The sequence below is a fragment of the Clarias gariepinus genome, chromosome 13 (assembly GCF_024256425.1).
Source record: "Clarias gariepinus isolate MV-2021 ecotype Netherlands chromosome 13, CGAR_prim_01v2, whole genome shotgun sequence".
NCBI lineage: Eukaryota > Metazoa > Chordata > Actinopteri > Siluriformes > Clariidae > Clarias > Clarias gariepinus.
In genome coordinates, this window is record NC_071112.1 from 7,065,602 (window position 1) to 7,137,690 (window position 72,089).

Here is a 72,089-nt window from a genome sequence, read left to right on the forward strand (position 1 = left end):
TATTACTTAAAGTGCCCCTATTATGCCATTTTAAGGTTGCTAATATTGCTTAATAAGTCTCTTAGAACATTTTTACATTTATGCAAGGTCAAAAAACACTTTAGTTTTCTCCAAAAATAGATTTAATTTTACCTCATTTCTAAATGTTTTGTAAACGACTCGTGTGAAGCAGTTTAAAAATTCAGTCTGTCTAAATCCCTCCTTTCCGAGCCCTCACTGCTGTGATTGATCAGATGGCGCGGTGATTGGTCTACCGCTACAGCGTGTATCAGAAAATGAAACGCCTATTACCATAACTGAAGGACAGTTCTGGAGACCCGTCAATACATAGAAAAGATGGGGTCAGTTTCACCGTATCAATTTGAGCCGACGATGAAACGGTTGATCTGACATCGACAAGAAACTGTTTCGCTAGCACGACTGGAGCAAGACGTTTCTCAGTGGTAAGTGTCATATGTTAATGCTGGATGCACGGGCGCTTGTGATGTGCATATGTGTGTGTGATGCATTTTTCCCCTCGGGGCTTGCTGTAAAAGGGCAAGGGGCATGTGCACTTTGCGAGTGTTAAGTTCAGTTTTGGTGAATCGTGGAGAATAAACAGTTAAGAAGGATTTTGTCTGCTCTCGTTTTTTATTTTTTTTTTATATTACAAAGTGTTTAAGCGAACCCGGCATGAATGCTCGGTCACATTAACAAGAGTTAAAGTTGGCTTTATTGTCACTTCAACCATATACAGTTAGTACACAGTAAAACGAAACAACGTTCCTCCAGGACCAAAAGTGTGGTAATGTTAATTGTAAGATGATGGGCAAGTTGTTCGCGATGTAAAATGTGGGCGGACATTATGCAAATATGTTACGGAGTGACGTGGATCCATAACAGAGTAAAAATTGATTTGCTAACGACTCGTTTATGCAAATGTGAGCCGACTCTTTTTTTTAATAGACAAAAACTTTATTTATCGGGCACTGTCAGCGTCACAGATAGTGCAGATGGTTTATTTTTAATTACAGCTACATGACACACTGCATGTAAGATCATATTCGAAAAAGCATAATTGGGGCACTTTTAATTACTAAAACAGACTTTCTGAATCTTTCTAAAAAATTATAAAGCTCTGTGTGGTATTTGATGTGAATGTATGTTTAAAGCGGTAGTGCAGTGCCATGGGTACATTATTACTATGACGCACTTTAATTGAGACAAGACAGTGATCTGAGATAGCTTTAGACTGTGGAATTGTGTAAAATAAAAAATAAAAATAAAAAATATATATTTGTAAAATAAATAAAAAAATAATAATAATTGAGAAAGAACATGTACATAAGTATTCACAGCCTTTGCCATGAAGCTCAAAATTGAGCTCAGGCGCATCCTGTTTCCCCTGATCATCCTTGAGATGTTTCCGCAGCTTAATTGGAGTCCACTAGTATGGAGTTATTTATGTGCCAAAATTAAACAAACAAATTTAGCGTTTTGCAAACAAACACAATCCACTTTGCAAAAAAAAAAATGCGCCAACCTATTTTCTCACAAATGCGGCAACCTATTTTCTCACAAATACAATGGAGCAACTTCCTCTTCCAAAACAGCAGATGGCGCTAACAGGGAATTTACTCTATTCTCCTGAGACTTTAAACAACGTGTTTATATGGTTTACCCTTATGTCCCAGAGGAATATGAGCGGGGAACAGTTTTGAGTTGTCTATTATATATACAGACAGCCAGACATATTAACAATCCACTATCCTTAGGGTATAGAGCCCTGTAGGAGAATACAGTTGTATATAAAATCGAACCACAGTTGCATTTTAATTAACTATTGAAGGCTGAAAGAACTGCCATCATGTTTGGCTTTTTATTGCCAAAGTTATAAGGGGGGGGGAGGGGGGCTTTAAATAAACAGTAAACATTCTGAATTACAGACAGAATTCTATTACAAACCTGCTTGTAAAAAGTTTCATAAATTTCATGCATGCTGTCTAATACAATGATTCTTGCATCTTACTGTATCTACACCTTGCGCTACAACGGCTGTCTACAATGTAGTAATGTACTACAGACACAGATTATTTAAATGTAGATATGATCACTAATTATAAAAGATTTTGATGCATCGTGTCGCATACATTCGTCATGGATATAAAAAGCCAAACATGATGGCAGTTCTTTTAGCCTTCAATAGTTAATTGAGTCATGGCGGCGCACGCTGATGCAGCGGCTTCTCAAGCTCCCAGAACAAAGCCTCTAGATACTGTAGCACACCAGATACAACAGATATCGCTTTTTCAGCGCTGAAAATGCGAGAGAAGTATAGCATAACTGAACTGTTGTACATCAGAGACAGTTCGATTATTTCTATTCCACTAAGACTAAAATCTGAATTTGGAAGACAGCGGCTCCTGAGAACATCGGAGTGGCATAGCAGAGCACGAGGGACAGCGGGCAATAGAAAATGTTGTACTCGGGTCGGGGAAAAAAAGAGGAGGTGGACTCTGTGTGTATGTGAATGAGGGTTGGTGTACAAGCAGTAGTTTGGTTAAAAGTCACTGCTCCGAGTCCATAGAGTTCATGACAACAAAGTGTCGGCCATTCTATCTGCCGCGGGAGTTTAACGTTGTGTACGTCACCATTGATTACATCCGGCTGGGTGCTAATGCTAACGTAGCGTTGCAGGAGCTTCATGATACCATCAGCTCGCTGCAGACTAAACACCCAGAGGCATTTTACGTGGTTGCGGGAGACTTTAAATACGTGAAACTGACGCACACTCTGCCCAAATTCCACCAACATATGAAAATTCCAACACGGGGAGAAAATATTCTGGACTGTGTGTATACAAACATCTGCGCTGCATACAGAGCTCTTCTCCGCCCCCATCTTGGCCCTTCCAATCACATATTTGTACTGGATGGACGCGCCAGGACTGCTTTCAGTGCACTGACTGGCAGATCTTCAAAGATGCAGCCACTTAAGGGGATAAGCTGGACCTAGATGAATACACTTCTTCCATCCTCAACTTCATATCCAAATGTGCTGATAATATAACCAGCACCAAAATAATTACCTGTTTTTCTAATCAGAAGCCCTGGTTAAATGCTGATGTAAAGGGCTGGTGATGCATCAGCGCTAAAGTTGGCGAGGAAACAACTTACGGCAGGCATTGTGAGGGCTAAAGCCACATACGCCCAAAAAAATCCAGGGTCACCTTACTTCCAACGATCCGTGGAGTATGTGGAAGGGCATTAAGTGCATCACAGACTATAACACCAAAGATGCACAATGCCCTAGGGACCTCTCCCTACCAGATATACTTAACTCATTCTATGCCCTGTACCAAGCTCCCATGACCTATTGATTACACGCCCCTTAGAGTAACAACAGCCGACGTGGAGAGGATTCTAAAAAGAAATTAACCCCCGCAAAGCTGCAGGCCCTGATAACATACCAGGAAGGGTACTTAAGGACTGTGCTCACCAGCTGTCAGAAGTGTTAACTGACATATTTAACACATCTTTGTCAACTGCGTCTGTTTCCACCTGCCTGAAGACTGCCACCATTTTTCCAGTCCCAAAGTGTTCAACAGTCTCTTGTCTGAATGACTACCGACCCATAGCTCTAACCCCGGTAGTCATAAAGTGCTTTGAGAGGCTGGTCATGACTCTCATCAAAGCCTCCATTGATGCCACTGTGGACCCCCATCAGTATGCATACAAGACAAATCGCTCCGCAGATGACGCCATCTCATCAGTGATCCACACAGCCCTTACACACCCGGAGAATAAAAATTCCTATGTCCGCCTTCTTTTCCTGGACTTTTCCTCTGCCTTTAACACCATCTCTCCACAGAAATTAATTCTAAAGCTTTCCTCTCTTGGCTTAAGCCCTTCAGTAGGGAACTGGGTCCTAGACTTCCTGACCAACAGATCTCACACTGTCAGGATCCATGATACCATCTCCTCCACCATCACCATCAGCACAGGCCCGCCTCAAGGTTGCGTGCTGAGCCCCCTCCTGTTCACTCTATTGACGTATGACTGCATAGCGAGACACTCCAGCTGTCATACTGTATAGTCAAATTCGCAGATGACACAGCAGTAGTGGGATGCATCACTGACAATGATGAATCCTATTACAGAGAGGAGGTGGAACATCTGGTACAGTGGTGTAGGGGAAATAACCTCTGCATCAATGTAAAAAAGACCAAAAAGATGGTGGTGGACTTCAGAAAGAACAAGCGAACTTCCCCCCCCCCTACACATTGATGGAGCAGCTGTGGAAGTGGTCTCCAGCTTTAAGTATCTAGGCGTCCATATAGCTAAGGACTAGTTAAACTGGAGCGTCAACACCTCGGGCCTGATTAAAAAGGCCCACCAGCGCCTCTACTTCCTCAGGAAGCTAAAACGAGCTGGGCTTGGGAGCCTGGTTCTGAAAAGTTTTTATTGATGAGCGGTAGAAAGCATCATCAGCTCCTACATCACTGTGTGGCATGGCAATAGCACCGTAGCTGAGAGGAAAGCCCTGCAGAGAGTAGTTAAGGCTGCACAGAGGACAGTGGGGAGCACGCTCCCCTCTATCACCGAACTGTACACTGCAAGATGCAGAGGAAGAGCCTTCTGCATTATTAAGGACTCCACTCACCCTGCATATGCTCTATTTCAGCCTCTTCCCTCAGGCAGAAGGCTGAGGAGCCTTCAGTGCAAGACCATCAGGCTCAAAAACAGCTTTTACCCCGAGACAATTACCCTGCTGAATTCTAGCCGTGCTCTGTAGGTCCTCTCCCATTAAACACAATCAAACACAATCACAAACTTCTAACTTTGGATAGTATTTTATTACAACATGTCTCTATATTTTTAGTGTAATATATAACTCTATGGTGCAATACAGTCTCTGAAAATGTGCAATACACTATGTATAGATTATGTCTAAAGTCCTGCATAATATATCTTTGACTGCTCTTATTTATATTCATGTATATACATATATACATCCTCATATTTATATTACTATGCTATCTCTGTGGCTTAAACCGGACCTGGGTCCTAATTTCGTACCAGAACATGTACGAAATTACAATTGTAATTACAATTACATAAAAGCATCATATTGTTATATCAAACTGTGGTTTGATATAACACATCAAAACGGTCCCCCGCTTATATTCCTCTGGGACATAAGGGGAAACCTTATAAACACGTTGTTTGAGGTCTCGGAAGAATAGCGTAAATTGACCGATAGCGCCATCTGCTGTTTTGGAAGAGGAAGTTTCTCCATTGCATTTGTAAAAAAAATAGGTTGGGCGCATTTGTGAAAAAATAGGTTGGGCTCATTTGAGAGAAAATAGGTTGGGCGCATTTGTAAGAAAATAGGTTGGGCCCATTTGTGAGAAAATAGGTTGGGCGTATTTGTGAGAAAATACATTGGGCCCATTTGTGAAAAAATAGGTTGGGCGCATTTGTGAGAAAGTTTTTCTTTGCAAAGCAGATTGTGTTTGTTTGTAAAACATTGGATTTGTTTGTAAGTTGATTTTTTCTTTAAAAAAGCAGATTGTGTTTGTTTGCAAAACGCTGGATTTGTTTGTTTAATTTTGCCACATAAATAACTCCATAGTACGCTTGTGGTAAAGTAAGTTGGTTGGACATGATGTGGAAAGGCACACACCTTTCTATATAAGGTCACACCGTTGACAGTTCATGTCAGAGCACAAACCAAGCATGAAGTCAAAGGAATTGTCTGTAGACCTCCGAGACAGGATTGTCATGGGGCACAAATCTAGGGAAGTTTACAAAACGCTTTGAAGGTCCCAATGAGCACAGTGGCCTCCATCATCCGTAAGTGGAAGAAGTTCTAAACCACCAGGATTCTTCCTAGAGCTGGCCAGCCATCTAAACTGCGCGACTGGGGGAAAAGGGCCTTAGTCAGGAAGGTGACTGATGTCATTGGAAAGAACCCGATGATCACTCTGTCAGAGCTCCAGAGGTCCTCTGTGGTGAGAGGAGAACCTTCCAGAAGGACAACCATCTCTGCAGCAATCCACCAATCAAGCCTATATGGTAGAGTGGCCAGATGGAAGCCACTCCTTAGTAAAAGTCACATGGCATTTGCCAAAAGGCACCTGAAGGTCTCTCAAACCGTGAGAAACAAAAATCTCAGGTCTGATGAGACTCTTTGGCCACTCTACCATTAGAGAGGAATCCACTGTGTATTCATCGCTAGAGTCTGCAAGGACAAACAACTGAGTTTTCATGTTTGTTGTATAAAGTACTCAGATGTGGAAATTATCATCACTGTAGTATTTCTTCGATACAACATTTTGTTATGCCTTTTTTATGACTTAAGCTTTAATTCTATTTTTAAACTGGAGCGAATGAAAATTTCGCGAATGACTTATATAACTATTGTACAGTACATAGAGCAAAAACTGGGCTTTCATGATGTATCTGTTGTTAATATGTTGGATTCATGTGTGACTTTTAAGCTTCTGTTAAAATACACATACACAAAAATACAATTTCAAACTTTAGAAGAAAAAATTAAAATTAAAAATAAACAAACCTGGCAAATTGTTTTAAACACAGAACTGAGTTCATGAAAGTGTTGGGTATGTGCTCATAGCAAATAACTAAATTATAACACTCAGAAAGACTTTTTATTTGGAGTAAAGTGACTGAAGTGTTTAACTTTTTTAAAACAAGACAAAAAAACAGAGTTTAAGCCTTTTCATGCCACTTTTTAAAGCAGTTCCTTGTCAGCTGCAAACAGAATAAAACATCACATGTCTTGCATTTCCAAGGAGTGTTTTGCTTCCTGCCATCCATTCTGTAGAGCACGCAAGTCCTATGGCCATATGATGCTACTTTACTGGCATCTGGGTTCAAAGGGTTTACTGGAACTGGAACACGGTAACAGTTTTGGGTTGCATGTTGAGTGAAAGTACTGCACAGCTGTACAATAAGCTTTTTCATGAAGCACTTATGGGTTAAAGGCTTCTGACCCATAAGTGCTTCATGGAGGAGCTCATTTTACAGCTCTGTAGCAGAGCTTATTGAGCAGCTCTGGACTTCACTCTTTTCTGTACTATGTGCCCAGTGAAGGCTTTGTGAACTGTGGAGCAGACAGATACTGCTTGTGTGTCCATCCACTTCACAAAAAGCAATGATCTATCTCTGATCCATCTGAATGCTCCTCTGTCAGACTTCTTAGTTAATGCATTAGTTGTTGTTCGTGGACAATCCTTCTTTTGGTCTCTGTATGTCCCACATGCACCAACATTCAGCCTAAACAAGACTGAATCTCTGAAAAGGTTTAGGCTTGTGTAGAAATTGTTCATGAACATATGGTACCCAGATCCCAAATATCCCAAATTTACCAGCAACCTAACACTTGTGCAGAAGGAAAGCTATTCTTTCCTGTGTACACAGCAAAATCCACCGTGTATCCGTTGCTAAAGTCTGCAAGGACAAACATTTTGTATCCCCACTTTGTTGCTTTTTTCTTCATGTACTGGGTCATTCCTGTCTTTGCCTTGCTTGCTACCATCTTTTCATCCACTGACAGGTTCCTTCGAGGATGGTAGAATGCTTTGCATGCATGCTGAATTGCAGTCATGAGAGGCTTTACCCGAAACCTGTCATGCTCCGATGTTCCTTGCTTTTGGTCGTTTTCAAGGTCCTCATCAGGATCACTCATGTGCACATTCCATGAAGTTGTCCTGTACCTGTCTCTGCTCGTTACTGTTGGTGGGAAGGCTTGGGAAAAATTGTGTCTCCAGTAGTCCCTTATTTGGTCCAGCTTTACCATTGCCATGTTAAAAACAAGTCTGATGTATTTGTAGTTCCCTTTCAAAGGCTACACTAGATGCTGCGTGAAAACGCTATGGGAAACATCTTGTCATGTTGCTGGTTGTTAAGCATGTGTGTATCAAACACGCCAAATTTTGGCTTATATAACCTCGGTCGGGTGACGTCATCTGATGAGACGCACCTGCAGGTTATAAATAAGAGTGAACAGGAAACATTCCTCAGATCTTTTGTCTTTACTGACCTTGTTGTGTATGCTTGTCTGTGTTTGAACCAGCAAAATAAGAAAAAGTTTAACTCACCGATATGGTGAGTTTTAATTGAGATATCCCTCTATGTCTGATAAATCCATATCGGAGGGCGATCTCTACACTTTACTGCTTCGAATAAAGTGCTCGCGCGCGGGCCGCGGCGCATTTCTGGGGCTTAAAACGCGTGTATCCAGCAGAGCTGTGAGAGACGGATTTAAAACTCCTATCTCTCACTCCCTCGTTGGATCGGGAAATCCCTCTGTCCGCTCGCAAGCGCGCGCTGCGCTTCTTGTGAATGGGCAAGGATAAACATTCTCTTTTGATAGGGCGTTCTGAAATTACGCCAGGCCACAGACTTGTGGCTGAATCTCAGCGGCATCAAGCATAGGATCGTGCATTCCTCCTTGATGCCCCTATTTCACCTTCCGGCCTGTTTGGCAATGTCGTTGACTTGTTCGCCACTAGGTTCATGAGGTGAAGTTATATGAACAAACCTTTGGAAATTCCTTCTCCGCTGTGCTCAAGAGTCTCCACCCAGTCTCGACCGGGTCTGACTCTTGCAAGGCGTAAAACACACAAGGAGAGTGTTTTTGAGCTGGGAACCCCCTCGTAAAGATTGGGGTGCGTCGCGCTGCGCTTCGCAGTCCGACTCAAGAGAGCCCTGGCATATTGTCTTTTTCACAAAGAAGCCCTGAGGTTCATGTGCCCAGGACCATGGGGCTGGCCCCCCAATGGGGAGAGGCACGCAGAATTCCTTTTGAGAATTAAGTGTTCTCCCTGGCACCCCAGGGGGTCGGTGTTTTTGCTCCGCCACCACTGATGTTTCGGGCAACACCAGTCTCCAATAACGTGTTAGCTCTTCGTTTTTTCGAGTCGCTGTAAATGGAATAAAAACATATTGTTAAATGTTATGATGAAAATGCAGCCATTTGCAAACATATTTATTTATTGTTTGGATATTTAACAAATACATACCAACAACAACAAAAAAGCAATGCCATCGACCCCTGACGCTTAATGCAGTTCTTTAGCTGTACACTGTTGAAGGTGCATTGGTGGCTCAGTGCTGGTCACAAGCTCAGATAAAATGGGAGGGTTGTGTCAGTTTTTGCGCAGATCAGATGGACCCCTCGATAGGAGTAGCTGTTATATTTCACACCTGTAGCTGCATATGACATTCATCAAATCATGTTCTGTTTTTCTCTCTACAGATATTCCTGGAAAAAATTGTAATAACCAATAAATATGGCCTCTGACACAGACGACACAGAAGAAAGTATGAACCTCACACTAGCATTTATGAGCGCTTAATGTTTATTTATGTTAATGTACCTAATGTACACACATTATATACTGTATGCCACTTCACTTTGTTTAGTCTTCTTTAAAAATACATTTCACCTGCAAACTACTGACTGTGTCTGATTAAACATGTTCTTTCAGTGCAAGCCTGTGGCACAGAATCAGCACAAACAGAAGCAAGACAACTCAAAGGTAATTCAAATTCTGAGTCCGTCACACTGGTGCATGCAAGTAGAAAACTTTGGAACATGTTCAGAAGTTAAGAAACAAACAAAAAACATCAAAATAATTAATACTGCCTTCTATTACATTTGTATTTATGGAATATTTAATCATGATACTAAGTTGTTGTTCATTTAGGAATAAACCCTGTGTCAAAATATTTTCCTACAATCCCTTAGGAGAAAGAGAATGAGGAACAAAGACAGAGGTTTCTGGAATCAAAAGAGATGAAACAGAGAGAGAGAGAGAGACCAAAACCTTTACCATTGCACCACCTCAAATATTTCTTAACATCTGTATTTAGCTTAAACCAGTGGTTCTCAAACATTTTCTGTCATTCCCCACTTAAGGTAGTGGGCGAATTTTCAAGCCCCACTTGTCAACAAAATGATAGCGAAATCGACCAAGTTTACTATTTATTGAAATATCAATTTCCAAACCAATAAGATCAAATAACACCAAGTTTAAAACAGATAAAATACATGTGCAATTGTTATAACAGGCTTACTTCGTCACTTATCTAGAGCTTTCTTTCAAAGAAGTCGAGTGGCTTAACAACTTGATTATGCTCATGACATACAGTATGCTACTGACCCGGTTTGTGTCCGCGGTAAAATTTGTTTAATATTCGCATCTCCGAATTCAACAGCAGCGTAAATAAACCCGCAAATAAGATACCCAAATATATTTCCTCTCTACATTGTCTTCAAGCTACATCCGCCTTAAATTATACATGTTTAAAAGCATAAACACCATTATTCTCTATGGCGCAACGAATGATTTAGTGATCATCGCAAAATGCCGCACACCAATAAAAAGCATAGAATGATATTGATCTTCCCTTCTGTTCAGCGCCTGAAGGATCAAAAGGCAACTTTTTTGCCACACTGGAAACTAGAAATGCCTGACAAAATATAAATTTTTAACAAAAATACAGAAACATCAGCATACACATTGGAATAAATGAAATTACATATATAATACCAAAGGTTTCCTTATATATTGTACCTCTGCAATTAACATGCCGACGTTAAACCGCTATTGTTGCACTATGGTTCCACATTTCTTTGATGTTATTTTAATTTACTTATATTAATGATCCATTTCTTTGCGTGTGATTGTTTAGTTTCGAGAGTCCAATCTTTATTGTCAATAAAGAAAAGCATGAATTAGGATAGGTATTTCCTATTATTTTACACTTATTTCCTCTCGTTCATTGAGACCCACCTATCATGTCTGTACACTTTGAGAACCACGGGCTTAAAACAAGGCAGGCCGAAACTTTGTGTGAGACATGGAAACCTTGACAAACAAAAAACACACGTTCACAATATATGGATACACAAGTCTGTTTTATTTAAAATTTTTCAAACTATACAGCGTTTGCAGACCCAGTGTCCATCGTCCCTGCATTTGGCACAGGTGAATTTCTGACATGTTGCACAGGTAAACCTGCTGCGATTCCTGTTGCAGCTCTCTTGCACCTAGCACTGCATTGTATGTACAGTCCCTGGCACAGCAGCTGCAGCACCTTCAGCAGCCTGCATCTGTGCCAATATTTCCTTGTGCTGCATAAATCGGCTAGGAGTTCCTTAGCTAGAAGACTCAGAAACAATCTTCTTTTGCCTGTCCACCTTGTACATGCCTTGTACAAAATGTAGGCATTCACCGCCACCAGGTCCAGCATATTGTAAAAAACTGCTACTGGCCACCTGCATGTTGCGCTCTTACGGAATACATCCGTGCCATTTGGTCCAACCTGTCTACACCACACTGTAAAAGCAGAGAGAGAGAGCGGAATGAGTATATGTGCTTTTTTTCTATAGGCCTGTAGGTCTAGTACACATCAGAAAACATTGTAGCACTGGTGTAAAATTATACACACATTCACATACCTTCATGTGGTTATAGTCTGTTATCGTGTTGGGTTTCCTCTTTCTGTGATCACCGATTGTCACGTCTTGGGTAATAGAGCTTAGAACACACAAAGTCTTGTTTTTTAGGTGCATAAATTGTCAAGGAGACACTGCCACTTCTAAGCACTGAAGTGAAGAATTGTCTGTCATGACATTTCTCCCATCATCCAAAAATGGCTCCATCAGATTCATGACCACGTTTTCTGCCAGCCTCTCTCCCTTCTGATGACTGGGGTCCTTTCCCAAGTACGGAGATGCATTGGAGACATATTTGGTCTCCAAATACGTGGCCATCCAGAACTTGATCCCAGATTTGTCTGGCTTGGTTGCGATATACTGTGTAAATGGACAACGGACCTTGGTAGGGAACAGCTGTTCATCTATGGTCATGTGTTCTCCTGGAGTGAAACTCTCAGCACAGTTCTTGTTGAAGCATGTCCAGATGTCGGAGATTGCAGCAAATTTGTCTGTTTTTACCCTTTCTGCCCGCGTGTCATTGCCATCAAATCGAAGGTGTTGCATAATTGAAATAAATCTATTTCAGGGCTTTGTCTCTTTGATTACTGGCACCAGAACGTTTTCTGACCAGCAATCCACAATGGCACCAACAGGACACATAATTGCTCTTACAAACAGAATTGAAATGAATGCCATCAGTTTATGAATTGCCAAATTTCAGTCCGGATCTGTTCTGCGAGCTTGATGGACTGTACACTCCCTGATGATCTGCAGCATCCCACGTCTAACAGGCAAAGGAATCTTTAGAGCACGCTTGTAATTTTACGTTGTCGGAAGATAAACAAATAGAGAACAGTAAATTTACATGAACCTCACTCTTAATGGGTTTATATAAATATCCTATGTACTATGGCAATGACAAACCTTACCAGACTCTGTGGGTCCAGCTTGCGCAGTGAAGCACGATTGATTTGGTAATGCAGTGGGCACTCCTATGTCCTCCTCTACCAACACAGTGCCGTCTTTTGCCGTCTGGCTCAGACAGGGCTTCCCAGTACCACGGTGCATCTTCCGTGGAGGCATGTTGGGTTCTTGTTCCATCTTCTTTATATATATACACAGTGGTGTGAAAAACTATTTGCCCCCTTCCTGATTTCTTATTCTTTTGCATGTTTGTCACACTTAAATGTTTCTGCTTATCAAAAACCGTTAACTATTAGTCAAAGATAACATAATTGAACACAAAATGCAGTTTTTAAATGAAGGTTTACGTTATTAAGGGAGAAAAAACTCCAAATCTACATGGCCCTGTGTGAAAAAGTGATTGCCCCCCTTGTTAAAAAATAACTTAACTGTGGTTTATCACACCTGAGATCAATTTCTGTAGTCACCCCCAGGCCTGATTACTGCCACACCTGTTTCAATCAAGAAATCACTTAAATAGGAGCTACCTGACACAGAGAAGTAGACCAAAAGCACCTCAAAAGCTAGACATCATGCCAAGATCCAAAGAAATTCAGGAACAAATGAGAATAAAAGTAATTGAGATCTATCAGTCTGGTAAAGGTTATCAAGCCATTTCTAAAGCTTTGGGACTCCAGCGAACCACAGTGAGAGCCATTATCCACAAATGGCAAAAACATGGAACAGTGGTGAACCTTCCCAGGAGTGGCTGGCCGACCAAAATTACCCCAAGAGCGCAGAGACAACTCATCCGAGAGGCCACAAAAAACCCCAGGACAACATCTAAAGAACTGCAGGCCTCACTTGCCTCGATTAAGGTCAGTGTTCACGACTCCACCATAAGAAAGAGACTGGGCAAAAACGGCCTGCATGGCAGATGTCCAAGGCGCAAACCACTTTTAAGCAAAAAGAACATTAAGGCTCGTCTCAATTTTGCTAAAAAACATCTCAATGATTGCCAAGACTTTTGGGAAAATACCTTGTGGACCGACAAGACAAAAGTTGAACTTTTTGGAAGGTGGGTGTCCCGTTACATCTGGCGTAAAAGTAACACAGCATTTCAGAAAAAGAACATCATACCAACAGTAAAATATGGTGGTGGTGGTAGTGTGATGGTCTGGGGTTGTTTTGCTGCTTCAGGACCTGGAAGGCTTGCTGTGATAGATGGAACCATGAATTCTACTGTCTACCAAAAAATTGGTCCTGAAGCAGAATGTCCGGCCATCTGTTCGTCAACCCAAGCTGAAGCGATCTTGGGTGCTGCAGCAGGACAATGACCCAAAACACACCAGCAAATCCATCTCTGAATGGCTGAAGAAAAACAAAATTAAGACTTTGGAGTGGCCTAGTCAAAGTCCTGACCTGAATCCTATTGAGATATTGTGGCATGACCTTAAAAAGGCGGTTCATGCTAGAAAACCCTCAAATAAAGCTGAATTACAACAATTCTGCAAAGATGAGTGGGCCAAAATTCCTCCAGAGCGCTGTAAAAGACTTGTTGCAAGTAATCGCAAACGCTTGATTGCAGTTATTGCTGCTAAGGGTGGCCCAACCAGTTATTAGGTTCAGGGGCCATGTAGGTTTGGATTTTTTTCTCCCTAAATAATAAAAACCATCATTTAAAAAGTTTACTTGTGTTATCTTTGACTAATATGTGGCGAGTGCTAGGGGGCGCTATCTCACCTTCCGCCGCTCCCCTACTGTTAATTACTGTAGCCAATTACGCCACCTTGGGAATTGCACCCAAGGAAATAAACAACCCTAATTATTGAATTAACTAAGGCACCCAGGTACGTTCACTGAAAATGCAAAGAGCGTGGTTTTCATACATAAACGTTTATTTCCTCACAATCATATACAATTCCACAGTTCAACAGTTAGGTACAACAATAGTAAAAATAGTTTTAATTTAGCAACATCAGGGATATGCTAAGCTAAGAAAGACGAACGTTAAAATGTACTATCAAACTAGAGCTGGAGCTTACCAGTGGATGGCAGATTATAAAAGACAAAGAAGGGATGAAAATCCAGGCCAGAATCACCCCAAACACATGTGAATCACACCCACACACAATTCACTGTGACAATCGACACAGAGGAGTGACCAACACGCACACAAAGAGGGGAAACAAACCCCAACACATCGCACTGCCACCACCTTCAACTCACAACTCTACAAGATTGGAACATGTATTTAAAAACAAAGAAAAAGAGAAAAACCAGAAAGGGACAATTTATAATTTAAAAATAAACTCAAGAGAATGCATACACCGCCGTAAGATAGCCAAGCAGCCCGTCAATGAAGCAGCAGTCATGCAACACAACAGTGAAGCAAGTAAATGGTGTATATTTTTCCAGTAACAGTAAAGCAATCAAAATGAAACAAAAACAAATCATTCAGGCAAAAGCAGCATTCAGGCAAAGCAAAGCAAAACAAAGCCAGAAAGAAAGCAAAACAAAGAAAGAAAGCAAAAAGGCAAGCAAGAAGCAAAGCAGCAGCGTTCATGCATTTGTCCACAGCACCCACTCCAACCTATAGTTCCTGTTCCCGGATGCTGAATGACCAACCCCTAGCCATCCCGGTACAACCAGGAAGTACAGGAAACAAGCCACTTACCGACTCCAGTCAGGCAATGTTGTGAACAAAAGAACCCAACCGTCTAGGTAAAAACTTAGACGGAAGCGGAAATAAGACGCGCAACGAAACGATGCGCACGCTACACACAGGAGAGTCCACAGAAAAGGACATCACTTATATGAAAGCGAAAGTCAGACGCACCATAAAACAGTGCGCACACTCTACAAACAGGGCTGGTAGGAAAATACCTCACTGTTAATGAGTCCAGAGGAAACCGAAAAGTCAGGTACACAACCAAAAGGAGGTTGGCGCGCTACATGAAAGGCTCTTCCGCTACCTTTATAACAGCCCACAGGCAAGCGGATTGGCTAGCGCCTGGAATAATCTCCGACACGAACCAGGTAACCCGGAAGTCCTCCAACCAGGAGTATGGCAATATAACCGGTTGTAAATAAGGTGCCCACATAAATATAATCAATATGGTGAGACAGCTCATCCTGTTACAAATAGTTAAATGTGTTTGATGATCAGAAACATTTTGTGTGACAAACATGCAAAAGAATAGAAAATCAGGAAGGGGGCAAATAGTTTTTCAAACCACTGTAAACACACACACACACACACCACAATATTTTTTAATACACGTGTCCATATTTATGTCTCCAGATTCCACTTTTTATACTGTACTCTTGGTACAGTTTTTATTTTAGCTGTTTTTGTCTTGCACTGTCCACTTTTCTGCAATGACAATGCAGATTTTCCACTTGTGGCACTAATAAAGACAGATGTGCTGCGATCTCTGAAATCTGGACAAGCTTCACCAAGAACTGTGCTGAGAGTCAAGGAACTTTATTGCTGAATGCAAGGACAATGGTCACTGGGTCTGCAAATGTTGCAAACAGACTTTGAAACAGACAGACAGACTGTGTGGGAAAGTAACCACTGAGACAAAAGGCAGAAGGATGAAGAGATAAACCTGGAACTGAGGGACAGAATTTTTTTTGTGTTATTTTTTTTGCTTTCTATTTTTACATGAACAGGCAGAGGAGAGAGCATGCCAAGCTGGAGAGATCACACAAAAACAAAATTCATTTTTGGTGCTATAATTTAGTGATGGCCAATGAAAATGAAATGACATCATTTTATTCTGTATGTGTACGAACATGTCAAAAACCATGGACCATAACTTCACTCAGCTTATGACATTTGTGTACAAACATACATTGGAGACTGACGTGTTAGCAACTTTTCATTTTGTTTTCACACAATTTTTTATAACAGACTTGTGTTTCCATATATTGTAAATGTGTCTTTAATATTTGCAGGTCAGTAAATGTGTGGCATATTTTCTATAGATACGACAGGCATTTCTGAAGGTTTCCATGTCACACACAGAGATTTGGATCTGTCTTGGATCTAAGTAAACAAATGCAAATGTGCCAGGCCTCACAGGTAATGGATGGTTTGCACAACAAAAGAAGGAGGAGAATCAATAATTGTATAAAGCTGCTTTGCGACAATCACAATAGATAAAAGCGCTATACAGTACAAATAAAATTGAATCAAGCTGAAGACCTGTGAAAATCTCAGCAGGGGTGAATAACACCTCGAGACTTGCACCAGAAAATAAAAAAGTCAGTAATTCTAGTGTTAAGCAATACAAACTATTAGTATTTAGTATTTATACATATTCTGCACACAAGCAACTGAAACTACTTGAAATACATAATAATCCCCCATAGTGTACTTCTGTTTAAGCTTACATATAAATGCTATCATATAAAAGCAAATTTGTCTGCTTTTCTTTAAGCACTGTAATAATTACTGTACAAGTGGGCATTGCAAATTAATAGACTAGCAATGTTTGTTTGTTTTTGTTAATTTATTATAAAAACTTCATACTATATTTCAATGAACTCAACACAGTAACACAGCAGATGCAAGGTAGTGTGACTTTGTTTACTGATATTTAAAAGGAGACATATTTGAGATTACTCAGCACCATTGTCTCAGGAGACAGAAAGCTTCTTGGTAGACTTAAAGGCAGAATTCATCCTCTTATTTTGTCTTAGAATAATGTTTGGTCTTAAAGAAACTACAGGGATAATGCTTTTTATTTACTTATTTACTTTCGGATGGAACATAAACTTTAAAACAAGAGAGAAATTAATAATGAAATTCTCAATTTTCAGATGATCTTCTTTCATTTTTAAAAACACTGGGACTTGAAGAACACTACCCAAACAAGCTGACTCTGAGGTCTTTGCTGAAGATAAACAGAGCCAGTATATCTGAGGAAGAATTCCACTCACTACAAGGACTATCATGGGCTTTCTTACGCAAGATACTGATGATTTATTCAAATTCAAGATCTTTACTATCTGTACTTACTATCTGTCAAAATAATGAAACAAGTGACTTGTTTGCTGAACAGGACTGTGATGGTAGTCCAAATCTTCTAGATCTTCACGCTGCCCTCTTCATCTGTGCAGATAGTTTTCTTCAGCAAGAAATTGCACTTAAAATGTCAATGTGCCAGTTTGCAGTACCATTTGTGTTCCCTCAAGGAGTACATAACCGATGCACTCTTATGTTATGGGCCCTTAGAGGTATCCTAAAAGAATGGCGTCCACATTCAATGACAAAATCAAAAGGGTTTGTTGAAGACAGTGTTGTTAATGCAGACATTCCCATCATATCATTTGTAAGGTTAAGTACCAGCAGCTTGTCTAAGTCTCAGGTTCTAAACCAAGTGCTGAACAATTCAGAGCAGCAACATGACTTTTTTTCTCATCGAGAAATGGTCGGAGGATCTGCTCCTAGGCTAATTGCTAATGGCATGGTTGAAATATGCTGGAGTCTTCCATGTGGAAACAATAGCATCGATGTCTTTCCCGAGCCAGTTGCGATTGCTAATTTAAGAGGAGATGTTTGCACATTTGAAATGCAATTCAATTTTCTTACTCGGGTGTCAGCAGCTGTCTTTGTGTTTCTAGACACCGTCAATGAAAGCGAACAAAAGCTATTAGCCTCTTTACAAGGAATTAGATCCAAAATCTTTCTTGCGGTCAACTCTCAGAAAAATATGAGCCAGAATGTGAAGACATCTATTGAAGCGGCAGTTAGTACTCTAAATTTGAAAAGAGAACAAATCATTTTAAAAAGTCCAAAAATGAATCTGGCCAATTTTGCAACATTGATTAGTCATGCCATTAAAAATCTGCTAGGTGAAGACAAGCACATCTCATGCGAAATTAGAGCTATGAAAAGGGTTGCTCAAGAATTAGATCTTACCATTGATGAAAATTCAAACAGAGCTTGTGTATTAGCAGAGGAAACATCAGAGGAAATCATAAAACTCATTGGAGTTCGCCCCATAGTAAAATATAAAAAGACACAGCTGCCACTGCAAGGTGAAAACTGGAAAAGATTGGCTCAGATAGAAAAAGAGCAATGCCGATTACAACATGCAGGGGAATTAAGTTTGGAGGAGTATAAGGTCCAACTTCAAAATGAAAAAGTTGAAATTCGGGAAAAACAAAGTCAGTTTAAGATGACCAAAACTATGAGTATATTAATAAACGCATTGTCAAGTTCTGATGACACTGAGCGAGCCTTTTTTCTCAGGTGGATGGGATTAAAGTTAGACATGCGATCCCGCAAACAAATGTCGAATCTTTGGCACAAATACAAACAGTGTGAAAATAAGAAAGACAGAGAGGGTATAGCTCAGTTAGACCAAGAGCTTCTTGATTGTTCTCTTGGCATAGAGCACTACATGAGAGAAATAGGACAAATCTATGAGGCTGCTTTTTTTGGCTCAAATGAAATATCTGACCAAATTTTAAATCTCCCTACTCTCGGTGCCAAACTGCTGCTGGCCAGTTTTCCACTTGAACTATTGGATGGAAATGCATCAAATATACCAAAGAAATGGGTGAGTGATGTTCTCATGGAGCTTCACAGGATGGTTGGGGAGAAGAGCCGTTTACTGGTTGTGACTGTGTTAGGGGTTCAGAGTACTGGTAAATCAACACTGCTCAACACAATGTTTGGAGTTCAGTTTGCAGTGGGCAGTGGACGATGCACACGTGGAGCATTCATGATTTTCCTTCCTGTAGGTGAAGACTTAAAGGGGGACTTATTTTGTGACTTTATCCTTCTGATTGATACAGAGGGTTTGAAATCACCAGCACTGGCAAAACTTGCAGACAGCTATGACCATGATAATGAATTGGCCACATTTGTGATTGGTCTTAGTGATGTTACCATCATCAATGTAGCAATGGAAAATTCCACAGAGATGAAGGACGTCCTGCAAATAGCCATTCATGCATTTTTAAGGATGACGAACGTCGGTAAAAAAGCAGTCTGCCATTTTGTCCACCAAAATGTTTCTGGTGTATCTGCATATGAAAAAAACATGACAGAACGACAAAAGCTCCTGGACCAACTAAATGAAATGACATTGATTGCAGCAGAAATGGAGAAGCAGCCTCATATAAAGAAATTCACAGATGTTTTGGATTATGATGTGGAAAAGAATAATTGGTATATTCCAGGCCTATGGCATGGCACACCACCAATGGCACCAGTTAATAGAGGTTACAGTGTGGCTGTGTTTGATTTTAAGAAAAACCTCTTAGAGATGTTTGGAGCAAGGAAATATGATCAACCCTCTCAAATACCAGAGTTCCTGCAGTGGATGAGTAGCTTGTGGACGGCAGTGAAGTTTGAGAACTTCATCTTTAGTTTTAGAAACACTCTTGTGGCCCATGCCTATGACAACCTTTGCAAAGAGTTTTCAGACTGGGAGTGGTCTTTTAAAAGGCATATTTTCTCTTTCCTTAGTACTGCAGAAGTTCAAATATCTAATGCTGATAGCAGTTGTATTCGTGAGGTTGTTGATACACTTAAAAAAACTTCAGATACAGAGATCATGCTTCAAACAAATGCAATTACTCAGAGATTGAAAGACTACTACAAAAGGAAAGACTGTAATGTGCATTTGGTGGAAAAGTACAAAATCGATTTTACCAAAAGCATTAAATCTCTGGAGAATGAAATAAAAGATGATGTAAAAAAAAGATTTGATGCTGCTCTTGAGATAAGGAGAATCAAGGAAAAAGTAGAAGAGATACACAGTAAACAAGCTGCAATAATCGAAAACCAAGTCCTGGAATTACTTCAAAATTCCAAGCATCGTAAAAATGAGATGTCTGATGAGGATCTCAAAACTGATTTTGAAAAGATGTGGAAAAGAGAGGGGGCAAACATCACTGGTCTAAAAGAAAGGGACATTTCTGCTGATGTGTTAAAGCAACTGAAATCAAATATGAAAAACCATCAAGTCAGTGTGGATTTCCAGACTATTGAGAATTCGATGAATTATGCGCAAAAAGATTTTAAGGTCATAAAGAATCATGTACACATGGGAAAAGGTTTAGAAAAATGTATACCTATTTATAAGCTGCAAAGTGCACAGCATGATTTAGAGGTTATTGCTGATGATGTCATTTCCAATTGCACTAGGATGATTAAAGGGTTTACACAACTGAAAAGTGATTACCAGGAAACATTTACAAAAGATGTGCTTGACAAAATTGATGCACAACTCAAAAAAGAAATTTCCAAAATTACTACCAAATTTGAATTTGACCTGAAATTACACATTTGTGGCATCGCCTCTTGTAAATTCACAGAGATGCACAGGAATTACCTAACTCAGCAAGATCCATTAAACCATTTACAGAAATTTAAGAGTCAATATCTCACTGACTTTATTGATTTATACAGAGAGAGAGACCAGTGCCAAAGGAAAGCACAAGACTTCACTCAATCCTGTCTCAAGCCAGCAGTGACTGAGTACATTGACCAGTCTCTCGGACCTGACATCGTTGATGCTGTTTTGGAAAATAAAACTACGGAGTATAGTACACGAACATTGTTTCAGTACACTATTCAGAAGGAACTACTGGAAAAATCTGACTTCAATGACTTTGCAGAGTACATTTTACATTATGAGAATTATGTCAAAGACTGGATATACAATCACATAATAGAATACTGCTCCAAAGACACATCTGTAAAAAAAATTAAAATTCAGAAGCTGAACAGTGTAATTAAAAAGATCAGTAAAGCAATGGAAGCATCTAAGCTGGAAGCTGATGGGTCTCTTTTGACAAATAATGCAGCAGGTACCAGGATCTTTGTCCAGAACCTTTGCAAAGCTATGAGTAATGTAATCTCAATATCTATGAGCACAGTCGACACGGTCCTGTTTCAGAACACAAGCTGTTCCGATTCATTCACCAAAAGTCTCCATGAATGCATTAATGATATGAAACAGCAGATAGAGAAGGAGATCTCAGAGTCCACTGATGTAATTGAAATATTGAAAAATGTGTCAGTAAAACCCCAAGATGAGCTTTTCAAGAGGGTGTTTGGTTGTGGAGTGCAGTGTCCGTTTTGTAAAACACCATGTGAGGCAGGAGGAAAGGAACATCAATTTCACCATGCAGCTGCACACAGACCACAAGGACTTGGCATGTGCAGAGATTTGGAGACTAATATAATTTTTGAAGAGATTTGCACATCAAGTGTTAATGGCAAACACATGTTCCAAAGTTATAAAACAGACTTTCAGCCTCAACCCTATAAGGACTACAAGAAATACTACCCAGACTGGCACATTGCACCTGACACATCTACAGAAGCCTCAGATTACTGGAAGTATGTGCTGGTGATATTCAATAAGCAATTTGCTGAAAGATATAAGGCAGAGCCAGCTGTGTATCCAGGTGCATGGAATAGAATCACTAAAAAACAGGCTTTTATCAGTCTAAAGCAAGTGTTTAATATTAAATAATGGATTACTGCAAAATATTACCACAAAACTATCAGAATTTGTAAAGTGGATATAAGTCTATAACTCACAGTCACTAATGTTATTGCTCAGGTTAATCAGGAAGTGGAGTGTTACTTATGTCTGAACCTTATCTTCTTCTTACTTACTATAATCTTAATATATACAATCAATAATAATAAAAGTGATTTTCACTGATTTAAATGGTTCTAATATACACTATACCTGTATGTCTACAATGGTCAAAGAAATGTAAAAGTAGTAAATGCATAATGTTTTGATAATTGAATTATTTCTGTATGATGTTGTTTGAAATATTAGTTATGTTTACTATTCACTTGAGTACAGTTAATAAAACTTTGTTATAAATGATGGTGTTGTGGTTAGCAATGAGGGCTCACACCCCTAGAGGCAAGCGTTCAAGTCCCACCTTGTATGTGGAGTTCGCTTGTCCACACTGTGCTTAGTAGGTTTCCTCCGGGTACTCTGATTTTCTCCTACAATCCAAAGACATGCAGATTAAGTTAATTGTCATTTCCAAATTTCCCACAATGAGTGTGTAAGAGTGTGTTTGTGTGGTTGTGTGCCCTGTGATGGTTTGGCAACCCATTCAGGGTGTACCCCGCCCCGTGGCCCAAGTTCCCTGGGATAGGCTGCAGGCCTCCTGCGACCCTGTTGTAAAAATATCAAGTGTTATTAAGTGCAAATAAATTGATACACATGACAAAGGACATGAAAAGAAGCATTAAGCAAAATACAAAACAGTACACTGTGGAAATGTATTCAATCAGACGTTTCTGGATTCTCCAATTGCAATACATTACAGATACATTCACCATGATTATTCCAAGTATAACGTCTTACAGTAAAATTACTGGCTAAGCATGCATAAATGCTTATTATGAACAGAATATAAAAATGTTAAATAACCTGTCCATAACACCAATTTGGTTGGCATGCTAATCTCAGTTGTTGTTGATCGTGTTTTTTGTTATTCCATACATTCCATATGTTCTTATAACATCATAGTCTGTCATGGTATAGACCTTTTAGCACATAGTAAGAGATTGTGTTGGTGACGAGAAAGATTCCACATTCTAAAATATTAAGGATGTAACAATTTTCTTAATGTGCTTAGAGGAACGTCTCGGGTTACTTTGCTGTAACTCTGTTCCCTGAAAAGGCGGGAACGAGATGCTGAGTGAAAACGCTATGGGAACATATTTCTGTGTTGCCGGTTGTGAAGCATGTGTGTATCAAACGCGCCAAATTTTGGCATATATAACCTCAGTCAGGTGACGTCATCTGATGAAGCGCACCTGCAGGTTATAAATTGGAGTGAACCGGAAATTTTCTAAATAAATAATAAATAAATTGTCTAAATTGATGCATGTTTTAATGTAAAGTGATTTAAAGGTATACTCTAAAAAAAATGTAAATTATAAGAATAATTCAAAATAAAAACTGTTATTAAATGAAGGTATGAATATTTTCTGTTTTAAAGGAAATTAAAGGTAAACGGAAATATGCTTTTTATGTAGACATCTTGCTAAAACTCTTAATTATGACAAAATAAATTAGACATAAAGTCATTTAAGGTTTAAAATATAGGTGTAAAATGGGTTTAAGGTTTAAAGAATTAACCCACAACAGGTCATGTGTTAATAGAAATTTAATCCAGGGATCATTCTGGCACTCTATATTAATTAAGGGGTTTTATGTTCTAATAGGACACTTAAAAGTAAAATAACAATTGAAAAAAATCATCCGGATTAGTAAATCACAATCTGTTCTATATAAATTCTCTAATATAAAAAAAAATTAATTTATAATAGGTTAGTCTGATGGCAGTGTTTGTTCAATTAAACTGTATTTAGTAGATTAAGATTAACAGATCAGTCTGTTTGTATCTTGCCCTAGTTGTTGATTGTACAGTGCATCTCAAAAAGTAAATATCATGAAAAATACAATATTATAAAAAAGCAATTGTATTTTAATACAAATATATAAAACTCTTATACATTTACATTACATTTAAGGTGAAATATAAAAAAAAAAAAAAAACAGTACCTCAAAATATTAGTATACAGTGGAACCTCGGATTGCGAGTAACACGGTTTGTGAGTGTTCCGCAAGACAAGCAAAGATTTTTAATAAATTTTAACTTAAAACCAAGCAAGTGTTGATTTACGAGTACCGAGTATCAGAAACCACGCATGCGCTTCTTGTTTTGACCCCAAGCGTCACGTCATCACAACTGAGCCAACCTTTTTTCTCCCTCTTGCGCTGTGAAATGTGGGTAATCGTCTCCCCTGCTCAGTGTGCATCTCTCACTCTGGTATAATTAACATCCGTGCACGCGTGTACTGTTTATTATAACACTGTGACCATGTGTGTGCGCGTAAAAAAAAAAAAAAATTATTTTGTGTTTGTATGCGTGTGTGTAACAGTGTGTACTGTTTATTGTTCACACCTGTGTGCGAGCATGTAAAGCATTTAAAGAGCGCGAGAGGCTCATTAGAGAGGTTAAAGATCCATTTTCTCTCTCTCACCGTGCCCCTTCACACACACCCTTCCACCTCTCGCCTTCACACACACTCAAACACACACACACACATTCTCTCTCTCTAATAGAAACACCACTCTGTCGCTATTCTTTTTAAAGGTAAAGTGCAGGTTAATTTGTTTTATTTTTACTTTACAGCAGTAATTCCGTTAGTGTGTCATTAGAGAGATTTCTGAAATTCTGAAAAGTGTGTTTGTTCATGCACTCAATACCTGGTCTGGGGTCCTTGATGAACATGATGTTCCTGCATTATTGCATCAAAGTGTCATGGCATGAAGATAATCAGCCTATGGCTTACCTTGTACCTCCAGGGTCGAGGATTCAATTCCTGGCTAAGTATAGGTGTAGAAGTTATGGATTTAAATTAACATGAAATACAAACACAAAAACAATTAACTAAACTAGTAGCTAAAAACTAATAAAATTAGACTTTTGACAGTATGCTCCAGCAGCAGCATTAACACAATAAATTAAGGAGCATCCTTAGTAAGAGTGTTGTGGTGTATCTCGTACAGTCTCGGACATTCTACATCAATGTATTATTCCCAAATATTTTTTGCCAATACATATTTGGCAAATATATGTAAATATAAAACAACTATATTTAAGCTTTGTTGTAGTCCTACATTAATTAATACATTTTACTAATTGAGAAAACTTTTTCCTTTAGATAAAGTATCACTTTTCAGTTGAAAAAAAAATTAATTCTTGACTACATTTGGCATACACTTTTATCAAGAGCAACTTAACTTAACCATTCAGCTGTATAAATTTAATTTTAAGGGTTAAGGGCCTTGCATAAGGGCCCAGCAGGCATTTGTCAGTTTAAGCTGTGGATAATAAGGTAGATTTTTGTTAAGTATGTTTCTGATAAGTACATCATAAAAAAACCTGAAAGCATACTTACTTATTTTTTTGGTTAAAATAACCATATTATTAGCACCCCAGAACAAATGTCATTTTGTTAAGAGAACGATTAGTTTCTGACTATATTTGGCAAAAACCCTTATGCAGAGCAGCTTACATTAATTTCTTTTATACAGCTGAGGAGAGTCTTTGGACTGTGGGAGAAAACTGGAGTACCAGGAAGAAACTCACTAAGCATGAGGAGAATGTGCAAGCTCCACGCACACAAACTTGAACTGAATATGCAAGGACGCAGTGCTTATTATTATTTGCATTTCATTTGGAAATTAAGATTCTATGGTCTGAAAGAAGAGTGGAGAGGCACTAAATGCATGAAGTTCAATGCAAATTTTCCACAGAAGGTGATGTGAGGTGAAGTCCAAAGTCAACGCAGCTGTCTTCCAGGAGACTTTGTTCTTCTGTCTGCTGACAAGTTTATGGTGATACTGATCTGCATGAAGTACTTAGAACCTGCCTATGGTGCCAAAACTACCACTAACATATTGTTCAGAAACACCTGAGTCAACAAAACAGACGAGCTGAAGTCTGCTATCAAAGCAGCCTGGTCTTCAATAGCGTCTTAGTATGTCGCAGTCAGGCTGCATTGATGCAGAAATCGGTGCTAAAGTATGTAACTGAACATACTGTTCAGAAGTTGTACATTTCTGTATTGTAAACTCTTCTTTGATGATCTTAGAAAATATTCTAATATTTTGAGATACTGGATTTTTAATGTCTTCAGGTTCTCTTGGTGATCCCATTCCTTTTTAAAAAGCAACTAGAGTTGTCCTTTTACTAGAGACAATTCTAGTTGTAGTTTTGAATATATCTTAGGAAGTCGGCACGATGGTGTAGTGGTTAGCACTGTTTTGAGTTTCCTGTCTCTGTGTGCATGATCTTCCCGTGCTTAGTGGGTTTTCTTCCACAGTCCAGAGATATGCAGGTTAGGCTAATTGCTGTTTCCAAGTTGCCTGTAATGTGTGTGTGCCCTGCGATGGATTGGCACCCTGACCTGGGTGTACCACGTCTCGTGCCCTGGAATAGGCTCCAGGTTCCTGTGACCCTGAATACAGAATAAAGCGGGATATAGAAGATGAGTGAGTGAGTGAGTGAGCATCTTGGGATCTGGTGTGGTACCCAGTCATTTTAAACATGCAGTTGTGCAGCCTTTGTTAAAGAAGCCTAATCATGATCCCTCTGTTTTCTAATTACAGATCAATCTCTAAGCTACCATTTTCTAAGAGTCCCCGTTAGGTCTCAAAGTTAGCTAGTTAGTTTTTTTTGTTGATTTATGTTGTTAATTTATGTTGTCATGTCAATCTGTCTTGTCTTAGCTAGCCAGCTAATTAGGTTTCTTAGTTAGCTAGTTAGTTTAGATAATAATCTCATTTAGCTTCTTAGTTACATTTTACTGTTTTAAACTGTATATAATTGAAGTGACAATAAAAGGCTACTTGACTTGACTTGGTGCTAGGAGTATATTTACACCTTTGGATTTAGGAACCTTGTAACAGAATGTTCAACACAGCGTCAAATTTAGGTAAATTTGATAAACAGATCAGTGCTGTGGATCAGACCAGCTTTTTAAATTGAGGCAATTGGCAAAAGTTACAGTAAGCCTGTTTTGTCTATTAGGCATTTTAAAATAGCCACCCAAGGCTTCATCACCACTCGCCTCGATTATTGTAATGCTTTGTATTTTGGGGTTTCTCAGGCAGCATTACATCGATTACAGCTGGTTCAAAATTCTGCTGCTCGGTTGCTAACTTCTACACATTAAAGAGAACATATCTCTCCAGTCCTGGCTTACCTTCATTGGCTCCTGATAGTACAGTACTAAATTAACTTCAAAATTATTTTGGTTAGGTTTAAATGTTTACGTGGCCTTGCCCCGCCCTACCTCTCAGGCCTGCTTCAGGCCTATGCCCCACCCTGGTCACTCAGATCATCAGATGACTTTCTGCCAGCTGTAGCCAGTGGCTGTAGTCTGTGGCTGCACCTAAATTGTGGAATGACCGAACCTTGACTATTCGTAAGGCCACACCACTGTGGGGGTTCAAATCTTTTATAAAAATTCATGTTTTTTTTGGCACTTCAACCAACATAAGATGTTGATTTTATGTGTTTGAATTTAAAATGTGTGTGATTTTTTATTTTTATTTTATCTTTTATATTATTTTATTAATTATTTAAAGGACTTTGGAGCACTTGTTGTTTAAACGCTATACAAATAAAGCTGAGTAATTCAAGGGATAACCCATCTTGTGTTTTGTGTTGAGAGTTTTATATTACATATAAATAAATACATTATATATATACATCACTTCCTTTGCAGTCACCTGAATCCAGTGTAAGTATTGTTTGTGTATAAATAGGCCTGTTCGTGGATGGGTCTTTGTCCTAAATCTGATCTGTTTTGTTGTCACTTTTTTCGTACTGTACTGATCTGTTTTGGTTCTTGTTGTTACATATTACTGTGTTGTATTGTTCATGTTCTGTTGTTTCTGTTTGGTTAAGTTTATTGTTCTAGTTTATATGTTTTTGTTGCTTCTGTTTGTCTTTTTGTCTTAAATTAAAGTATTTCTTCTTCTTTAAGGGAGAAAAGTAGGACTAGGTGGCACTCTTTTCCCTGTTTTTTTATTTTTTATTTTTATGTACTGTATGTATTTATTTTTACAGTTTTATTTGTTTTTTTATGTAACAATGGTGGACTTATTTTAATTATTATTTTTTTAACTTTGTTCAACTGTACAGTGTTAAATGTGCTTCATAAATAAATTTGACTTTGATGACCTGGTGGGAGACTGGCGGAGGTGAGCGAGCAGTGCAGCATGGCCAGGAATGCTCACGATAAAATGTTGCTCCTCCGCTGCATGGGATCGAGGACTTTGTGGACTCCACCACCGAAGTTCAAGATTTAAGATTGAAGATTTAAATAACTTCATTAATCCCAGAGGGAAATTACTTAAAGCTGCCAAGTCAGAGTTCTGTTCCTGTACCAAGCCCCCACCCAGTCTTAATGCTCAGTACCACAGCCTTGGTATAGGAAAGCCTAATGAGGGTTTTAATGGGTTTTCCTTGTCCACAGGTGGTGCTCCACAGATGTGCAGTTTGGGGCGAGGTAGTCTGTGCCCACAAACCTGTGTTTTGTGTTAAGACTTTTACTGTTCTTGTTCATCTGTTCTGTTTTTGTTTCTGTTTGTCTTTTTCTCTTAAATTAAAGTTTTAATGTCTACACTTATGCCATGCCTGCATCGCATTCCTCATTCCTGACATATAATCATCAGAATCATAACAAAAAATCAAACAAGAAAATCTTTCCGCTTTATGTGTACTGACTCTAGGACATAAGTTTCACTGGTGGAACTAAATTAAAAACATTTCAAGAATAAATGAAATCCTCAAGCCTGGGTGGTTTAGCCAGATGCAGTGGAAAGGGCACTTTTTTGAGATGCACAGTATATTTAGATTTTTATTTCAGAAAAGCTGCTATATGACAACATGCATTGCTTAAAGACTTACAGGAATATAAATTAATTAAATTTCATTGGTAACCTATTTCAATTGTCTTTCACAAATGTGTACTCAGGGGGTGTAAAACTTGTTAGTGAGCCAATCAATATTTAGTCATTGTTGTTAAAACAATTGTTTAATCATTATGATGCATTCTTGCAACTTACCCAAAGGTTCATGACCAGGTCTTACCCCTGACTTTAGGTTTCACTTGCAAAACCTGCTCTGCGCATTTGCAAATACTGTATTAAAAATAGTGATGTCATCTCAGGCTGTAAAAAAGTCTATTGGTAAAAACACTGACTGCAAACAGCAGTACCAACAGAACTAAACACCAACATCGGCATAAGAGCGTATCCTTTAACTGATTAAATCTGGTAAGCCATGACAAAAATTACAGTTTTACTTCCTTTTACCCGTACCCTTTACAAGATATAAATGTTATTTTAAAAAATTAGGAAGGTGTATTTGTGTGAATTGTTATTCACAGGGAAGATCATAAGATTAACAGAAAGCCATTGGTCAAATGTCTTCTAAGGCATTCAGCATCATAGTCTGACTGGCACATTTCATTACAGCAATGACTCCAGTGCAAATGTACTGTACGTTCTATCAGAAATCTAGCTACTACATTTGCAATGTTTTCACATCCCTGTAGTCTGTATTAAAAAAAATTGCCCAACATGTGTTATTTAATGGAAAATTGTAGAAATATATAGTCATTTCTTGAACAAGCAAATATTTTAGTGAAATTAACTGCAAACAAGTATAGCAACAATGTTGGCAGCAATGTGTTACAAAATAGCGTCTTATATGACATGGTAATGTGCAGTCTATCAGCATTGAGTTGGAGCTGGAATGTCTTTTATTCACCAAGGTGAATGCTGGGAGTCAGAAGGGTGTTGAGAACCCTCATGGGAACAAAATGTTGCAGAGTTTTTAGCTGGTGGCTATATCTTGTGAAAGAGGAAGGGTCATGTGAATTTCCCCATGAGGATTAATAAAGTATCTTTCATCCATAATGCTGGTGGTTATTGTATGAAGTGACAGTGGCTATGTCTGCTGACAAGCTTATGAAGATACTGAGTGCATTGGGATTCTTTCCTAAGAACCATTACACAAAGTCTCTTTTCACAATTCACTACATTTTGCATTTAATTTGCTTCAGGGAAATGCCGATTTTCAGTTCCCAGCAGCACTTAGTACCTGCTCACAGCTACTATTCACAAGCAGATTTCAGGATGCGGGAAAAATAAACAAGCTCAAATTCCAGTATGAGAGATTTACTTGGGTTGTCTCACTTACATTCAACAATGAGCATATGAGTGTTTACTCAAAATACAGTGTATTTTGGAAAATTACATATGGGGAGTAATGACTTTTAAACTGTCAGGATTTTTTTTTAAACAAACCCTGCATTGATTTGCAACAGCAACAAGAAGAACAGAAATGAGTAGTCTCAACTCGGTCCTGCCATTCAGACTAGCTCTTCTTTTGCCAAAGCAACTTGAAGCAACCAAGAGGGCAGTGTTCAACATTAGACAGTTTCAGTTAATTAGAGACAATATATGTGAATAAAGATAAAATTCAATATGACATTATTATTTTTTTATTTATTTCTTTTACCAAGAAGTTTTGCTTTCATTTTGATTGACTCTGCTCATTAATCTTAGCAGAAAAGAGCACTTCTAATGTTTTCCTTTGAAGTTGTTAATGTTAAAAGAAATGTATTTTTCTTTGAGATTTGGAGATGAAAGTATTTTGCACTTTTTCTCCTTCATAGTTTTATCATACATTGTCAATGCATGAATTTAATAATTTAGTACTATACCAACCTGAAGGACTGAACAGAGCAGCATTAAAATCCATTTTGTGAATGGTAACTTATGTCTACTTAATATTGTGAAAATACAATACATTTTACTCAGTAAAAACATAATTTACTGATTTTTTTAGTCTAGCAAAAAGCATCACCAACTTGGTTGGACAAACAAATTAAATTATGTTCTTTACTTTTGCCCCACAGTTATTCAAAAATAAAAATAATTGTATGGGCAGCTTGACAAAGAAACTTGATGACGAATGATGGCTTCGACGCAAGATGTCACTAAAAGTAGGAATTATTTCTTAACATTTAATTCATTATTTTATAACATTATATCCTTTCAGATATTACTGCACATCTGTAGATATACTGTATACATGTCTCTGTCATTTCATTAGCAGTTTGTTAATTTCACTACTAATAAACTGCAAGTCTCTTAAGTATTTTTAATTTTACATTACTTTATTTTATACATAGCAAAGGACAGCGGATCAGGATCAAGGTCAACACAGGGGGACTCAAGCCAGCTTAGAGGTGAGTTGAAGTTGATAACACCATAGCATCTTTGTACTTGTAGGTCTGTCCTGGCAATTCTTCCTATACTTGCTATCAGACCCTTTAATCTGATTTCCAATGTAAGTATAAAGTATAATTTAAATTATTCCCAAAATTTCCTTTATTACGTGTTGTTACAGACCACTGGTTTCTTGTATCTGCTCACATAAGATTTAAACCATTATGTTTTTTTCACAAAGCCAAAAGTACAGTACACTGGCCCCCAGGTAATAAGCTTCCTTTCCTCAACTGCCTCAACTGTAAAACAAAGACTAAAGAGCTAGATTTAACCAATTACTTAACCAGTCAAATAAAGTGTGGGTATAATGTAATCTTTCTGAAAGCAATTTAATGAAAATGCATACTTTTACTGCAAAATTCAATTTTTTTGCAGTTTGGAGATTTTTTTTTAACTAATAAAAAGCGTTTAGTTTTCTTTGAGTCACAAAAAATTAGTTTGTTGAATTTTGATAAAAAGTATAGCAAAGTCATTAAAAGCAAAGGCACCAAGTTGGATCAAAGGTGGTCACAAAAATATTAATTACAAATTCTGTTGATTATAATAAACATAATAAACAATACAAAAACGTTACATTACTTTACATTTCTATTAGTCTATTTAATTTCACTTCAGTACATGACAGCTTTCTATCATAGTGCAGGTACGCACTGTTGATAATGTTCTTTTTTGCGTCAAAATGCCATGTGTCTGTCAGGCATCCTGTAATATTTACAACATTATCACAACAGTGGACAAAACCAGATAAAGAAAAAGCAACAGCTTCTCGCACACAGCACATGCATCTCATATTTCTTGTACACAAATCACTTGTGCATATTTTAAGTTTCATAACATTATTTATGCTTCACCACAGTGCTTACACTATAGTATCCTACATTTTTACGTATATAACAAGGTGTTTAAACAACACCCAAATCATATAATGTCCTGTTTCACAAAATGTATTGTGGAGGTTAAGCAGTGCACACCCGACATTAATCAATGCTGGAATGCAAACATAATTTTCTTGGCCTTCGACCAAGAAAACCTTCTCCAAGAACACATTGAACCCATTTAACCATTCTAGCCAGCCACTGTGTTTTTGCTTAAAAATCATGTCATGCTTCATGCAAAATGTGGAGGTTTAAAGCTTCTAAAATAATGTTAAATAGTTGTTTTCAAATTAAATATTTTGTTTTAGACAACCATGTGTAAAAAGTCTAAAATTGGTGTTTGATGTTTTGTTGATCATATGAAAATTAATGAGACCTTTTCAGTGCTTCTAAAGTTTTGATGCCATATTAAAATAGCTGTGAATTCTTATAAAATAGCAGCAATTAAGGTTAGCCCAACTAGAAAGAACATGACTGAAATATGTATTTATAGGTATTTACAATTTTTAAATGTTTCACACAATTATAGAAAACATAACTAGACTATTATTCTAATATAATTGGAGCCAGCGAAGATCTCTAGATCTCTTTTTTCTGTAGTCAAGAAGGTTTCAAGTATGTCCCTTCCTCTATGAAAACCGCTGTCATTACTCCCATTCTTAAGAAATTAGGGGTGGATCCATTAAATTAAAAAAATTATAGACTGATTTCTAACTTGCCATTCACTACTAAAATATGGGAAAAGGTTGTCAAAGCTTAAATTCATGAACACCTTTCCAAGAATGCATCATATGAACATTTCCAATCTGCTTTTCGTTCTCATAGTACAAAGACGGTCTTGGTTAAAATTACTAATGACTTGTTAGTAGCATCTGATTCTTCTGACTATACTAGTCCTACTTGATCTTAGTGCGGCGTTTGACACTATCTCGCACAAGATACTTTTGGACAGGTTAGCAGCTATAGGAATCACAGGCACCCCCCTGTCCTGGTTTAGATCTTACCTTACCGGTTGTAATCAATATGTCCAAATAAAAAATTGTAAACCTCCAGAGTTCCTCAGTGTTCTGTTTTGGGGCCACTTATATTTATGATTTACTTACTTCCTCTTGGTTCTATTTTTAGGAAATACGGTATCAATTTCCATTGCTATGCCGATGACACCCAGTTATATTTATCTTCTAAACCTTCTAGCTCTTCTCCTTTACCTGTCTTAAATGAATGTTTATCTGAAATTAAAGCTTGGCTCTCAGGTAATTTCCTTAAACTTAATAGTGACAAAACCGAAGTTTTACTAGTAGGTACTAAATCAACTTTGGCTAAATCTGATTGTCTTTCTTTAGTTATTGACGATACTGAAATTTACCCAACTTAACAGGTCAGGAGTCTGGGTGTCATTCTGGACAGCACACTCTCTTTTGAAGCTCATGTTAATAACATTACACGTGCCGCATATTTTCATTTGCGTAATATTTGCCGCCTTTGTCCTTCTCTTACTAACAAAACTTCAAACTTCAACTGGTTCAAAATTTAGTGGCTCGCGTCTTGTTCAGGACTCCTTTACGGAATTCTACAGCAATTACACTGGCTTCCAGTTAAGTACCGTATTGATTTTAGAATTTTGCTTTTCATATTTAAGGCTCTACATAGTTTGGCTCCTCCGTATCTCACCGATCTTCTAAACATTTACACTCCTTCTCGTTCCCTTAGATCGATTCATTCTAATTCTCTCGTGCCGCCGCGCATTTGCTTAAGTACAATGGGAGCATCCCCCAACATACGGAACAGTGACAGTCTTCATATTTTTAAATCTCGTCTTAAATTGTACTGTATCTTTTTACTCAGCTTTATGTGTGAATTGCAGTTTTCCTTTTTTTATTTTGACGTGCGATGGATGTATTTATGCTGTAAATTTTATAATGTCATTTTTATATTGTTACTATTTTACTGGATGTTTGCTGTAAGGTGTCCTTAGGTGCTCAGAAAGTAATAAAATGCATTATTATAATTATAATTATTATTATTATTATTTATAACCTTCTTTCATGTAAATCTTGGATGGTTCACCTAATTCACACAAAATATGTACATAAGTTTGTAAATTTAAATTTTTACAAGTTTTTTGCTCATTTTAACATTGATGTTGATAAGAAAAATCCTACTTTTCAGATGATCTTCTTGCATTCTTAAAAAAGCTGGGACTTGAAGAGTACTACCCAAACAAGCTGACTCTGAAGACTCTGCTGGAGATCAACAAAGCCAGTGTATCTGATAAAGAAGTTCACTCACTGCAAGCAATGCCATGGGTTTTCTTACGAAAGTTACTGATGGTTGATTCAAATTCAAGATCTTTAGAGTGGGAAGCTGAAGAAAATAATAAAACACAAGATTTGTTTGCTGAGCAGGACTGTGATGGTACTATAAATCTTCTAGATCTCACCACTGCCCTCTTTATCTGTGCAGATAGTTTTCTCCAGCAAGAAATGACACTTAAAATGTCAATGTGCCAGTTTGCAGTACCATTTCTGTTACCTCGCGGAATGCATAACCAGTCCACTCTGATGTTATGGGCACTTCGAGGTATCCTGAAAGAATGGCGCCCACATTCAATGTCAGAATCTAAAGGCTTCATTGAAGACAGTGTTGTTAATGCTAAAATTCCATTGATATCATTTGTGAGGCTAAGCAGCTGCAGCTTGTCCAAGTCACAGGTTTTGAACCAAGTGCTCAACAAGTCACAGCAGCATCATGACTTCTTTTCACATCGAGAAATGATTGGAGGAGCTTCTCCAAGAATTATTTCTAATGGCCTGGTGGAAATATGCTGGAGTCTTCCATCTGGAAACAATAGCATTGATGTCTTTCATGAACCAGTTGTGATTGCTAATTTAAGAGGAGATGTTTGCACATTTGAAACAATATTCTGTTTCCTTACTCAGGTGTCAGCAGCTGTTTTTGTGTTCCTGGACAGTGTTGAAGAAATGGAGCAAAGGTTGCTTGCCTCTTTACAAAGAAACCTGTCCAATATCTTTCTTGTGGTTAACTCTCATAGAAATATGAACCAAAATCTAAAGTCATCCATTAAAGCAATAGTCGATACTTTGCAACTGCAAAGAGATAACATTATTCTTAAAAGCCAAAAAGTAAATTTGGCTAAGTTCTCAAATATGATAATTTCTGCCATTAAAAAAATCCTAGATGGGGACAAGCAAACAACATATGAAATAAATTCTATGAAGAAAATTGCTCAAAAGTTTGGTCTTAACACTGATGAAAATGAAAACGGAGCCTGTGGATCAGCTGAAGAAACAGCAGAGGAAATCATGAAACGTATCGGAGTTCGCCGCATAGTGGAATATAAAAAGTCACGGTTGCCACTGCAAGGTGAAAACTGGAAGAGACTGGCTCAGATAGAAAAAGAGCAATGCAGATTAAAACATTCAGGGGAACTAAGTTTAGAGGAGTATAAAGTTCAACTTCAAAAAGAAAAAGATGAAATTCAGAAAAAACAAAGCCAGTACAAGATAACAGAAACAATGAACATCTTAATAAATGCATTGTCAGTATTTGATAACACTGAGCGAGCTTTTTTCCTTAAATGGTTGGGAATAAAGCTGGACATGCGATCACGCAAACAGATGTCAGACCTACGGCACAAATATACCCAATGTGAGCAAAAGAAAGACAAAGATGGTATAGCTCGATTAGACCAGGAGTTGGTTGATAGCTCTCTTGGCATAGAGCACTACATGAGAGAAATGGGACAAATCTATGAGGCTGCTTCATTTGGTTCAAGTAAAATCCCTGACAAAATTCTTAATCTGCCTACTCTGGCTGCCCAAATGCTTCTTGATGGATTTCCACTTGAACTACTAGATGGAGATGCATCAAATATCCCAGAGAAATGGGTTAATAATGTTCTCATGGAGGTTCACAGGATGGTTGGGCAGAAAAGCCGTTTATTAGTTGTGACTGTGTTAGGGGTCCAGAGTACTGGTAAATCAACACTGCTCAACACTATGTTTGGAGTTCAGTTTGCAGTGGGCAGTGGACGATGCACACGTGGAGCATTCATGATTTTCCTTCCTGTGGGCAACGACTTGAAGGAGGAGTTACTCTGTGACTTTGTCCTTCTGATTGATACAGAGGGTTTGAAATCTCCAGCACTGGCACAACTGGAAGACAGTTACGAGCATGACAATGAATTGGCCACATTTGTCATTGGTCTTAGTGATGTAACCATCATCAATGTAGCAATGGAGAATTCCACAGAGATGAAGGACATCCTGCAGATAGCAGTTCATGCTTTTTTACGAATGAAGGAAGTTGGCAAAAAAACTGTCTGCCACTTTGTCCACCAAAATGTTGCTGGTGTATCTGCATATGACAAAAACATGACAGACCGACAAAAGCTCCTGGATCAACTAAATGAGATGGCGGAAATTGCAGCTGAAATGGAGAAGAAGCCTAATGTGAAGAAATTCACTGATGTTTTGGATTATGATGTAAAAAAGAATAACTGGTATATACCAGGTCTATGGCATGGCACACCACCAATGGCACCAGTTAATACAGGCTACAGTGTGGCTGTGTTAGATTTTAAGGAAAAACTTTTGGAAATGTTTAAAGAAAGAAAAGATGAACAGTGCTCTCAAATACCAGACTTCCTTCAATGGATGAGTAGCTTGTGGAGGACAGTGAAATTTGAAAACTTCATCTTTAGTTTTAGAAACACTCTTGTGGCCCATGCCTATGACAACCTTTGCAAAGAGTTTTCAGACTGGGAGTGGTTTTTCAGGAGACATATTTTCTCTTTCCTTAGTACTGCAGAAATTCAAATATCTAATGCTGAAAGCAGTTGCGTTCATAAGGTTGTTAATGCACTTAAAGAAACTTCGGATAAAGAGATCCAGATTCAAACAACAGAAATTACTCAGAAATTGAAAGAGTACTATAAAAGGAAAGGCCGTAATGTGCATTTGGTGGAAAAGTACAAAACTGATTTTGTCAAAAACATTAAATCTCTGGAGAGTGAAATGAAAGAATATGTGAAAAAAAGATATGATGCTGCTCTTGACATGAGGAGAAACAAGGAAATAGTAGAAGAGATACACGGTAAGCAAGCTGCAATGATTGAAGAACAAGTCTTGCAATTACTGCAAAACTACAAACATAAAGATGAGGTCTCTGAGGAACATCTAAAAGCTGATTTTGAGGAAATGTGGACAAAGGTGGTGGCAAACATCACTGGTCTAAAAGAAAGGGATGTTCCTGCTGATGTGTTAAAGCAGCTGCGAGCAAGTTTAGGAAACCGCCAAGTCAGTGAGGATTTGCAAAATGTTAAGAATTTGACAAATTATAGGAAAAAGGATTTCAAGGCCAAAAAAACCCATATAAACATGGGGAAAGGATTTGAAAAGTTATCAGCTGTTTTTAAAATGCAAAGTGCACAACATGATCTAGACGTTATTGCGGTTGATGTCATTACCAGTTGTACAAGTAAGATCGAACAGTTAACACAGTTGAAAAGTGATTACCAAGAAACATTTACCAAAGACGTGCTTGATGAAATTGATGCTCACCTCAAAAAAGCAGGAAAGAAGTTTAATACCAAATTTGAGTTTGACATTAAATTGCACATTTTGAGCATGGCTTCTCATAAATTCAAAGAAATGCACAGGAAGTACCTAACTCAGCAAGATCCATTAGAACATCTACAGAAATTTAAAAGTCAATATCTTTCTGATTTCGCTGATTTGTACAGAGAGAGAGACCAGTGCCAGAGGAAAGCACAAGACTTTACTCAGCTCTGTCTCAAGCCAGCAGTGACTGAATACATTGAGCAGTCTCTCGGACCCGACATTGTCGATGCTGTTTTGGAGAACAATCCTACGGAGTATAGTACACGAACACTGTTTCAGTACACTATTCTGAAGGAACTACTCGAAAAATCAAACTTTAGTGACTTTGCAGGGTACATTTTGCATTATGAGAATTATATTAAAGAATGGATAAACTATCACATTGGTAAATGCTTTTCCAAAGACAAATCTTTGGAAAAATTAAAAAAGAAAAAGCTGAACATCATTATTAAAAAGATCACTGAAGCAGTAGCAACTTGTAAACTTGAACCTGATGGATCTCCTTTGCCCAATAATGCAGAAGGTACTGCAATTTTGATCCGCAATCTTTGCAAAGCTATGAGTGATGTCATCTCAATATCCATGAGCACAGTCGACAGGGTACTGTTTCAGAACACAAGCTGTTGTGAGTCATTCACTAAAAGTCTTCAAGAATGTCTTAATGATCTGAAACGACACATAGAACAGGAGATCTCAGAGTCCACTGATGCCACTGAAACAATAAAAAATTTGTCAGTAAAACCCCAAGATGAGCTTTTTAAGAGGGTGTTTGGTTGTGGAGAGCAGTGTCCCTTTTGCAAAATACCATGTGACGCAGGAGGAAAGGAACATCAGCTACACCATGCAACTGTACACAGACCACAAGGACTTGCTACCTGCAGAAATTTGGAAACTAATGTCCTTTCTGAAGAAATTTGTACATCTAGTGTTCATGGGAATGGGACATTTCAAAACCATGAAACAAATTTCCAGCTTCACCCCTACAAAGACTACCAGAAATACTACCCAGACTGGCACATTGCACCTGACAGGTCTATAGAGGCCTCAGATTACTGGAAGTATGTGCTGGTGATATTCAATAAACAGTTTGCTGAAAGTTACAATACATTGCCAGCTGTGTATCCAGATGCATGGAATACAATCACTAAAGATCAGGCTTTTATTAGTCTGAAGCAAAACTTCAATATTAAATAACAGGACAAATCTATTACTGCAAAAATATTGTTATTACTAGTTAGGTCTGCGCCATCTTCTTACTTCAAATTTCTAAATATAGAATTATTTTTATTTGAAGTCATTTTCAGGGATTTAAAATGATTTTTAATTGTTTGTAAACATTATTCTGGTATCTTTACTATGATAACTATGTGTAGAGTAGTATAGGATGTATGTAGTAATAATGCGAACTTTCCCATCTTTCTATCCCTTACATCTCTTCCTATGGTTCTGATATTAATGTATTAACTCTCCAATGCTCTCTTTCTCATTCAGGCTTTTTATCTTGAACTTTCCCCGCCTCCCTTGGCCTAACACTTCATGGTTTGTTTCCAGACGGACTTCTCTACAACTTCCACTCTTTGTTCTCCCACATTTCATCAGGACATGTTAAAATGGTTTATGTAGTTTGGTGACACAAATGTACATGACACCAAGTGTTTGGCCAAACATATAAAAACGTTGCTCACAATACACAGAGAGAGATCATTAAGCAATTTCGTCTGTGCTGTGTTTATCTGTGTGTGTGTGTGTGTGTGTGTGTGTGTGTGTGTGTGTGTGTCGCTCCTGGCTGAAAAGCATGTCAAAGTTGGCCAGTAAGCATAAGATTCATTAAGATTCTGAACATTTTGATGATTTAATTATTTCTATGTGATTTAATTTGTTATTATGTTTATTAATTATTTGGTCAAAGTTGTTACAACTGAAAAATAATAATAATACCAAAAAAAAAACATTAAGAATAAGAAAGGGGGTGTATAGATTTGAGAAAAGAAATGTAATAAATAAATAATAATAATTTGTTGTTATGAACTAAAGTTGCCCTGGATCCCTCAGTGGCCATGTCTTAAACTGCCCCCCACCCACAATGAGACATCAGGAAGGGGTAACTGCAGGGCACAAAGCCTACAAAACAGGTTATGCGGTTTACAGAAATAATCCATACTGGGGTTTGTTCTGGCATTGGCAGTATACATTTAATTTGACTAAATTACTGTAAAGAATCAAGTTAATAAATACAATCTGTCATAATACTATAATATAAAAATAGTCAATTTAGGAAAGAAATAGTTGTGCATTTACTGTTTTTATTTTGTGTTAAGGTGTAAATGTTTTCTACAGTATTATAATAATCATATTCACAAAACTTAACACAATCTATTATTTTGGTTAAAATGTGCTTCTTTTATCAACTTCCTGATTGTGTTTCCTCCCTGCAATCTGTGACCATCATCCTGAAGTGTACTGAGGTTCAACCTTCATTGGCTAGCTTGACTGAGTTTCCCATATCCCAATAGGTGTTATTATGTTTCAGTATTTTATTATTATTTTATGCCCTCATTCAGACATAACTCTATAGAACAGTAAGAGCTAATGTGATTTAAAAATTACTTTTTTTTTTTTTTTTTTTTAGAAAATTAATCTCTTTAACTGTTTGGTTAAGTATTGCCTGATCACCCTAATGAACAAACAGCACTGTCATGTTCTTTACCTCTCCCACAGGTTTAATGTGTGTTTGTTCTTTTGAAATGTAACAATTAGCTGGAAATTTTAAGAAATGTAAAAAAAGAGTTGTTTATGGCCCTTTGAAGTAACACATAAAGGATCATTTGTTCATAATAATTGTGTTTAAGTACAAAAACCATGAACTTAAATAGATCTTTTCTTGATGTTTGTATTTAAAAAAAAACTATTTATAATTAAAACCAAACCTAATGTAAATGAACAAAATAAATGTGGACAATGTGCACCAACACCAGCTACTGTATTTCGAAAACATTTTTGGAGGCTGGATTCCTTAAACTTTAACACTTTAAGTAAGCTAATGTTGTGTGAAATCTGTATTTATAACAAAACATATTTAAATAGTCAAATTTTTCTGTTACAGTATTTGGCAGAATTTAAGGGTTAAGGGCCAAGCAGCGTTAGAACTCACATCCTTCAGATGCTTAGCTTAAGGTAATCATTTCTATCACTTACAGAGTCTCACAAACTCCCTGCAACTGCCATATATTTGCCATATATATATTTTTATTTCATAAAGTGAGGGTTGACCACAGTGCGAATGGATCAGCTTTCCAGACGGCAGTAGCGGGTTTTGAACCCATGATCCTCTGATCAATAACCCAGTGTCTCAACCGCCTGATCCACAACTTTAATGTAGGATAAAAAAAAAATATTAAAAAGAAAAACCGTCTCTTCACCTACATGTGCTACTTCTTGTGGCCGCCAGATGGAGACAAAACACGGCGATTAGATCTCGGGCATGATGATGACGTCAGTGGAACAGATGTGTGACGCTCAGGTAAATGGCGGGAAATGGAAATCTGACACTTTAAAATATGCCGGGAGACAGCAGGCCTGTTTTTATCTCCGGATGCAGCCAGTGGCTAAATCTGTAATTACTGTTTTCGTTTTTCCAGCTTTAGTCAACAAAGCAGATTGAAACACAGGTATAGACGTCAGGAGTGCTGGGTTTATATGCACATGTGTAATACATATGTGGAGAAAAATAAAATACGGTGTGATATCTATAAAGAAATGAATTAATGCAGATATTTTATATCACAAATATAGTAATAGGCATCATGAGCTTATATTCTAAGGTTTTATTTTTGTTCTGTTTTTATTATATGTATCATATGATTACAAGTGGTCATGAAAGGAACTGCAATTTAATTGGGCCTAGCTTACGGCTAATTTAAGTAAGCATTGTGAAATCTGGGTTTCTACAGGTGACGTTCAAATTGTACAGTGGGATTTTTATTTTTTATCATAATATAATAAAGTTATGGAAGTAAAAACATCCTTTATTTCTCTATATAATCCTCTGCTACACTAATGCACTCATCCAGTGTTTCACTAGTGCATGGATTCCGTCAAGGTAGAAAGTTTTCTCAGTATAATGGAGCCATGATCGGACTGCTTGCTTTACATCTGGAACTTTGGCCTCCCAGGAACTCCATAACTGACCCAAACATGTGGGAATGGCTTGGATTGAGGTCGGTACTGTACAGGGGTAGTGCTAATAACTCCCAGCTGAGTTCCTGTAATGTGCAAGTCGTGTGGTGGGCAATATGCAGACGACACCCAACTTGTTCTCTCCTTTCCTCCCTCTGACACTCAGGTTTCCACCCGGATCTCAGCATGTCTGGCAGACATCTCATTTTGGATGGCTGCTCATCAGCTGAAGCTCAATCTCAGTAAAACCGAACTGTTGTTTATCCCTTGTGACTCATCTCCAGGTCAAGACCTTGTGATATCCATGGGCAACAACCAAATCACTCCCTCAACCACTGCCCGCAATCTTGGGGTAACTGTGGACAATCATCTGTCATTTTCCCCACACATCGCTAACCTTACTCGCTCTTGTCGATTTCTTCTTTACAATATCAGAAGAATTCGCCCATTTCTTTCTTCACAGGCTACTCAGGTGCTTGTTCAGTCTCTTGTTATTTCAAGACTGGACTACTGCAACTCACTCCTGGCAGGCCTGCCTTTGTCCACGATTCGTCCTCTGCAACTGATCCAGAATGCAGCAGCACGACTCGTTTTTAACCTTCCCAATTTCTCCCACACCACCCCACTCCTCCGCTCCCTGCACTGGCTTCCTGTAGCTGCCCGCATCAAATTCAAAACACTGATGCTTGCCTACAAAGCCAAAAATGGCCCAGCACCCACCTACCTCTCTGCGCTAATTACACCACGCAATGCGCCACGTTCCCTCCGATCCTCCAGCACTACTCGCCTCATCCCACCATCTCTCAGGGATCGAGGGCGGCATTCATCCAGGCTCTTTTCTGTTCTGGCACCTAGGTGGTGGAATGAACTTCCGCTAGATGTCCGTACATCAGAGACTTTGACTATCTTTAAACGACGACTCAAGACACATCTGTTTCTCCAGTACTTGGACTAACCCCCCCCCCGAAAAAAAAAAAAAAAAAAAAAAATCTTCTCAGATGTGTTGGACTAATGGTACTTAGTTATTAATCTAGTTAACCCAGTGTAAGTATGTATCCAATGTTGCAAACATTAAAGCACTTTTTGTAAGTCGCTCTGGATAAGAGCGTCTGCCAAATGCCTAAATGTAAATGTAAATGTAAATATGAGTATATGCAATGTCCTTTAAAAACAGAATGCCTTTGGGGCTCAAACAAGTCCTTTTTAACCTGATATCTTGTAGAATCTGACCGTAGTATTGACTGATCATGTTGACACCACATGGTAGGAAATCCACATGATTGATGCCATGTTTGTCCCCTGCAAAAAAAAACTGTCCATAACTTTACCTGCATTTATAACAGTCCCAAGTGAAGTGTGAAGGTGTAAAATTATGTTCATTAAGTAGATTTTAATTGCTTTCTCAAAAGCACGTATTAAAAAAGTACAGCGCCATCTGTTGAATTTCAAAATGAACTGATGATTTTTTCTATAATTAAATTAAAAATTAGCATATCTTCTTCTAACATAGACTGATTGCGGTGAACCTAAGCCCACTGTACGTATATGTCCCCTCAAGCTTGGCCAAATACATACCATATAAAAATTTGTTCAGTAGTTTTTAACATGATGCATGCACAAACAGACAGACAAAAATTCCAAAACCATCTTGATGTGTTCTATTCCTCATCTCAAGTCCTCTCCAAATAATTTTTCCGCAAATATCTTCAATGTACAGACACTTTTTATATGTATAGATATTATAAGGTAATGGGGATGAATGCTAGGTGGAGAGGACCCCAGTCACATTTTGGCTTGGGCTGGAATAGAATCAATAAAATAGAATAGAATAGAATAAAATCACTTGCTTCTTAAAAGAAAAGCTATGGCACACCTAGACAGCATCCTAATCCTAACCTAAAAGTAAAAGTAGATCCAACTCAATCCTGACTGTTATTTGGAAGGACAGATATTGAAGCTTAAATACTTTGGCCACCTAATGCAAAGAGAGGACTCACTAGAAATGACCCTGGTGCTGGGTGAGATCTGAAGGCAAAAGGAAAAGGATCAATGCAATAAACATGAATGTCAGCGAACTACGGGAGACAGCAGAGGACTATAATGTCCTATTCGCACGGTATTAGTATTATCTGGAGACCTCGTGTGATTTAGAAATACCCCCCACCCCAACACACACACACACACACACACACACACACACACACACATCTGAATTTCATATGCTGCATTTGCACCTGTTAAGCGAAGCCTGCAATTTTGCTTGAATTTATGACTTATCTCCCAGATATGATGTCAAGATGCCTAGCCGTATGATATAAACAGAAGACTGTTCCTTACCGCATGCTGCTATCCGTTATCCATCTCCATCTAATCATTCTTTTTGCTTTCGCTCTTCTAATGGTTTTCAGCTTTCTTTTTCTGCACATTACAGTATATTGCTGTATGGTGTATAGCGATATGACCCAACACCCAAAATACCTTCACAGCACTTCAATGCAGCCTCCATTCTTTTAGAAAGATGGATAAAAAGGCGCACAGGAAACGATTACCTTAAATAAATTATTTATGAATTCGCCAGTGGTGGCCAAATCACAAACATGCTGCTTCGCACGGGACTAATATTATCGCAGGACCTTGGTTATCGACGAAAAATGGTAGGTCATTTGCGAAGGAATTTTTACTTAAAAAATTACAGACATGGCCAAGGATTAAGATCACAGACAACCAATAACTAGAGGTCCCCAGGTAATACATATCACGTGCGAATAGGGCTAGGTAAAAAGATTCAGGCACATCATTTCAGAGCCTTACAACATGGGTTGGTTCTTGGTACACTTTGGGGTTAGTGATTAGATCTGCCATTAAACTGTAGAAGATACAGTTGCTCAAAGTAGTTTCTCCACTGCTAGAGGAAGTAGTGGGCACTTTATAGTTCAGGAAGTCATTTCATCTTCTCCAAAGGTAAAGCAATGACTAGAAAATGACTTTATATATATTTTTTTACAATATTTGTAAAAGGCTATTGGGCACATTGTTGATGATTCAATGGCATTATAATGCACAGCTGAATTTTCTATTATCTAAAGATCTCCCGGGTGTCTCCTTACCTCTACTTAGAAATCAATTCAAATAAATATGCCCACATGCCACACTCGGTATCTGTGTATTCGTGTGTTGTGTGGTGTGTGGGAGAGGATATGATTAGTGTGTGTGTGTAAAGCTAGTAGTTAGTCATGAATGCAGGTATGTCACCCTGAGGTGAGAAAGACTGCTGGCTTGGAACACCTTGACCTGCTTTTGAACTTCCAGGGAAATTTTCTAAGCCACACCGTGCTGCGTCTGACACACGGAGCGCTTAGTAAAACATCGATGTCAGTTATGGAGAATATGATTTGATAATTGTGCTGTATCTGTGCACACGAATCAGGGAGTGGGGTAATTAAGACAAGTCAATGTGCTCTGTTTTTATTAAAGAGTGCCAGTCAGCATAGCACTGAACCCTGAAACGTTCTCATCATCTTCTGGATTTGTGTCAGTCAGATGAAAAACGTCATTAAAATATGCATTTGACCTCAGGCGACGCTGAGACACTCTCTGATGTTTCTCATGGTTCATTTATGAAGTTGGTTTTAATTCTTGTTTAAGCCAAGGTATCTGTAACTTATAAAGTGTAACATACTTTCAGAAATAAATAATGATCGCTAATCGTACTTTTTCTTAGTGACATCAGTGGCACATTGTTTAAATATGTGGTGTATTTATTTAAATTGAAATGTAAAAATCATTAAAGGTGCATAGTTGAACCTCAAAGGCTGATGAAACTACACTAACACTACATGTCCAGGTCTAAGACACACACTTCTTTTTGAGTGTCCAATGCTGGATGCAGATGCATGCGATGGTAAGTTGGGCAACATTAGTGAAGCAATAAAATACTAATGAAAATTAAAAAATTTAAATAAATAAATAAATAAATAAAAAAAATGACTAATACTAAACATAGCCAATCTACTGATGTGTGCACACTTGCCTGGGTTATATTCATAATAAAAGAATGCAAAAGATAATCTTCATGTGTCACATACTTGTAGGTCTGTTGCTACATGTCATGCTTCTTGGAAATTTCACTGTGTTTCCTTCATGAAATGGGTTTTCTCCAAAAAATAAAAACAGCAGGTTTCCTCTCAAAGAAGTCAGTAACGAAAGGTCAGAAGGAGTGTGTTTGCATAGCTCACACACCCTACTCTGAAGCAACGTTCCAGCATCCCACCTACACCTCGTCTCCACCCCCATTCCAGTAAATTCATCTCTGCACTTTGTTTATCAGGTCAGGTACGGAATTTACCTCCAAGGCATAATCACCTCATGATCTCCCTGCATACGATTAAGTAATCGTAAGAATATGAAGATCTATGAAAGCTCTATGAGGCATGCCATTGCTGGTTGGTGTTTTCGCCATTCATTGCCGAGCATGACAGAGACACAGAGTGTATGGGACACAGAGTTGTAATTTCGTGTTTGTGTGGTTTAACATGATGTACTGTAAATATATGGAAATTAAAGTAAAAATTCTGATATTTTTCTCATGTTTATCTTTTGATCTCAAACGCAAATGATGTCATTGAATAACAATAAATAATTTTTTTGTTAAATGACCTTTCTTCTTGCCAGCTCGGTGGTGTAGTGGTTAGCACTGTCACCTTGCACCTCTAAGGTCTAAGTTTGATTTCCGGTCAGGTTCAGTTCCTGTCTCTGTGTGCATGGAGTGTGTATAGTTTCTCTGTCTTTGGCGGGTTTCCTCAGGGTACTCTGGTTTAATCTCACAATCCAAAGATCTGTATTTTAGGCCAATTGGCAGTCCGAGATTGCCCATAGAACCAGAACACAGGGTAAAGCGGTATAAACAATGATTGACTTTTCTGTTCTACTTTACTCTACCTACTAAAGCAAACCAATGGTTGCAGTGGCAAAGAAAAAGACATGAGGAAGAAGCTATAATAGGGCCTGAAAGGAAACATTCATCCAGATGATTCTGACATTGATATTGGATCATTTGATCCAACAGTTATACATTTTTAGGCCAGACGCTTTTCCTGGCACAGCCTAACCATTTCTCCAGGATTAAAATTGGCACTGCGGATGCCCTGCATCCTATTGGCTAGATATTATACATGGGCAAAGGGTATTCCCAATGGCCCAAAAGTTAAAACCTGCCAGGGGCAGGGCTTGAACCCCTGTCCTTACAGTATACAGAACTGTATACTATTAATTCAAACGTTGCAAAGTGTGTTGCATTGAGGTTCAATATTAGCAGTTTATAAATAAGTGTTCTGAAATAAGAACATGCCATTCTTATTAATTAGCAATATTTTTTAGATACAAGATCAATATGAACTTATGAAAAATTGGAAATTTTCATGTTTCGTTGTCATGTGGACACTATAAAAGAAGTTTGGAATGCAGTTACGGTAATTTCCTTTTCAGGAGCTAGTCGAATTTCAGGTTCCTTAAAATGACTTTGGCTTCATTTGATCATGTTATTATTTCAAGAATGTTAAAGTAAGAACATGCAAACATACCGGTAACTCTTCTGAAATAGTCTTGCACCCTTTCTTGAAGCTTATTACTGTATATTATGTTGGATAATGCAGACCATACTGTATGTTAGGCATTCTGCAATGTCAATTCCGCAGTCTGATTTCTATGCTTTCTTTTTCAATAAAAAAATATGCACTACATCCCCTGCTAGATGTGGGAACGATGTTAAAGGACATGATGTCAAGGCTTGCCACTGACTGGCATAGAGTTTACTTATTGCAATACAGTCTGAAGTAAAGACTTCATGGAGAGGTTTCAAGAGGAATTTATTGCATTTTTGTGATGGGTACGAGCCTCTGATTTACATAGAGACAGCAGGATTGTATATAGAAGACACAACTGGCTGCACTAGGGACGTGCACGTAGTCCACGCATACAAGGGTGTTTTTTAAAGCTTGTGTGTATGTGTGTGGTGTTTTTGGTCTCTGGAAATAGACCGTTTGTAAACGCTTTTTAGCGTGAAGATATTCAGAAACTCTTTTTTTCTATGTTGACATGTAGACAGGGTAAATTGAGTTTTCGTATTATAAACATGCTATGTGCTATGTGTCTTTTGCCTGATCTTAGTTCATAATGTATGTGGTATACCTTTTTACCCCATTGGCTTCTGATTGGCCAATGTGGCATTACATTTAGGGTTATATCAATGCCATATGTTGGTTTGACATGCTCTCGACACCATGTTTTAATGTGGGTGAAGTTTTTTTTTTTGGTATGAAAACCCCTCCTTTTTAAAAACATCCCTTTGTTACATACATACATGAATACATATATACATACAAACCCGTATACATGCAAACTAGGTCAAAGAACTTGACCTGCTTTTAGGAAACCATGACCATTCACTGTAAACTCGGGATGCCTCATGTTCCTTTTTTTTTCTCCCATTAATTTCCATCCTTTAAGGCTATAAATTTGATATCAATGTGCCACCTGGTCCTTGCACATGTCCTGGTTCTCCTGCAAACAAACCTTACCCCCCTTACCGGTGGTTTTTTAACCTTCTCATTTCTCTTGTCCTGGACATTGCTGCCTGTACAGATCCTCTATATTCCAAGGGCGCTTTCTGATCACCCTGCATATCCAGACATCCATCCTGGTAGGTTTGACAGCCAGGGCCTAAGCATATTTTCTTTTCCCTTTCTCTGGCCGCATTGTTGGTTTTAACTCCTGCCACCAGATAGTCACAACATACTTTTTGCAAATGTCTCAAATATCTCTGCCTAGAGATAAAGTAACGGCATGAACTTTAGTTATGATTTCGTATCGATAAGCATTTTGTTTCAGAATGGAAAACACTCCTTTATTTTTTCTAAGGAATGCACTGTAGTGCACGCTGTACAGAACATAACCCTACTCCTGATGTCATAAACTGGCATGATATATGCAACAAGATAGCAGTTAATTATATGCATTTTATGCACCTAATTTGCTAGACATACTGTCCTACCTGGTTTTGGGGTGTTTTTAATATATCCTACAAGTGCTCATGCACAAATGATGTTCCTGTGGTTTTTACTTTCTGTCTAAACTCAGTCGTGCTGTTTACTTTTAGTATATTAACATCTAAAGAATTAAACAGCAAATTTTATGTCAAAATATACTCAGTAAAAACAGTTGAAATCTTTCTTTGGGCATCTTTCTTTGGGTGTTTTTCACAGTCGGTAGACAAGTCTCTTTAGTGTCCTGCGTTTTTAAAACTGTGACCTTAAATGCCTACTTTCTGTAAGCTGTTAGGGTCTTAACGACCATTCCACAGGTGCATGTTAATTAATTGATTATGGTTAATCGAACATGCATGGAAAACATTGTTTAAACCCTTTACAATGAAGATCTGTAAAGTAATTTGGATTTTTACAACATTTTTGTTGAAATACACAGTCCTGAAAAAGGGACGTTTCTTTTTTTTGCTGAGTATAGTTTGAGCTATATTAATGTGAATTTTGAATGATTTTGCAAAACACTATAACAGGTGTGCAGGTGCAGCAGTTGTGTTTGTAACGGTGTTGTGACGGTATGCAGTTTGTCGATGATAATATTAAGTTTAATCTTTTTTTAAAGTGTTATGGTAGTGCTATGTACAGTAATTACCATTGTACTTATTAGGTACCACAGTTGTTATCGAAGTTCAGCACATATATAATATGGGTGTTAGTACATACTATACCATATTAGATATGTTAGTACATACTGCTGGTATGCTATAGCAGGGTAAGTAATGTGTATTAACTTTGGGAAGTTATTGTAACAGGAAAAAATGGCACTGCAGAAGTGACATTAGCAGGGGCAGTAAGTACCATGGACAAGACTGTATTTATTCTGGAGGACATTTTTGTTCCAGAGACTGCTCTAAGAGCAAGAGAGTAATAAAATATAAGAAATTTTAATTTTTTACAAAGTAGGCATAAGATAAACAAAAAGCAAAAATGTGTCAATGCAGCAAAACCACTGCGTTGTATGTGTGTGTGAGTGTGTGTTAGTGTGTGAGTAAGTGAAAGAGAGAGAAACTGAGCTTGAGATTACCCTCAACTTTGCCCTCAATTCTTGAACCTTACTGCATGTGTGTGTGTGTGTGTGTGTGTGTGTGTGTTAAGAACAGGAAGCATTGGTGCGAGGTTATAATTACAGTTCAGACACCAGCTGCTGTTTCTGCATTCCTACACACATACACACACTCTCACACACACTCACGCACACGCACACACACTGATACAGCCAACAAAGGTCATGACTTACCTTAGACACGCACGCACTCTATCTGATCTCTAAGATCAGAGTCAGTGCAGAGAATTTACTTTGTTTAAGATTTGCATTAAATCTCTCTATTGTGTAATTATCTTTTATATCCTGTCTTTATTACCAGATTATCATTTCAATTTACTTATTTTGCAGACACTTTTATCTAAAGGGATTCACAAGAAGTGCACAGAAGAGTGCTACACCCGCAAGTCATAAAGCTGTCCGAGAATCATGAGTGACGCAGTCTTGCAAACAAAAGTAACACAGCAACAATGGCCATAATAGAATAATACTGTACATAAAAGCAAACAGCTACAGTATGTTCCCTCTGCATTCACATTCTTTATTTATCTTCAGTAAGCACGTGTATCCTGTTCAGGGTCATGGTGCATCTAAGGCAGAATTGCAGGCTTGATGGGACTCCAGTCTATCACAAAGTACCACAAACACCTTTATCTCCAGGGTATGTGTGGTATTTTTTGGAAAGTGGCATACTTAAATAAGCTGGGGATAAGGTAAAAAAATTATACAGTGATGGACATTTGCATTGTTTAAGCCTTACGACTATAAAGTGATAAAGTAATGGGTAAGCCCAAAGATGTTATTAAACAACAAGGACAGTTTTTTGGTTACAAAATAAACCAAAAGCCAAAAATTTCAAATCTTTTTCCAATACTTTTTTCCCTTTTTTTGGTCATTTTTACAATGCAAATCAAGGTCTAATCAAAGTTACTATATAAAGGTCTATGAGACTATATTACCTATCGATGGAAATAATAGTGTATATATAAAATATACAGGGTGGATGAAAATTAACTAAGCAATATTTTTAATATCTATAAAACTGGTGGTATCACTGGAGCACAAGCCAATGGTGCATCACCCCGTTTTGCTCTGTGTGTGCGTGATTAGACCAACATTTTTCTGGACGTTGGCTGGGATGACACAGACCTCATGAATGGCCTCCAGATCTCACTCCATGTGATTGTTTTTTTCCTGTGGGGCTACACAAAGGCGGAGGTATACAGCACAAAGGTTTGCAAACTGGAGGACTTGGAGGCATGGATTCAGGAAGGTCTCAGCAATATTCCAAACCACTTACTTCAGAGGACTGTGCACTCCATCCCTGGCCGTTGGATCAAATTGGTTGACGTCAGTAGTGTCTTTGTTGACATGTAAAGATTTGCTTTCATTTTCCTATGTAATAAAGTACATATACTTATTATATATTTAATAAATTGTACTTACTGTATATTTGAAAAAACAGAGATATATATTTAAAGGTACAAATGTGCAATATCTATATTTTATTTTATATATATTTATATATTATTTCACATTAAATAAAATAGAGCTTTTTTATATATAAAATAAAAAGCTTTTATTACATTTGTATATTTAATTCACTCACTCACTGTCTATACTGCTTTATACTGTATACAGGAGGTCAGCGACTTAAAAAAAGAGGTAGATTCCGGGAGCACGTTTGTAAGTCAGATAAAGTGAGTCTTATACGCCTCTGGCACTAATATTCAATGTGAAGCATACCAATCTCTTTGATTAAATCCCTCCCCTTTCCCTACACTGCTATCATATGGCCAAAAGGCCAAAAATTGTAACCGTGGCTAGGGAAATGAATCTCACACGTGTCAAACCGGATGGCATTTTGTCTCGGAGCTGTTTTCCACTGTATTGGACTGTGACCTTTGTATGTTGAGGATTCTTCAAAATTAGCATTATTGAGGACAGGATAATCATTTTCTATCACTGTGCTTATGAACTGATTCAATAAAATTCGAAAAAATAAAATTTTCTACATTCATTTATGCACTAAAAATATTGTATATAATTGTAAATATTGGTATCTTGTGCACTGCAGTGTCTATTTTTATCCAATACATGTGAGCTACTTCTGTGATTTTTTTTATTTTGCATCTAGGAATGTTTGTAAAACCTATGTCTGTTCGTGTCTACGAAATGTGTTACTTTGTGTTACTTAAGGCACGAGTCGGGCTACACACTGGATGAATCTATCGCAGAGCACACACACTAATTTATACACTATTGGCAATTTGGAAATACCAATTAGCCTAATCAGCATGTCTTTGGACTATGAGAGGAAACTGGACCACCTGGAGGAAACCCAGCAAGCACTGGGAGAACTTGCAAACTCCACGCACACAGACCAGAGGCAGGAATCGGACCCGGAACCTGGAAGTGCAAGGCGACCATGCTACCCACTAAACCACCGTGCTGTTTGGATAAATAACATTACACAATCTAAAAAAAATCTAGCTACACATTAGACTGAGAAGAATAAGGTTATGTGCAGAGTTTCACATCTTAGTGCAGGAATGGAAGCTGTACCTTGGTTGCTCACTCACTCATCCATCTTCTATACCGCTTTATCCTGTATTCAGGGTCACAGGGGCCTGGAGCCTATCCCAGGAGGCTTAGGGTGGACATGGTGCCAATCCATCGCAGGGCACACACACATAAACTCACTCACACACTCATTCACACACTATTGGCAATTTGGAAACGCCAATTAGCTTAACCTGCATATCTTTAAACTGTGGGAAAAAAACGGAGCACGGGGAGGAAACCCACCAAACATGCGGAGAACATGCAAACTCCATCCACCCAGGGACAGGAATCAAACCCGGACCCTGGAGGTGCAAGGCGACAGTGATAACCACCGTGCCGTTTGGATATATAACATTACACAATCTAAAAAAAATCTAGCTATACACTAGACTGAGAAGAATAAGGTAACATGGAGAGTTTCACATCTTAGTGCATGCAGGAGAGGAAGCTGTACCTTGGTTGCTTTCAGACCTATTTCTGGATGTCCTTGGGACAGTTTGAGGACTTGATGGTGCTGCTGACACTGCACTTGAAGAATCAGAGGAGTGATCTCTGGCAGAACAGCAGAAATAACATATTATCTCAACGCTATTTTGATAAATGAATGAAACGGCTCTACAATGTCCCTTTTGTCCATGAACTATTAAGTAGGGTGTAAACACAGCATTGTCATAATAAAGCTCTTTAGTCATGCACCTCCACTTAAAAGACCAATGTCCTTTTACTCATTGTTTTTATAATTTTGGTCCTTTTTTAGAGTTAACATAGGTTGTTATTTTTTGCTCAGTCCCCTCTCATCTCTTTTTCCTGTCTCCCATTTATCCTTCACATTTTCACTCTAAACGTTTAGTCTTTTTTTATTTTATTATTAACCTCTAATCAAACCTCTAAGTCTTTTTCCCTCTTCTTTTCCCTCTTTTTTATCCCTTTCGTTATTTCTGATTTTTCTTTTACCTTTTTTTCCCCCCTATACAGTTCTAATAAATGTCTCTCTGCCCTCAAGCTTTCTTCTAGTGTGTGCACAAGAAGGTCGTTGTCTGACGGATTCTTTTTGCAGTTTTATGTCTGTACATGTGTGCATCAGTGCGGTGACCCACTTTCTTGCTTTCGGCAAGTCTCGCAAAGCATATCTCTAGCTTCACCAGAGTCTGGTACATTTTGTTTCAGTCAGTGCGGCCAAGACCTGCCTACTTTAGTAGAAAGAAGTCAAATTGATTGACACAGCAGTTAAACAAACTGCCAAACAAAAAACAAAGAAAATTCTAAAAAAAAAAAACAAGAAGGTTAATATTTTAACAAGCAAAAACATTTTATTTAAATATTACTCATTTGTGATTTATGCAGCCACAGTAAATGAACAGTGTTGATAATGATAATGCCCAAAATAAGTGGTGAGTCCATTGATTGTATGCATGCTGAATAATTGAATATTGGAATAATGGAGCATAAATAAACCCAACATTTTTTTTCATTAAAAGTCTTACTTAGTGGGAGAAACACTAATTGCCAGTCAGCTGTAGGTTAAAGGGATAGTTCAGGTTTTTCAAGACTTTTAAATAAATATTGAGGTGAATTTAAGTTCATTACAATAGGTCATGGTCGTTTTCCAGCTCTGCACACCAACCGTGAAGTTTGTCACATGGAATGCAAGTACAGTGTATGTAATTGAGGACAAATTCTACAACCCTTATTCCATGCACAAATGCATTCCAAAGTTCAGCTGAGACACGTATGAAACTTTTGCAATGTGTCTGTAACAATTTTCTTTCTTTCGAGCTAACATCTAAAACTAAAAAGAAAAATAAAAGTAACATGCTGTACTAAATACAAACACATTAATAACATTGAAAGATACCAACTCGGTTTAGATTAGTGTGACTGCAGAAGCTTCATATCAGTCTCGGCTGAACTTTGGAATGCATTTTTGCACGGAACAATTGTTGTGGAATTTGTCCTTGATTACTTACATTGTACTCACATTGAGGGTGACAAACTAGAGCAAGAAAATTGCAACCAACCAAGACCTACTGTAATCTATTTACACGCATCTCAATTTTGATTTAAGAGGAACTTAAGGGGAGGAAATATCCCTTTAATTTAGAGGCTGATATAGCAGATAATAAAGAATACTGAGTAAGTGTCTATAGGGACATGCACAAACATTAGGAAAAAACTTACATACAATTATTACAATTACAGATATACAACAAAAAAAAAAAACTTGTAAAAGTGCTGCTGATTTCTCCTTCCCTGTTTTAGAACGATCCTTCTACAAGGACCCTTATTCACAGTTTGCAATTAGAATGTACATAATTAACAAAGCAACATTTCTGCATAGGCTAAATCAATCAGAAATTATGCCATGCATCAATGTCCTATCATACACATCTGGAATAAATGCAGTTAATTAATAGCATGCTAACAGAGTGTGAAATAATACCACATTCCTACGCACTACCGTAAACATCTGGAAGCCAAAAAAGACAGACAGCTATTCCATGTTTGTGTAGTAAGCCTAGTAGCTACAGATTCTTTTTGTTCTTTTTTATTTTTATACTTTAAAAAATTATCATAAATAGAGCTTATTTAAATTCCTACTTCATTTAGCGAACAAAATACATTTTGTTTGTTCATCAACTACACAAAAGAGTAAAAACTATATGTGTAATGAAAAGAGTGATTAGTTTTCCTCTAACAAGCGCCTGGTTAATAAACAAAAAAGGTTATTTAAAAAGTACCCTTAAAGCACGATTTGGACTGGATTAGTTTTACATAGAGAGGCGGGGTAATATGAATAATCACTACTGTGTCTGTGGAATTCTAGTAAAACATGAAACCATCATGCTGTGTGTGCATCTAAAAAGGAAACTCACTCTCTTATCTCCTGTATATATATATATATATATATATATATATATATATATATATATATATATATATCATACTTAAAGGGATATTTCAGATAAATTATGGTTTTAGGCAACTTATTCAGTCCTACATATGAACAAATTATGGTATAAAATCGATCAATCGATTAAGTGGTTATAATAAAGTTCAAAATAATCTCTCTCTCTCTCTCTCTCTCTCTCTCTCTCTTTCTCTTTTTATATATTATGGCCAATTCTTTTATTTTTGCTATATTATGAAGTCATTTGGGTTTGAGATCAAAAGATATAAATGATATATAAATTCACAAAGAAATACAGAGAGGAGCTGAAAAGATATGGTCATGATCCAACACATGATCTCATCACTAAAGCACGGTAGAGGTATTGTCATGGCTTGGGCTTGGCTCATTTTTAAAACGCTTCTCACTAATCTTTCTTGAAGATGAAATTCATGATAGTAGCAGCAGAATGAAATCAGAGGTCTACAGAAATATTCTGCCTGCCAATTTAAGAGCAAATTCACCCATTCTATTTGGGAGGGACTTCTTCATGAAGCTAGACAACAATCCAAAACACACTAAAAAATGTGTAGCATTTATCAGACCTTTCTATTCCAAAATTTTCTATTCCTGACAACGATCATGAAAGGAAACAAATCCAAAACAAACAGCGATTTAAAAAAAGATTATTGATGCGGGTGACGGGCTTGATGCAGTTATTGCACATGCAACTAAATACTGGAATATCTAACCAAATATTAAATGTTAAATATTAAATGTTTAGTTAGTTTAATTTGCCTAAAGACAGTCTATTTTGCTTATCAAAAATGTTTTTTACACATCTTAATATAAATATCAGAGAATGAAAGATACATTTTTATCATGCTTTGATTGATCAAAACAAAAACCAAAGAATTGTATAAAAAAATCTGAATCATTTATACTCTACAAATTAATCATAATTATTACATCCTCCTTCAAGATTTCTTTAAAAGAGAGTTTGGAACCAGCATAGAAGGCCGTCTAACCAAAAAACCATGCATTCTCAACAAACTGCATGTAAAATTAAAGCGGTAACAAATCCTAAGCATCCTGAGAAATGCAGTTCACCATGACGACAGTCTTTGCATGTTCCAGGGCCCTTATTTAGCTCAAAGTATACCGAAGCATTGTCTCTTATTAACCCATGTTTATGGGTTGCATTTATTTACCTAAGCAGCCTTTTCTCGTGACTCTGAATAGCATAAATATGCATCTGTCAATGTTCTCTATTCATTTGTTCATCTGTTTTTTTCCAGTCCACAAAACTGGGCCAGGCAGGTTAGTTATTTATTGATTTATGCTATTCTGAACAATTCTTTCTGAATTGTACTTCAGTCATTCCTTGTGTTCTGATTTTGTTAATAGACTGGTGAAAAATACTCCAGGACGGTTCAAAAATCATTAAGTGGACTCATAAATGTTGCTGCTAAATATGTTTTTTTTTTTTTATATGTGTTTGGACTCCCTGCGGTTTCTCCCACTCGGATAATTCCTGTAGTTAAAGTTGACATGGAGTCCGTTGACTGGGTGGACAATGGGAACTGTTTGCATGCTTGGATACGTCTCTGTGGCTAGCTTCCACTCGGCCGTAGCCAACAGCTCCACGCTAAGTGCCTTAAGCACGAGTAAGGCAAACTTGCGGCCGATGCACCTCCGAACACCACCACCGAATGGCACATAGCTGAATCGACTGTTTTTGGTCTCGTTACGATCGGTGGCGAAACGGTCAGGATCAAACAACTCTGGGGTTGTGTAGGCAGCAGAAGTCTCATGCGTGTCACGGATGCTATACATGACGCTCCAGCCTTTTGGGATCTGGTATCCCTGTAGATAGGGACAGGCAAAAGTGGATTTAACATTATTTAGCAAGTATTACAGGGCTATATTTATTCTACATGTGCTCTATGTGGAGAAAGAAAATATTCAATACTAAATAGTTAGCATTTAAGAAAATGATAAATACTGTAACTGTTTGATGTAAATGTTTCGAATTTCAGGATTTTGTAAATGTAGACTTTAAAATCTAAACATGTTTTTTGTTTAAAAGTGAAATTTTAAAGAAATCCTGAACAGATCATATATCATCATGTACATTGTTTATGCCACATATGTCACGACAGAAAATTTAGCTATAATAGACATTTTTTCTTTATTTAAAACAATTTAAATAGTCAACATATATATATATATGCCATATATATATGGGGCGGGGGGGGGGGGTCAGTTTTGTTTACTTACATTCAACTCAAACGTCTTCAGCACTGTTCTGTACCCTCCAGACACTGGTGGTAGAAATCTAAGCAGCTCCTTCACCACACAGTCCAAGTAGCACAGCTGACTGAGTTTCTCCAGACTCAAATATGGAACGTTGATCCAAGATCGATGAGATTCTTGTCTGTCAAGGCAGGTGGTTTTATTGAGCAGAGATTTGGATGTCAGACGAGACCGTGCCATGTCATTTGTGGAATTTTCAGCCTGACTGTTTGAGCATGTGTTGCTGTTTTCATTACAGCATAAGCAACAAGTGCTGGGAACGTCCACCATTAAACCTTCAGCCTCCAGTTCGGCCCTTAAACGCTCTGTGACTTCAGGATGGCGCATCAGCTGAAGTATGAGCGATGTGGACGCGCTCGCTGTAGTGGAATGTGCTGCGAAGATCAATTCCACTGCGGTTTCCTGCAATATCAAAAATGTGATCAGAATAATTCAGGAAAAACTATTTATTGCAATTTATTTTTTAAATATATTTTTATTTATTGCACAGATGCATTAAAGTGGACTTTTGATTGTACAGAATAACAGAACACAGTTATGAGAGTAAAAAAACCCTTTATTTTTCTATATTATCCAATGCAACACTAAAGCACTTATCCCAGTTCACTAGTGCTTGGATAGCATCAAAGTTTTCGCAGTTCGCCCAGAGCCATGATCAGACTGCCTGCTGCATATATGGCCTCAAAGGAACTTCTTTAGTGGTCCAAACATGTTGGAAAGGCTTGGAGAGTGGTCAGGACTGTATGCATTTTCCTATCTTCATTTCTTCAATATTTGTAGAAGTCCTGATGTGCATTCACATCTCTCACAGACAAAACGCATTTGGTTGAAACTTAGTAGTGTCAGTGCTGGGATTTAAACTCACAACCTTTAAATCAGGAGTCCAAAACCTTTAATACAGAACTTTAATTGATAGTAGCAATGAGGAGCCAGTTAAAACAGGCCCTTATTTCCTTCCAAAACCATTACATCATCATTTAAACATGCTTTTAAATGAATGCTGTACCTTAAGCTCCTCCATGGTCAGGTTGTAATCCTGTTCCTTAGCACCACTCAGCATGTAGTCAAAAGCATCACAGTACTCATCCATGTCCTGCTTCTTCAGTTTCTCCTTGATAATGTTCTCCATCTCTGCATGCAGAATGTCTCGTGCTTTTTTCCCCTAATAGGAGAATTTGAAAGGAAAAATATTGGTGGGAAAGTTGTACAAGAATGTTACTAAAGTGCTTGTTTTTATCACGTTGTTTTAGTTCTACTTGAAGCATCTGTAATTTTGACTCACATTTCTTTGATATATTTTCTACATTCCAGAACAATACAGGATTTTTTATAATATATATTTCATTAGGTAATTATGTACGAACAACATTCAATTGTTCATCTACTATACTGCTTATCCTAAACAGGGTCAGAGCCTGGAGACTATAGAGGACACTATGGGCACAAGGGAGCTGTTTGAATCAATTGAAGTTTATTCCATTTGGTTTAAGAAATGTATTTAGGGTTAAAACAAAAATAGGTAGATAAACAAATTTCTCAGTTTGGTCTATAACTTCTTAAGGTTGTCTATAAAACAAAAACATGCAACATAAGGATTGTAGGTGAGATATTGTGACTTATGTGAAAAATGTGTTTTCTTACTTTGCGCAGGCCACTAAGAGGTGCGTCCACAGGAAGTGAGAACAGGTTGTTCATGAGCTCCTCAAAGGTCTTGGAGAGGTCAGTGATGCGCTGTTCGTCAAGCTTTAGGCCGAGAAGGACGCGCACAGCGATACGGAAAGTGAGTGACCTAGAAGCACTGTACACTTCCACAGGGCCAGCCTCAGCACACCACTTACTGATTTCACCCTTCACCACATCCTGAAGGCGTGTCAGATAGGTCTCCAGTGCTTCACAGTTAAATACTCTTGCCAGGATCTAAGAAGGAGACAAGTTTTTTTTTAAAGTACATGCAACTCAGTTAAACATTTATGTTGCAGCTGTCTAAATGGTTTTTAATTTCTAAAAATTCAACAATTTATTTGACATGACACAAATAAATGCTTTTTTAAATGAAAAACATACATGAAATATTACACATATTTTCGGTCAGATCATTGTGACCCTTGTGTTTATAATTAAAGCTAAAGGTGATTTTAAAATCTGCCTTTTCCCTTTATCACTTATGTAAAAATCACAAAGTGTATGCATACAGTAAATACCTGAAATTTCAAAAAGATTCCTCCCAAGTATTTCCCATACAGTATATCTTAAAGCAAAGATGGGTGTTAGATACTCAGATATCTACAGTATGTTAAAACCTGACCATCACACCCATATGTGCCTATTCCAAAATCTTGTTCCCCTTCTGCTATTTTAACATACCCTCTCTTTTGGGAAGGATTTTCACTAGATTTTAGTTTCCACTAGAAACTGATTGGCTAAAGACCTCATTTATTTTTAGGCCAATCTCAGTTTAGAATTTTAAACCAGTTTTATATTGTTTCTTCTTCTTCTTCTACTTCTACTTATTATTATTATTATTATTATTATTATTGTTGTTGTTGTTATAATAAATTCAATATTTTCAAATATAATGGTAATTACAATCATTATCATTAAAGTTTTTACATTTATACATAATCAATTTATTATAATTTTTATAGTTTATCTGGGGCCTTGAAGGATTCAATCCAAACATCAGTAACTATATACAGTAAATAATGTCAACTTGGCCCCAGTGTGTTCTGCTGATTTGGGATGAAAAAAGCTCCACAGCTTAAATAAATAATTTTGCAAATGAAATGATGTATACATGTAACTTATGATCCTAATAATGGGTAAATAGTTTATGTTAAATATATACTGAGGCTGTCTCTGAAGAAAAACTCAAGTTTCTGGTCTATTTGTGTTTAGATAAAAAAAAAAAAACTGCAAACATCTCATACTGGCTGTTTGATGTTATCGCTTACTTTTCTTTTCTTCTTGTGTAGCTCACCAACCGAGTTGACGAGCGTGTTTGGTCCAAGGATGATGCGCGTGCTCTGTGGCCACTGCGTGCTCACCAGTGTGTGTTCCCCGAGCAGGATCTTGCGAATGTTTTCAGCACCAGTTACACGAATCACAGGTTTCCCCAGGAGGTGGGTCTTAAAGACATTGCCGTGTTTCTCTCTCCTGGAGATGTGGAAGCTTGAACCCTGTGAAATGATGGACAGGGGCGAGGAAAAGAGTTGAAAAAAGACACAAAGATGTTTATAAGAAGGAAATATGGAGAATTATCCAAATGTTTATTTCTAAATCATTAGATGGTAAAAGAAGCTTATTTTTGGTTAGGGTTTTTTTTCTGTGCTTTGGTTGAGTCTCATCACACAGACTCAAGCTAAATCTCAAAGAACTCCCTCCTCCCTAACTCCTCCCCAGTTACGCTCTATATTTCAAAAACAGGAGTCTTTTGAAATTGAGCTACGGATTTGCCTTGGCAGGGTACTGTGCCTGGAACTGAGGGGAATTCTGTATTTTACTTTCAGGTCTGCGCATGCAGGGAAATAATTTCATACGTGTATTAACAAAGCAGTAGACTGAAGATTTTTTTTTATTGTGCCGGAGATTTGCCATAACTTTTATGTTACAATACAATTGAATGACCTTATACGATAGAATACAACTTAAAGTAAACTTGTAAAACGCTATGAGTTTTTTTCAATAGTATTGAACTACAGCACTACTGTACAGAGAAATGTTAAAAGAGACATTAATAGTGAGAGTTGGACAGTTGGCATAAAGCAGTGTGATGTCTTTAAAGATTTTAGCAAAATGCTAGAGTTAAAACAATAATCTCTCTCTCTCTCTTTGGATGTTGACCCAATGACAATTATCCAAACACCACTCTGTGATCGTATTATGACCAAGGCATGAAGGCTCTCAGCTGGAAACATATGTAGTATTTAAACATACAATTAATCTTCTAATCGACTTGATCAGTATTGGCAAAATGTCCCATCCTTTATTTTTTAGCATATAAAATAATTAATTTGAAATCTCAAAAGTGGTAATTCTGTAATGGCAATAGTACCCTATTTACTTTGTATTATACATTTTATTATTATTATTATTATTATTATTATTATGTTTAATGCATTGTGTGAAATATTACATGCAAGCACAAAAGTCCAACAGTAGTTTAATGTTTACTTATGCAAGGTTATTGTACAAATATGCCTTAATTTTACATCATATCACCCGTAATTTGATGAGCCACAGATCCCATGAGCCACAGATCCACACAACTCATAAACACAAAATCCTAAACCTACACCAATCAGCAACAATAAAAACATTAACATTATAACCATCTAGGTTTTAGGCTACTCTTGTGCCAACAAGGCAGTTTTAGCCTCTCTGGATGTGGCTCCGCACAACCCCGGGCGTGGTGGCGTTGTGTGGTCTGGTTGTGGGGTGGGGTCTCCATGGATCTGGGGAACTTAGAGACTAAGTTGAAGCCTTAGGCTCTTTGTGTGCCGGGCCAAATATGCAACAGGCTGTGGTGTACTAAGAGTTATGGTGCCTTTCTATTGTGGCCAGTCACTTTTTTTTAGTAACTTGTGCATGTGCTTTTCTCCAGGATCAGATCTGACAGGTTGGCCTTTGGTCTCTCAAGGGATCAAATCAGCCTTGGCTGGCTATGTTCCTGTCACCAGTTTACTGGTATATAATTGATAATCAGTGTTAAGGCTGATTTGTGTACTTGTTTGTTTTCTATTCAGAAACAAAAATTTGCTTATTGTAAAAACTAATAACATGTATTAGTCGTCACAATAAGCAATGTATCATATCAAAATCAGCTGATTGGACTTATCAGATGTACTTGGTTTAAACATTGTTAGTTTTACAGATTTCATATTTTGTAACGCCCTAAATAGTACTCAATGACAACTTGACAAAAGACACTTTAAGAATCTTTATCTTTATCTGCTGTGGTTAGTTCTGGCAAATAATTTCAAAGTAAAAAGCTAATAGACTGCTGCTAACCCCCTACTCATATGTGCTCTATGGTACTCAAAATAAGATGCTTTAGTGGGTAATGGGTGGTATATAGTGGGAAGTGTACCGCAGGTCTGTTGAATTTTCAAACCTGATTGGTCAGAGCATGTTAATAACATTTCTATAATGACTGACAATTGTGCCAACTGTAAATCAAATGATTGTGTGAATAAAAAAAATAAAACTAATAGCCTATTTAAGACTGCAATATGATGTTGTAATGCTCAGTAAGTTCTTGTTGCAGGGGATTGCTTTAGGACAGAGGGACTTGTGTTATGCAGTTTCTCTGTAAAATGATGAGCTGGGTTTTACCTTTTTAATTTCAATCAACAAGAAAAAAATAAGGTTGGTGGTGGAATGACTCTATAGTCGCTACAACACAAATGGTAACTTGTGTTACAGATATTCTACAATATGAAATTCAACTATAAGAGATGAAAGCACCATTTGGCACTCCTAAATATTAGTTTCTAATTGTTGCCAATACTGTTAGGGTGGTAGCACAGAGTAACAGTAATAATTAGGTGCATCACACCACCGCATCCTTCTTTATTTTTTTTATAACCGCACAGTGCAGTTGTACCATTGTATTGTATCCACATATTAAGTGATTTAATGCTGCCTATTAATAACTTGTAGTGTATTGGGACCAACCTGATCTCGTGGGAAATTTGTGAAATTTAAAACAAGTATGGGCCATGTCCTTCGGTCATATTCAGTTTTTTTTTTCCGGATGTAGTCATCAGAGAACGGGCAAACACTAATCTTATCCCAACCACATTCCTAACCTTTGTAACATTTCACACAAACAGAGTTGTGTAAAAAGTTACAAATTTGCAAAAGTGAGACTAAGACATAATGTGCTCTCAGAAAGAAAGAGAGGAAAAAGAAACAAGGAAGGTTATGATTACTTGTATAATTTGGGTTCTGTCCAAAACCGCACTAAGTTTTGTCCTGGAATAAAGCCAGCATCATACAGTGCACACAGCAAAATCCCCAGCGTTGAATAAACACTTAATATCAGTGCATCTGGATAGTATAATAGATCATTTTGACACTTCAAGTGGTAATGTAAGACTTTATATTTTTAAATATGGGACTACTATATAGCATATTTTAGGAAATTACTGTCGATTAGAGTCTTAGACCACAAGTGTCGAGGGATTCTAATACCAATACTGAGATTCATGCTCTTTTAATAAAAGCCTGAACTCACTAGGGTTAAAGTTGGCATAAATACAGGCAAACGTCCTGTTCTATTTTATGTATTAAGAATAATCCGGCATTTGGTTTACGTCCAAAACCACTGAAAATTGTGCGCTACAATCTGACAGGTAGTGCGCACCGCAAAATCCCCAGGGTTGAAATAAAAGTTCACACGAGTTCATCTGCGCGTTATAATACAGTGTTCTTCGTGAACCAGTTCACCATGATCTGGAGAGACGACTGCAGGTTGTTTACAAAGAAATGACGAGATGTGTTGTAAATAAAATGTCATTTTGTTGGGAGACCTTTTGGATACTCTTTAGCACTAGGCTTTAATTCAGCACTGGGTAGGACTCATATAGTGCGCCGCATTGACGTTTTTTATCTGATCAGATTAATCTAAATTTACTCTTACCTGAAAGAGCCAGTGGAAGCTCTCTCCGATTAGCGGCCACCCCATGGAGCCCTCAGGTAGCGGGAGCGCGCATGTCTTGTCCCGGGCTGCGCGCCACCTGAGCGCCCAGAGCCGTCGCGACAGCGCGAGCAGCAGCAGCGCCGGAACCACGGAGCGAACGAGCGCGAGGAGCGCCGACACCACGCAGCTTTCACTCTCAAACATCATTATCGAGCATAAGAACCGAGCAAAAAAAAATAAATACGTCTTCCTTGTCAGTAGTGAAAAAAACAACAACCAAGCGTCCAAGCTCTTTATAGGAGGTGGATACGTTTCATCAGGTTGCTAGGAGGATGTATAAAAAGTTGTGTTAGTTTTCAGAAAGAGAAAAAAACATGCTTGGCACTTTCCGTCTGCTCCAAACGCGCAAGACGAAACTGACAGGTATGCCAAATAGTTTTACAAGTTACATGCGCTAGCATGTCTTTCATCCGACTTTATAGAGTAGCCTGTGTACAGTTGGAACATTAGAACATTGAACATGCTCAACATCTTCTCTGCGACCTCTTTGCGTGAACAATCATAGTCACTAGCTATGTATATGTACGCATGCGTAATGCCGTTTGCGTCAACCTTTCTAGCTTTTAACTTTCTATATCACCTCCTTATACTTGTTTAATTGTTCTGTTTGTTAAAATGTATTTTATAGCATGACTGGATGATAGCGGACTTTAACAAACAAATGTGCGCAATTAATTTGCGCACATAATTTAATGAATGCAGCGTAATTAACTTAATTTCTTGGTAAATACATGCAAAGAAAGCATGTCTATGATTACTGTTATGAATAATCACAGACATGCTGTTGCAAACAAAACGATACTGCATTACTATTGTAGGCATGTTTTGCATTTAGACTAAATTAAATATATAGCATATGTATATAGCAATATTACACTCTAACAAATTAAAAAAATATCACCGAATCACGCTTTTTTTTCTATATCCTTTTAATTATGAGCATGTCAAATTGGCAATAACACAAAAATGCTATCATTTTGTTTTATTGAAAAAAAGAACAGCGATGCCGCTTTTGTCGCTGTTTTATACCGTAAATTTGATCTTAAGCTCCAGATCCTGTATAATAATATTTATATATTTGTATTATATAGACTAGGCAGATCAAGTGCACAACTAACTAGGCTTAAACAGTAAAAAAAAAAAAAAAGTAGCACATGACTGAATTAAAAGGGTTATACTACTTACCTAAATGTTGCAATAAAAATAAAGATACAAATAATCCCTGTAATTTACTTGCAAAATAACAAGAAAAATAATGATGATGTAAAAAGTAAGCACTCTGGGCGTGTTATCCTTCTGCAGGAAGGTGTGCTCTGTTCCGTCTTCTCATCCTTCACTAAAAACTGACTGATGGAGAAAGGTCTTTCCTCCTAAATCATGAAGAGCTCATTGATAAATCATTGGGGATGGGAATAAGTTATAAAGCAGAGAGAGGGAGCGAGAGAGAGAATAAGCAGGTAGCCAATCACAGGCTCTCTCTCTCTCTCTCATTCTCTCTCTCTCTCCCTGTGTCTCCCTGTGTGTGTGTGTGTGTGTGAGAGAGAGAGAAAGAGAGAGAGAGAGAGTGTGTGTGTGTGTGTGTGTGTGAGTGAGAGAGAGAGAGAGAGAGAGAGAGTGTGTGTGTGTTTGTGAGAGAGAGAGAGAGAGAGAGAGAGAGAGAGAGAGAGAGTGTGTATGTGTGTGTGTGAGTGTGTGTGTGAGAGAGAGAGAGAGAGAGAGAGAGAGAGAGAGAGAGAGACAGTCCGTAAAGAACTAATTAATCAGATTCAAAACATCTGATCAGTTGGAATGAATGAATGAATGAATGAAAACAAACAACTCTTTTTATACTAAAATAAAATTTATACTAAAATATATATATATATGCATTATGCGTTGCAGCTGTGCATGTATTTTATTTATTAATTTATTCATGCCTTTATTTATTTATTTGCTTACTTTTTCTTTACGGAGAACTTTAAATTAAGTTTGGTGCTGCCTCTTCCAGTCTCGTTTATGCCCGTTTAATTGTATTTTCAATTTATAAAGGAGTTGTAAAACGGTTCTTAAACTGAAATAAAAAAGCTACAATAATACCTTAAAAACGTTAACGTACAACATATAACAAACAACGTTAATTAAACGTCATATTTGAGCATATTTAAGCATAAAATTATGTCAGAATTAAGGCTCGCTGCGTGAAATTTTCACATGTTAACAATATTTTAAGTATCATTAAAACATAGTGAATGTAATAATTTAAAAAAGGTATACGTAAAATAAATAAAAAGTATAAATAAGGACTTTTTATATAATATTTGACATTTTTATTCATGTAATAGCTAATGTTTCCCTCAGTCCTCAGCTAACGTTACTTACTGTCATCTCACAAACATTTTAACCGACAGAGCAAAATGTCCCTTTTTGTTTGTTTGTTTGTTCACTAAACATTTTAATGTAAATGTATTGTCATCCATTATTTTTTATCAAAAGCAGATTTTCAGTTAATTTGTTCAGGCTTTTTTTTATTAACCAATTATGCTAAATAACATCTACACAGTATTTAAAACACTTCTCGCGCTTGTTAGATGCGTCTCGCGCTGCCCGAGATTTTTAAAAGGTAACGGTCAGTGTAACGGCTACTTTAGATTCGCCATGATAGCGCATACACTACAGGTATTTTCCACCCTGATGATTATAATATCTATAATAAAGGCTTGTCTGATTAGCCTTTTAGAGAAATTAAAACATCATTAAGACAATTAATTATTTTTATTGACACTTTTTGAGTGAATTCTGGTTGAAATGGTATGAACATTTCTCATTAACTCCTTGCTATTATTAGGCTAGGGTAATGTGTAACGATATTTAATATGCTAGACATGCTATAGGGCTATAAAAAGTACATAAAATATGCAACAACCAAGTTTGTTTCTGTCAGTATTTTTTTCTATTCTCTTTTTTCATTGTAAAAGTCATAAAAATGTACATGTACATGTTAGATAACAATACGCTACCAAGCTGTTTTGTTATGTAAATAGCTGTACACATGCTATTTTCTTATTATTATGCAAGTATTTGCATTATAAAGTGATCTTATTTACAGACTTTATCATAGCAATTTTTACCTATGTACAAGATAATTCGTATGGAGAATGGATGGTTGGATGGATGGATGGATGGATGGATACTTTTCCCAGATGAAAAAAAAATTATAAGTCTTTATGATGATGTGGTGAACTCCAGTAAGACAGTAAGGCTGAAGTAATGCACAATCAAATTTTTTTGAATTGAGATAAAAAAAAACATAGTCCAAAGAGTAGAGCGGTTGTGCCACTCTCAATATTTTCCCTTTACATATACATTTCTCTCTCTCTCTCTCTCTCTCTCTTTACCTCTCTGTGTCTCTCAGCACATGTATTAGACCACCAGCATCAACTAACCTTCTTGACACACCTCAATAACAGCTATGAGTTAGCAAAAGCAGTAAAACCCCTAACCGCTTGCCAGGTTCATCCTACAATACAAGAGCTGACAAACCAAATAACGAACTAACATCCTGTAACTTAATAAAAGAACAACATGATTGCACATTGACAGTCAGATCCTTTTAGAAATACACCAGTCAATAGTTAAAGTTAGATAAATTTTATATTTTTCCAAATGCCACTTTTGGACATTGGTCAGGTTTTCTGCTGTTTTAAGTTTCACTTCTAAATGTTCATGTTATGTTGTTGCAAGAGTTTCAGTTGTAGAAATGTTAATTATTTCCTGGATGATTTCCATTTTCCAGGATATTATTTTTGTTTGTAAAGCAACAGACTAACTATCCTAGTGCATGTTGGTATGTCTGGATAATGTCACGCAGTATTCAATCATACTCCTACACTGATAGAAAATTCAACAATGTAGTTTTCAATTGTAAGAAACTTTTTTTATTTATTTTTTTTACAAATATTGCTTGAAGAGATAATCCATGGACTCAGTTTAAAGACCCAGAACAGATCACTAAAAGATCTAGGTTTTAGTTTTTTCTTTTAGTGTTATCTTTGATCAGCTCGGAAACACAGCTACTTGGCCGTGTGTATATGTTGCCTCTTTGAAAGCACTTGTTCAGAGAAAAGAATAAGATGTCCAGAGTGTAAACAGAGGCTTAGGATGGCTAGTTCGAATCCTGGATTAGTGGTCTTGACTAATCCATTAGGATGACCTTTTGACCTTTCGCCTTCTCTTCTCCTCTTCCTTTCTCCTCACCTTGTCTCTATTTTATTCTCAGTTTCCCTTCTTCTCTTCACATCACCCTTGTTTTCTCTTGTCCTGTTAAAAAAAAAAGTTCACTAGTGAAGTGAGAACACTAGATTAGAAGCGAGGAAAACGATCGAGACAGTTATAAAAGAGAAAGGTCTGGAAAAAAAAGGAGTGCGGCAATTCAGAGAGGCATTCCCCATCTAAGGTGTTCGGCAAATCCCGTTATTAATTTTAATAGCTGAGAGACTCAGGATACCAGAGGAAGCTTCCACCTCTGTCTGCATGTGTGGGCATGTTGCACTGCCACACACTTACCTCCCCCACAACACACACACCCACCCAAACACACACCTCAAGCGTTGCAGACATAATTTTAGGAATTGATTTGTAAACATAAATTAGCAAGTTTTTTTATTTTTCTACTTTTCTACCCAAATTTTTATTGTACCTTGGTGGTTATTCCGTATCTGTACAGACTTGACAATTTTCTAATTGAAGAGCCATGCCATATTTTTTAAACCACTGTCTTGAAGTTGACAGAACTCAGACCACATCATAAGAAAAAAAAAACTAATGAGCAAAAAACAGTGTCTAAAATGTATTTTAATTAAGCAGCACCATCAAAGCAGTCACATGTTCCATAGACTCTTCTACACCAATTCGCTGCAGGGTGTAACGTCGTGTTTCTGATGCTTAGAGCTGCATAAGAGTCACTTTGATCAGTCTGTGAAATCACATGCACCTGAAGGATCGTTTTACTTCAGCAGACTTGGAATATCCCGAAAATGCCTGCTGAAAGTGTTCAGGCCTGTTTTTGTAGACAATTAATCACTCCATGCTTTGGTGCATTTGCAGATCCTAAAGTTTCCTTTAGATCCTTTATTTTAATGAGAAAATTCATACCCAAATCTCTGTTTTTTTTATTAAGTAAGGGTTAAAACACTTTAGGCTATTGGGATAATATGCCATAATCCATGTGTGATGTCTGGTTTTACCATTCAGAAATGTATTATTTATCATTATATCCTGAATTGTTTTAATTTGTACTATTTAATTTGCTATGTTTATAACTTTGTAGCTACATAGTTTTAGTTATAAAACCCATTGGCCTCACAAATCCAAGGTCAAGGGTGCAAGTCCCACCTTCTGGTCTGTGTGTGCAGAGTTTACATGTTCTCCCTGTGTTTGGCGGGTTCTCCCAGTTTCTGTTTCCTCCAAAAATCAGATTAGGCATTTGACATTTCTGACATTGTGTGCCCTGAGATGAATTGCCACCCCATCCAGGGTATACCCTGCCTAGTGCCTGAAGTCCCTTGAATAACCTCCATGCCTCCCATGACCCTGTTCAGGATAAGAGGTGAGTTGTTCATCTTACAGTACCACTTAGCAAGTAAACCTGCCAGCCCTCTTGGAGCTAAATTATCTCTAACTATGGAAATAGCATTGATGTAAATGTCTCATTTGAATTACAGCGGTGACTTTTGTTATATTTATAAACACCTTAAGACAAATCAGGTTTGAGCATTCGACATGACTCATACATTAAAATATTGATGGAAAGATTGGGGAAAACCAATTGTGGTTTTGTGGGTTTGTGGACACACACACACACACACACACACACACACACACAGTTGTAAGCAGTCACCCCATCCCTTTCTGTCTCTCTAACCCCTCGTCACTCATCGTTTGCAGATCACAGCTCGTAGAAGCAGCAGCGGGGTCAGAGCGAAAGTGTTCACCTGGCTGAAAGAAAAGAGGGACACACACATCCATCAGCACAGCAATATCCACTTCCTGTTTAAGGTGAAGACAAAGTTGAGGTCCGGTTAGTTCTTTAGACTCTAGCTTAAAGCTGAATGGTTCTTATCAAAAACAAAGACAAGCTGTTTAGAATGATGAATGCTTTACTTTAAAAAAGGTGTACACACAACTACAAAAACGTAAAACAATTAAAATTGAAATTAGAAAGGGTTCTGTAGGCGACTGTAGGGTTTGATTTTATTTATGGCTTTAAAAAACCAAATATGTTTAAATCTGTGTTATTCAATTCAATTACATGGAAACAATTTACACATTCCGATTATCCACATTTTTTCACTGTACTTTCCTTTAAGGTTTTCTGTAAGTGTATTTTACATTGTTTTACTTGCACGGTTTTTCAAATGTTTGATTTTTGGCCATATCGTATTGATGGTTAGAATCAATAACTTAAGAGAATTTGTGATGGTGTGAATCTTACGCATTTTTACATTTGAGACGAGTCTTACATTTGAATAAGGCTGTTATCCAGAATGTATTTAGCCACTACGGACAGTTCCATAAGCACTGACTTAGGGATAATATGGAAACGATTACAGAGGAAGTCCTCACTGACCTGGAAGCAAGACTCACTTCAGACCATCTCTCATCATCTCTGGACCACCACTCCAACATACACACACACACACACTCGTTCCATAGACGTGCCGCTTTGATAATACTGGTCTTACCCTCCTCCTAAGCACTGCCTATCATCACTCCGTGTGTGTGTGTGTGTGTGTGTGTGTGCACGCTAGGTAGGACTGTGGGGTAACTAAGATGAGAGAAGGACATAGCTTTTTGAGGGAGAACATACTGACACCCTTAGGGTATTGTATAGGTTCTTAGGTGTGTGCATATGTGAGTCTGTGTAGGTGTGTGTGTTCCAAAAGGCTTTAGCAGCGGCCAGTCACCCATCTCATTTCCTTATCTGTCAGAGGGCCGTGTCACCCAACGGGTATCAGGTTTTGTTCAGGTGACGCCTCATGACCTCAGATGCTGACCCCTGAGGCCTTTGCTTCCTCTAAGGAGAATAGAAAAAAAATTGAAAACAATAAAGCAATTCAACAAGTTTAAAATAATTTTAAAAAATTATATTATACATAAGCTATATTATACATAATAATACCTTGATTCCTAGCAATTACAGCAATGTATAACATCATGCTTGGATGATTGTCCAATGTTCCACCATACATTAGGATTCAAATTTATAACTATATGTATGAATAGATATGAATGTTGCTAAATTGTGATTCTCAGGATTCGCTATCACTGTATAGGTTTTGGCAATAAACTGTTTATATGCAAATAATACATAGTTTATTACTAAAAAGTTAACTTATTATATATGCAAGAAAACACTAGTGCCCATGATGTTCTTGGAAAGTAAGCAATTGTTACAATCAGTTAGTTAGCAATTTTTAATTGTTTTAACATGTTCATTCATTTATAGAACATCCATGAAACATTGCAGTGTTAAAGCAGCTATAAAAAGTCATTTTCCTTAACTCACCAACC

At 37.6% G+C, this 72,089-nt stretch overlaps 2 protein-coding genes and 1 pseudogene across 2 annotated transcripts; 2 read left to right on the top strand and 1 right to left on the bottom strand.

Moving 5' to 3' along the window:
• The first annotated feature begins 9,264 nt into the window (after positions 1–9,264).
• Positions 9,265–19,591, top strand: LOC128535736 (up-regulator of cell proliferation-like; annotated as a pseudogene).
• Positions 19,592–30,927: 11,336 nt separating this feature from the next.
• Positions 30,928–38,952, top strand: LOC128536138 (up-regulator of cell proliferation-like). Its single transcript, XM_053510299.1, has 3 exons — positions 30,928–30,955; positions 31,145–31,201; positions 34,286–38,952. The coding sequence occupies exons 1-3, from the start codon at positions 30,928–30,930 to the stop codon at positions 38,950–38,952; spliced, it is 4,752 nt and encodes a 1,583-aa protein (XP_053366274.1).
• A 17,395-nt stretch (positions 38,953–56,347) lies between these two features.
• On the bottom strand, positions 56,348–64,716 carry LOC128535836 (cytochrome P450 26B1). The gene is made up of 6 exons (XM_053509903.1): positions 64,482–64,716; positions 60,793–61,017; positions 59,483–59,758; positions 58,848–59,003; positions 57,806–58,243; positions 56,348–57,391 (listed from the first exon to the last, which is right to left on the bottom strand). The coding sequence occupies exons 1-6, from the start codon at positions 64,686–64,688 to the stop codon at positions 57,014–57,016; spliced, it is 1,680 nt and encodes a 559-aa protein (XP_053365878.1). The 5' UTR covers positions 64,689–64,716; the 3' UTR covers positions 56,348–57,013.
• Between the last annotated feature and the right edge of the window lie 7,373 nt (positions 64,717–72,089).

Excerpts from the sequence above, each read along its gene's own strand:
- LOC128536138 (XM_053510299.1), top strand. The coding sequence starts at position 30,928 with ATGGCTTCGACGCAAGATGTCACTAAAA. Across the intron at positions 30,956-31,144 it reads GACGCAAGATGTCACTAAAA|CAAAGGACAGCGGATCAGGA; the intron begins GTAGGAATTATT and ends TTTTATACATAG. Across the intron at positions 31,202-34,285 it reads GGACTCAAGCCAGCTTAGAG|ATGATCTTCTTGCATTCTTA; the intron begins GTGAGTTGAAGT and ends CCTACTTTTCAG.
- LOC128535836 (XM_053509903.1), bottom strand. The coding sequence starts at position 64,688 with ATGATGTTTGAGAGTGAAAGCTGCGTGGTGTCGGCGCTCCTCGCGCTC. Across the intron at positions 59,759-60,792 it reads TACACAAGAAGAAAAGAAAA|ATCCTGGCAAGAGTATTTAA; the intron begins GTAAGCGATAAC and ends TCTCCTTCTTAG. Across the intron at positions 59,004-59,482 it reads CTCTTAGTGGCCTGCGCAAA|GGGAAAAAAGCACGAGACAT; the intron begins GTAAGAAAACAC and ends TTCTCCTATTAG.